This window comes from Oncorhynchus mykiss, chromosome 12 (genome assembly GCF_057628025.1).
Source record: "Oncorhynchus mykiss isolate SJ-2025 chromosome 12, ASM5762802v1, whole genome shotgun sequence".
Taxonomy (NCBI): Eukaryota; Metazoa; Chordata; class Actinopteri; order Salmoniformes; family Salmonidae; genus Oncorhynchus; species Oncorhynchus mykiss.
In genome coordinates, this window is record NC_143033.1 from 65803263 (window position 1) to 65874142 (window position 70880).

Sequence of the window (70880 nt, forward strand, 5' to 3'; positions counted from 1 at the left end):
CAAAAGTAGAAGTAGACTATTTCTCAATTAGCCTAATATTAGAATGAGTGTTCAAATTCTTCTTATTTTCTTCTAAGGATATAACACACACACATTTTTCAACAATAACTTCTGTAGTTAGACCTGCACTGTAGCATTGCTTTTGGCTGATACTGCTGCTTTAGTTGTTTCCAATAGAATGTTACTTTGAAATAAACAAAGTAAGAACGGACCGAGATGAAGAGGTCATAAGCCCATTTTTTTCAAATTACTTGAGGATTACGATCGAATAGAAGTTTCGTAATGTTTAAGCTTTTACAAATGTACTGATATAAGTGGATGCATGTGGCATTCCGGAAACTTTGAGAAAAATGCAGTTTATTTGTGCGTGGTGTTCACACGCGTACCTCCTCTGTCATTGGCTAGAATGGTCCCACCTGATCTTGCCTGTCTTCAATCGTTGAGCACATGTATTTCCATTGATAGAGTGGTCACTCGGCTCTCTTGTCAATATAATAAATACTCTTTGCTTTAGGTCATGTGTATGAGTGGGCTCGTCTTCAAATGACCCGCCTAGTTCCTGTTGAAATTCTAAAGGTGATTGGCTACGCTCTGTGAGGGTGGATTTCACTGACGCATTCCGTTTGGAACAATAAATAGAGCGAACAAGGCTCCTTCCAGTTCACAAGTCTGAGAAGACGCATGAAGAAGTTCTTGCTTCAACAGTGATTGAACGGAACTCCTCTGCCTTCGTCCCGCGTTATCGAACATTCCGGGTTGATAACATATCACTGACTTGAACTATAATAGCAAAATAGTCTAAGAAACTCTATTTTTGTACTTTTCATTTCGATATAAAATAAAATCTGACGAGATGGAGTCTCAGATCCGCCAGAACTATCACCACGATTGCGAAGCTGCCATCAACCGGATGATCAACTTGGAGATGTTTGCCTCCTACACCTACACCTCAATGGTAAGGGGTCTACCAAGATGACCGTTCTGTTGATCTACCTGTGTTATTATGCCTGGGCCTAAATGTCTTTTCACTTTACTTTTCTGTATGCCTAGACAATTAATAGCCAATCTCAACTCCGTGAAGTACATTTGAGTTGTACTTGGCTAGGCCATTAAGAGCCTTCGGGTAGATCTAGCATTCAAATGAAGTTGGAAATCTATCCTACCTTGGTCAGAGCGCGTAACAACTCATTGACAGGTTAAATGTCAGGTTATCAAGTAGACAACGGACTAGACTAGACTGATTCATCCCTATCATCAAGCTTAGTTGCCACAACAACAGAAAAAGAGAATGCTGTCATATTTTTTTAACTACAATGTTTTGTTTATCCACCCAGGCTTTCTATTTCTCCCGTGACGATGTGGCGCTGCGTGGCTTCGCGCATTTCTTCAAGGAGAACAGCGATGAGGAGCGGGAGCACGCCGACAAGCTACTCTCCTTCCAGAACAAGAGAGGTGGACGCATTTTACTCCAAGACATCAAGGTGAGCACATGAGCATCGAACACATTTAGATTGTAGACTGATAGAAAATGTCTTTACTCCATGGAGTGTCCAGCGTTAAGTTGATCTAGAGAACCTGGAGTATTGCTAAACATACTGCCTCTAACCACTGAACTGAAACAGTGTGAGGGATGTAACACTGTTCACTTTATCCAAACCTTAACGTTTGCTAGTAGTCCCTAACCCTCCTGTGTTCACTCTGGCCTGTGTAGAAGCCAGAACGTGATGAGTGGGGCAATGGGCTGGAGGCCATGCAGTGTGCTCTGCAGCTGGAGAAGAATGTGAACCAGGCCCTGCTGGACCTGCACAAGATTGCCTCTGACAAGGTTGACCCCCATGTAAGTTATGGTGGAACCACATGTATGTATCACATAGAATACAGGTACTGTCCTAGGAGATGATAACTAATGACACAGGATTGTGTGACCTGCTTCACGCACAATGCAGCTAATACGTAAGGGGCCGCTGCTTGTCTAGTGGTTAGATTGTTGGGCCAGTAACAAAGGTCAGCTAGGGGATTCAATGCAGCAACAAGGTAAAACTATTCTGCCCCTGAACAAGGCAGTTAACCCACTGTTCCACGTTAGGATGTCATTGTAAATAAGTGTTTGTTAACGGACTTGCCTAGTTAAAAATGTTTACTGCAGACACCTCATCTGTCCTTATGCCATTACCACCAGGCTCTTGTGTGTTACTGTATCTACAATAGTCTGTATTCATTCTCTTTTCTGACCTGTGTTTTCCCTCTAGCTGTGTGACTTCCTGGAGACCCATTACCTGAATGAGCAGGTGGAGGCCATTAAGAAGCTGGGAGACCACATCACCAACCTCACCAAGATGGATGCTGTCAAAAACAAGATGGCAGAGTACCTGTTTGACAAGCACACCCTGGGAGGCCAGAGCTAAACCACTTCCATCCCCAGGCTACGGCCTCCAGCCTCAGACCAGGACTCCTGGCTTCTCTGATAGATCCTACTGGCTTTGCATTTATAGGGAGGGGAGTATTAAACTGGTGCAGTGCAACACCGCTGTAACATTGAGGTGTTTATGTTGACAACCCTACTGTATTGGAGGCAAGGCATCTTGTAAAACAATAAAACATTTCACTTAGGTTTTTGTTGGGATTTTCTAAGTGTTGCCCTGTAATGATGTTTCAGTCTATTCCGGTTCTTTGCTCTTTTACTGAGCATCTTCATACCAGTGATAAATACTGACAATTGTAGACCTACTAGTGGCTGAGGGTCATAACAATAGGAGAAGTTTAATAAAGGACGTTACCTCTCACCACAGAGGGTGTCATTTACCGTATCTGGTAATAGTGCCATGTAAATTAAGAGCAGAAATTGTCAACTCTAGGGCCATAGGATTGAAATGGTTACCTACAATTGATTTATACATTTTACGCTGTGGATCACAAGTTTATTAGACAGCCTAGCGGTCAATCAAACCTGTTAACCAGCTGTTATGGTGCTTTTTTATGGAGTTTTGCTATTACTGACACGAAATTAATCTTTCTATTTATTTCAGTTGGTAATGCCCAATTGTTCCCCTACATCAAAGAACTGAATGCTCCAAATAGTAATGAGTCTTCAAGCCTCTCATTCACCATAAGGGGCTTATTGGAGCTGTCATATGGTCGCAGAGCTACTGGTAATTTACTGAATATGTTCATTTTGGTAATTGACAGGCAGGCTTAACTTTAACTGGAAGAGATTGATCGACATTGTAAATGTGTCCATATAGTACATGAGTTTAAAGTAGACCACTTGGTTAATGGGGAAAATAGCCTAATGAGAAGTGTCTAATCAGCAATTGCATTTTCAATAATTGCTACTTTTCACAACTGTCACCAACATTTACAACTAAGAAGTGGTAAAATTGAGTGGTAAAATTGAGTACATTTTTATGGTAATGGTATTCACTAAGTTGGTTAATATTTAGGGTAAAGTTTCACAACTGTCATTCTATTTGAAAACATATTTAACATGAAAAGGCAATACAGAGGGCCAGAGTTTTGGGATATTCTGACATACCCCAAAAGGCCTTGAGATGGCATCTGATTAAATTGCATAATCTTTAATTTACCAATTGTATTTATGGATCCCTATTAGCTGATGTCAAGGCAGCAGTTACTCTTCATGGGGTCTGGCAAATGAAAGGCAGTTCTATACAATAAAAGTAACCTTTCATTACAAAACAGATTTCACAACACATTAAGATTTGCCCTCAGGCCACTACTCTACTACCATATCTACAACACAAAATCCATGTGTGTCTATAGTGCAAATGTGTCCCTTCACTGTCCCCACTGTCCCATAAATTGTATTTTTATCTAATTTTAAATCTTATTTTACTGCTTGCATGAGTTACTTGATGTGGAATAGCAGCCATGTCATGGCTCTCTGTAGTACTGTGCACCTCCCATAGTCTGTCCTGGACTTGGGGACAGTGAAGAGACCTGGTGGCATGTCTTGTGGAGTATGCATTGGTGTCTGAGTTGTGTGCTCGTAGTTTAAACTGACAGCTGGGTGCATTCAACATGTCAATAATTCTCACAAATACAAGTAGTGATGAAGTAAATCTCTACTTTGAGCCATGAGAGATTGATATTTATAATATTAATGTAAGCTCTCTGTGTACATTTAAGGGTGAGTCGTGCTGCCCAGTTCTTGGCCAATTGTAATTTTCCTAAGTCGTTTTTGGCACCTGACCACATGACTGGAGAGTAGTCCAGGTGCGACAAAACAAGGGCCTGTAGAACCTTCTGTCGTGTCTTTGGATATGCCATATTAAGTGATATGACATGCTATTCTATAAAATAATTTCTCCGTAATTAATATTACCTGATTGAGCTAATCATGTAAATGTAATTAACTAGAGAGTCGGGGCACCACGAAATAATATTTTTTGAGCTGTTTCTTCCGAATAAACTCTTAAAGAACTAGTAATATTTTACATCAATATAGCAGTCAATATTAATCGTCACCTTAATTCAGTCTCATCTGAAAGTTGTAAATTCTTGGTTATCTTCACGAACCCTGGCTAACAAGTTGAATCAGCAATCCAAAATTGGGTTTAATTATTTATGTACCAAATACCTAACTAATCACACAGAATTACATATACAAAGAATGAATTATACCTCGATTACAAATTACGTCATAAAGGAAAACGTCCCTAGCGGGCGGAACAGATATGACAGCTTGTTCCACAAAACAAAAGGGTCTGGGTTTGAGTGAAAGAGCGGGAAGACTGAGTATCAAAGGAAGAAGCTGTGCTATCATAAATACAGTATCTTATGCATTCTAAATTACCGCCCATTTGGAAAAGGAAAATGCAATAAATATTTACTCTGAGCTGCGCTTCGGTAGGTTGGTGGTAGATGGAAGGCCGTGTTGCCCAACCTAGTCCTTTGTCCTTTGAAGAATGTCTCTGCTGGTAAATTGGATAAGTTGTAGTAACGTCATTGTGTGGTAGATGGGATACTCTGTCTGTTCCTTCCTAACCTGCGTTTGCAGCTGCTGTTGCTAACTCAACGGCTAGGAGGTATCACTTCTGTAGTGAATAAGAGTTCAAAGTTCATACCATTCACAACCAAAGCTCACGATGATGTTGGCTTCGTTCTGTAGTTATTATCTGAACCATTCTGACATCGGACCGTCGTCCTCACATCCTCGGAACAGGAGGTTATATTGTCGTCAAGGCTTTATATAGGTAGGGAGAGGAGGGCGTGTTTGAAAAGTTTTATAGCCCATGTCCCTTCACAGGGGCGGGCCACTGATTGAGCAGAGCCTTATGAAAACCCAAATCTCACATTTTAGAAGCTAAAATCACATTTCATCGCATCACAAATACTTTCATATTCAAACATTTAAATTGAACAACAATTCCATGTGAATCCGATAACTCTGATGTGTAGACTTTCCACTGTAGAGTTTGTCATCTTATCATTGATGAGAATGTATCAGATGACAACCGAACTGACATGACATTCCTTAAGTACCACCGCATATGTTCAATTGGTCGGATTACCAGAATATAGTTCATTTCCCGCCACCTTCTGATGTTACCAGAATCTCTATGTTAACCAAGGGGTTTGTAAATGTAACATCAGTAGGGTAGAGAGAGGAAAAAGGGGGGAAGAGGTATTTATGACTGTCATAAATCTACCCCCAGGCCAACGTCATGACACTACCTTGTTGATAGCGTTGATAAGAAGGCAGAGCTTTGCTTTATTATGGACAGACCTATCCCAATCTAAGCTACTGTTGTATCAGTAGCTAAGAATATGTTTTGACCATGACAGAAGTTTAGTCTCAACTTGTTACATTTGCACATTATTCATTACAAGATTTAGTTGAGGTTTAGGGTTTAGTGTTTTAATATTATGTCCCAAATACAATGCCTTTAGTTTTTGAAATTAATGAATTTAGGACTAACTTATTTCATGCCACCCATTCTGAAACTGACTGCAGCTCTTAAGTGTTGCAGTTATATCACCTGCTGTGGTAGCTGATGTGTATAGTGTTGAGTCATCAGCAAAGATACACCGAAAGGTGTATCAACAAATACCATTTCTACAAAAGCCAGCCTTTCTTTCTCTGTCCACTACTGTATTCCCATACCTCATATTGAAAAATGAGCTGACATAAAAAAAGTGTGATAAACCCTACAGTTTTTCTTTTGACTGCATTCTGGAAAATGTAAATAATTAAGCTACATATGCTATTGAAACATGTGCTCTTAGAGAATGAAACAGAAGTTTACAGAACTGCATCTGAAAGTTAAATTCCTTTAATAGTCCAAATCAAAAGTAGAAGTAGACTATTTCTCAATTAGCCTAATATTAGAATGAGTGTTCAAATTCTTCTTATTTTCTTCTAAGGATATAACACACACACATTTTTCAACAATAACTTCTGTAGTTAGACCTGCACTGTAGCATTGCTTTTGGCTGATACTGCTGCTTTAGTTGTTTCCAATAGAATGTTACTTTGAAATAAACAAAGTAAGAACGGACCGAGATGAAGAGGTCAAGGCGAGAGCATTTACTCCGCCCATAATATGTCTGCGTGAGATAAGCCCATTTTTTTCAAATTACTTGAGGATTACGATCGAATAGAAGTTTCGTAATGTTTAAGCTTTTACAAATGTACTGATATAAGTGGATGCATGTGGCATTCCGGAAACTTTGAGAAAAATGCAGTTTATTTGTGCGTGGTGTTCACACGCGTACCTCCTCTGTCATTGGCTATAATGGTCCCACCTGATCTTGCCTGTCTTCAATCGTTGAGCACATGTATTTCCATTGATAGAGTGGTCACTCGGCTCTCTTGTCAATATAATAAATACTCTTTGCTTTAGGTCATGTGTATGAGTGGGCTCGTCTTCAAATGACCCGCCTAGTTCCTGTTGAAATTCTAAAGGTGATTGGCTACGCTCTGTGAGGGTGGATTTCACTGACGCATTCCGTTTGGAACAATAAATAGAGCGAACAAGGCTCCTTCCAGTTCACAAGTCTGAGAAGACGCATGAAGAAGTTCTTGCTTCAACAGTGATTGAACGGAACTCCTCTGCCTTCGTCCCGCGTTATCGAACATTCCGGGTTGATAACATATCACTGACTTGAACTATAATAGCAAAATAGTCTAAGAAACTCTATTTTTGTACTTTTCATTTCGATATAAAATAAAATCTGACGAGATGGAGTCTCAGATCCGCCAGAACTATCACCACGATTGCGAAGCTGCCATCAACCGGATGATCAACTTGGAGATGTTTGCCTCCTACACCTACACCTCAATGGTAAGGGGTCTACCAAGATGACCGTTCTGTTGATCTACCTGTGTTATTATGCCTGGGCCTAAATGTCTTTTCACTTTACTTTTCTGTATGCCTAGACAATTAATAGCCAATCTCAACTCCGTGAAGTACATTTGAGTTGTACTTGGCTAGGCCATTAAGAGCCTTCGGGTAGATCTAGCATTCAAATGAAGTTGGAAATCTATCCTACCTTGGTCAGAGCGCGTAACAACTCATTGACAGGTTAAATGTCAGGTTATCAAGTAGACAACGGACTAGACTAGACTGATTCATCCCTATCATCAAGCTTAGTTGCCACAACAACAGAAAAAGAGAATGCTGTCATATTTTTTTAACTACAATGTTTTGTTTATCCACCCAGGCTTTCTATTTCTCCCGTGACGATGTGGCGCTGCGTGGCTTCGCGCATTTCTTCAAGGAGAACAGCGATGAGGAGCGGGAGCACGCCGACAAGCTACTCTCCTTCCAGAACAAGAGAGGTGGACGCATTTTACTCCAAGACATCAAGGTGAGCACATGAGCATCGAACACATTTAGATTGTAGACTGATAGAAAATGTCTTTACTCCATGGAGTGTCCAGCGTTAAGTTGATCTAGAGAACCTGGAGTATTGCTAAACATACTGCCTCTAACCACTGAACTGAAACAGTGTGAGGGATGTAACACTGTTCACTTTATCCAAACCTTAACGTTTGCTAGTAGTCCCTAACCCTCCTGTGTTCACTCTGGCCTGTGTAGAAGCCAGAACGTGATGAGTGGGGCAATGGGCTGGAGGCCATGCAGTGTGCTCTGCAGCTGGAGAAGAATGTGAACCAGGCCCTGCTGGACCTGCACAAGATTGCCTCTGACAAGGTTGACCCCCATGTAAGTTATGGTGGAACCACATGTATGTATCACATAGAATACAGGTACTGTCCTAGGAGATGATAACTAATGACACAGGATTGTGTGACCTGCTTCACGCACAATGCAGCTAATACGTAAGGGGCCGCTGCTTGTCTAGTGGTTAGATTGTTGGGCCAGTAACAAAGGTCAGCTAGGGGATTCAATGCAGCAACAAGGTAAAACTATTCTGCCCCTGAACAAGGCAGTTAACCCACTGTTCCACGTTAGGATGTCATTGTAAATAAGTGTTTGTTAACGGACTTGCCTAGTTAAAAATGTTTACTGCAGACACCTCATCTGTCCTTATGCCATTACCACCAGGCTCTTGTGTGTTACTGTATCTACAATAGTCTGTATTCATTCTCTTTTCTGACCTGTGTTTTCCCTCTAGCTGTGTGACTTCCTGGAGACCCATTACCTGAATGAGCAGGTGGAGGCCATTAAGAAGCTGGGAGACCACATCACCAACCTCACCAAGATGGATGCTGTCAAAAACAAGATGGCAGAGTACCTGTTTGACAAGCACACCCTGGGAGGCCAGAGCTAAACCACTTCCATCCCCAGGCTACGGCCTCCAGCCTCAGACCAGGACTCCTGGCTTCTCTGATAGATCCTACTGGCTTTGCATTTATAGGGAGGGGAGTATTAAACTGGTGCAGTGCAACACCGCTGTAACATTGAGGTGTTTATGTTGACAACCCTACTGTATTGGAGGCAAGGCATCTTGTAAAACAATAAAACATTTCACTTAGGTTTTTGTTGGGATTTTCTAAGTGTTGCCCTGTAATGATGTTTCAGTCTATTCCGGTTCTTTGCTCTTTTACTGAGCATCTTCATACCAGTGATAAATACTGACAATTGTAGACCTACTAGTGGCTGAGGGTCATAACAATAGGAGAAGTTTAATAAAGGACGTTACCTCTCACCACAGAGGGTGTCATTTACCGTATCTGGTAATAGTGCCATGTAAATTAAGAGCAGAAATTGTCAACTCTAGGGCCATAGGATTGAAATGGTTACCTACAATTGATTTATACATTTTACGCTGTGGATCACAAGTTTATTAGACAGCCTAGCGGTCAATCAAACCTGTTAACCAGCTGTTATGGTGCTTTTTTATGGAGTTTTGCTATTACTGACACGAAATTAATCTTTCTATTTATTTCAGTTGGTAATGCCCAATTGTTCCCCTACATCAAAGAACTGAATGCTCCAAATAGTAATGAGTCTTCAAGCCTCTCATTCACCATAAGGGGCTTATTGGAGCTGTCATATGGTCGCAGAGCTACTGGTAATTTACTGAATATGTTCATTTTGGTAATTGACAGGCAGGCTTAACTTTAACTGGAAGAGATTGATCGACATTGTAAATGTGTCCATATAGTACATGAGTTTAAAGTAGACCACTTGGTTAATGGGGAAAATAGCCTAATGAGAAGTGTCTAATCAGCAATTGCATTTTCAATAATTGCTACTTTTCACAACTGTCACCAACATTTACAACTAAGAAGTGGTAAAATTGAGTACATTTTTATGGTAATGGTATTCACTAAGTTGGTTAATATTTAGGGTAAAGTTTCACAACTGTCATTCTATTTGAAAACATATTTAACATGAAAAGGCAATACAGAGGGCCAGAGTTTTGGGATATTCTGACATACCCCAAAAGGCCTTGAGATGGCATCTGATTAAATTGCATAATCTTTAATTTACCAATTGTATTTATGGATCCCTATTAGCTGATGTCAAGGCAGCAGTTACTCTTCATGGGGTCTGGCAAATGAAAGGCAGTTCTATACAATAAAAGTAACCTTTCATTACAAAACAGATTTCACAACACATTAAGATTTGCCCTCAGGCCACTACTCTACTACCATATCTACAACACAAAATCCATGTGTGTCTATAGTGCAAATGTGTCCCTTCACTGTCCCCACTGTCCCATAAATTGTATTTTTATCTAATTTTAAATCTTATTTTACTGCTTGCATGAGTTACTTGATGTGGAATAGCAGCCATGTCATGGCTCTCTGTAGTACTGTGCACCTCCCATAGTCTGTCCTGGACTTGGACAGTGAAGAGACCTGGTGGCATGTCTTGTGGAGTATGCATTGGTGTCTGAGTTGTGTGCTCGTAGTTTAAACTGACAGCTGGGTGCATTCAACATGTCAATAATTCTCACAAATACAAGTAGTGATGAAGTAAATCTCTACTTTGAGCCATGAGAGATTGATATTTATAATATTAATGTAAGCTCTCTGTGTACATTTAAGGGTGAGTCGTGCTGCCCAGTTCTTGGCCAATTGTAATTTTCCTAAGTCGTTTTTGGCACCTGACCACATGACTGGAGAGTAGTCCAGGTGCGACAAAACAAGGGCCTGTAGAACCTTCTGTCGTGTCTTTGGATATGCCATATTAAGTGATATGACATGCTATTCTATAAAATAATTTCTCCGTAATTAATATTACCTGATTGAGCTAATCATGTAAATGTAATTAACTAGAGAGTCGGGGCACCACGAAATAATATTTTTTGAGCTGTTTCTTCCGAATAAACTCTTAAAGAACTAGTAATATTTTACATCAATATAGCAGTCAATATTAATCGTCACCTTAATTCAGTCTCATCTGAAAGTTGTAAATTCTTGGTTATCTTCACGAACCCTGGCTAACAAGTTGAATCAGCAATCCAAAATTGGGTTTAATTATTTATGTACCAAATACCTAACTAATCACACAGAATTACATATACAAAGAATGAATTATACCTCGATTACAAATTACGTCATAAAGGAAAACGTCCCTAGCGGGCGGAACAGATATGACAGCTTGTTCCACAAAACAAAAGGGTCTGGGTTTGAGTGAAAGAGCGGGAAGACTGAGTATCAAAGGAAGAAGCTGTGCTATCATAAATACAGTATCTTATGCATTCTAAATTACCGCCCATTTGGAAAAGGAAAATGCAATAAATATTTACTCTGAGCTGCGCTTCGGTAGGTTGGTGGTAGATGGAAGGCCGTGTTGCCCAACCTAGTCCTTTGTCCTTTGAAGAATGTCTCTGCTGGTAAATTGGATAAGTTGTAGTAACGTCATTGTGTGGTAGATGGGATACTCTGTCTGTTCCTTCCTAACCTGCGTTTGCAGCTGCTGTTGCTAACTCAACGGCTAGGAGGTATCACTTCTGTAGTGAATAAGAGTTCAAAGTTCATACCATTCACAACCAAAGCTCACGATGATGTTGGCTTCGTTCTGTAGTTATTATCTGAACCATTCTGACATCGGACCGTCGTCCTCACATCCTCGGAACAGGAGGTTATATTGTCGTCAAGGCTTTATATAGGTAGGGAGAGGAGGGCGTGTTTGAAAAGTTTTATAGCCCATGTCCCTTCACAGGGGCGGGCCACTGATTGAGCAGAGCCTTATGAAAACCCAAATCTCACATTTTAGAAGCTAAAATCACATTTCATCGCATCACAAATACTTTCATATTCAAACATTTAAATTGAACAACAATTCCATGTGAATCCGATAACTCTGATGTGTAGACTTTCCACTGTAGAGTTTGTCATCTTATCATTGATGAGAATGTATCAGATGACAACCGAACTGACATGACATTCCTTAAGTACCACCGCATATGTTCAATTGGTCGGATTACCAGAATATAGTTCATTTCCCGCCACCTTCTGATGTTACCAGAATCTCTATGTTAACCAAGGGGTTTGTAAATGTAACATCAGTAGGGTAGAGAGAGGAAAAAGGGGGGAAGAGGTATTTATGACTGTCATAAATCTACCCCCAGGCCAACGTCATGACACTACCTTGTTGATAGCGTTGATAAGAAGGCAGAGCTTTGCTTTATTATGGACAGACCTATCCCAATCTAAGCTACTGTTGTATCAGTAGCTAAGAATATGTTTTGACCATGACAGAAGTTTAGTCTCAACTTGTTACATTTGCACATTATTCATTACAAGATTTAGTTGAGGTTTAGGGTTTAGTGTTTTAATATTATGTCCCAAATACAATGCCTTTAGTTTTTGAAATTAATGAATTTAGGACTAACTTATTTCATGCCACCCATTCTGAAACTGACTGCAGCTCTTAAGTGTTGCAGTTATATCACCTGCTGTGGTAGCTGATGTGTATAGTGTTGAGTCATCAGCAAAGATACACCGAAAGGTGTATCAACAAATACCATTTCTACAAAAGCCAGCCTTTCTTTCTCTGTCCACTACTGTATTCCCATACCTCATATTGAAAAATGAGCTGACATAAAAAAAAGTGTGATAAACCCTACAGTTTTTCTTTTGACTGCATTCTGGAAAATGTAAATAATTAAGCTACATATGCTATTGAAACATGTGCTCTTAGAGAATGAAACAGAAGTTTACAGAACTGCATCTGAAAGTTAAATTCCTTTAATAGTCCAAATCAAAAGTAGAAGTAGACTATTTCTCAATTAGCCTAATATTAGAATGAGTGTTCAAATTCTTCTTATTTTCTTCTAAGGATATAACACACACACATTTTTCAACAATAACTTCTGTAGTTAGACCTGCACTGTAGCATTGCTTTTGGCTGATACTGCTGCTTTAGTTGTTTCCAATAGAATGTTACTTTGAAATAAACAAAGTAAGAACGGACCGAGATGAAGAGGTCAAGGCGAGAGCATTTACTCCGCCCATAATATGTCTGCGTGAGATAAGCCCATTTTTTTCAAATTACTTGAGGATTACGATCGAATAGAAGTTTCGTAATGTTTAAGCTTTTACAAATGTACTGATATAAGTGGATGCATGTGGCATTCCGGAAACTTTGAGAAAAATGCAGTTTATTTGTGCGTGGTGTTCACACGCGTACCTCCTCTGTCATTGGCTAGAATGGTCCCACCTGATCTTGCCTGTCTTCAATCGTTGAGCACATGTATTTCCATTGATAGAGTGGTCACTCGGCTCTCTTGTCAATATAATAAATACTCTTTGCTTTAGGTCATGTGTATGAGTGGGCTCGTCTTCAAATGACCCGCCTAGTTCCTGTTGAAATTCTAAAGGTGATTGGCTACGCTCTGTGAGGGTGGATTTCACTGACGCATTCCGTTTGGAACAATAAATAGAGCGAACAAGGCTCCTTCCAGTTCACAAGTCTGAGAAGACGCATGAAGAAGTTCTTGCTTCAACAGTGATTGAACGGAACTCCTCTGCCTTCGTCCCGCGTTATCGAACATTCCGGGTTGATAACATATCACTGACTTGAACTATAATAGCAAAATAGTCTAAGAAACTCTATTTTTGTACTTTTCATTTCGATATAAAATAAAATCTGACGAGATGGAGTCTCAGATCCGCCAGAACTATCACCACGATTGCGAAGCTGCCATCAACCGGATGATCAACTTGGAGATGTTTGCCTCCTACACCTACACCTCAATGGTAAGGGGTCTACCAAGATGACCGTTCTGTTGATCTACCTGTGTTATTATGCCTGGGCCTAAATGTCTTTTCACTTTACTTTTCTGTATGCCTAGACAATTAATAGCCAATCTCAACTCCGTGAAGTACATTTGAGTTGTACTTGGCTAGGCCATTAAGAGCCTTCGGGTAGATCTAGCATTCAAATGAAGTTGGAAATCTATCCTACCTTGGTCAGAGCGCGTAACAACTCATTGACAGGTTAAATGTCAGGTTATCAAGTAGACAACGGACTAGACTAGACTGATTCATCCCTATCATCAAGCTTAGTTGCCACAACAACAGAAAAAGAGAATGCTGTCATATTTTTTTAACTACAATGTTTTGTTTATCCACCCAGGCTTTCTATTTCTCCCGTGACGATGTGGCGCTGCGTGGCTTCGCGCATTTCTTCAAGGAGAACAGCGATGAGGAGCGGGAGCACGCCGACAAGCTACTCTCCTTCCAGAACAAGAGGTGGACGCATTTTACTCCAAGACATCAAGGTGAGCACATGAGCATCGAACACATTTAGATTGTAGACTGATAGAAAATGTCTTTACTCCATGGAGTGTCCAGCGTTAAGTTGATCTAGAGAACCTGGAGTATTGCTAAACATACTGCCTCTAACCACTGAACTGAAACAGTGTGAGGGATGTAACACTGTTCACTTTATCCAAACCTTAACGTTTGCTAGTAGTCCCTAACCCTCCTGTGTTCACTCTGGCCTGTGTAGAAGCCAGAACGTGATGAGTGGGGCAATGGGCTGGAGGCCATGCAGTGTGCTCTGCAGCTGGAGAAGAATGTGAACCAGGCCCTGCTGGACCTGCACAAGATTGCCTCTGACAAGGTTGACCCCCATGTAAGTTATGGTGGAACCACATGTATGTATCACATAGAATACAGGTACTGTCCTAGGAGATGATAACTAATGACACAGGATTGTGTGACCTGCTTCACGCACAATGCAGCTAATACGTAAGGGGCCGCTGCTTGTCTAGTGGTTAGATTGTTGGGCCAGTAACAAAGGTCAGCTAGGGGATTCAATGCAGCAACAAGGTAAAACTATTCTGCCCCTGAACAAGGCAGTTAACCCACTGTTCCACGTTAGGATGTCATTGTAAATAAGTGTTTGTTAACGGACTTGCCTAGTTAAAAATGTTTACTGCAGACACCTCATCTGTCCTTATGCCATTACCACCAGGCTCTTGTGTGTTACTGTATCTACAATAGTCTCTATTCATTCTCTTTTCTGACCTGTGTTTTCCCTCTAGCTGTGTGACTTCCTGGAGACCCATTACCTGAATGAGCAGGTGGAGGCCATTAAGAAGCTGGGAGACCACATCACCAACCTCACCAAGATGGATGCTGTCAAAAACAAGATGGCAGAGTACCTGTTTGACAAGCACACCCTGGGAGGCCAGAGCTAAACCACTTCCATCCCCAGGCTACGGCCTCCAGCCTCAGACCAGGACTCCTGGCTTCTCTGATAGATCCTACTGGCTTTGCATTTATAGGGAGGGGAGTATTAAACTGGTGCAGTGCAACACCGCTGTAACATTGAGGTGTTTATGTTGACAACCCTACTGTATTGGAGGCAAGGCATCTTGTAAAACAATAAAACATTTCACTTAGGTTTTTGTTGGGATTTTCTAAGTGTTGCCCTGTAATGATGTTTCAGTCTATTCCGGTTCTTTGCTCTTTTACTGAGCATCTTCATACCAGTGATAAATACTGACAATTGTAGACCTACTAGTGGCTGAGGGTCATAACAATAGGAGAAGTTTAATAAAGGACGTTACCTCTCACCACAGAGGGTGTCATTTACCGTATCTGGTAATAGTGCCATGTAAATTAAGAGCAGAAATTGTCAACTCTAGGGCCATAGGATTGAAATGGTTACCTACAATTGATTTATACATTTTACGCTGTGGATCACAAGTTTATTAGACAGCCTAGCGGTCAATCAAACCTGTTAACCAGCTGTTATGGTGCTTTTTTATGGAGTTTTGCTATTACTGACACGAAATTAATCTTTCTATTTATTTCAGTTGGTAATGCCCAATTGTTCCCCTACATCAAAGAACTGAATGCTCCAAATAGTAATGAGTCTTCAAGCCTCTCATTCACCATAAGGGGCTTATTGGAGCTGTCATATGGTCGCAGAGCTACTGGTAATTTACTGAATATGTTCATTTTGGTAATTGACAGGCAGGCTTAACTTTAACTGGAAGAGATTGATCGACATTGTAAATGTGTCCATATAGTACATGAGTTTAAAGTAGACCACTTGGTTAATGGGGAAAATAGCCTAATGAGAAGTGTCTAATCAGCAATTGCATTTTCAATAATTGCTACTTTTCACAACTGTCACCAACATTTACAACTAAGAAGTGGTAAAATTGAGTGGTAAAATTGAGTACATTTTTATGGTAATGGTATTCACTAAGTTGGTTAATATTTAGGGTAAAGTTTCACAACTGTCATTCTATTTGAAAACATATTTAACATGAAAAGGCAATACAGAGGGCCAGAGTTTTGGGATATTCTGACATACCCCAAAAGGCCTTGAGATGGCATCTGATTAAATTGCATAATCTTTAATTTACCAACAATTGTATTTATGGATCCCTATTAGCTGATGTCAAGGCAGCAGTTACTCTTCATGGGGTCTGGCAAATGAAAGGCAGTTCTATACAATAAAACTAACCTTTCATTACAAAACAGATTTCACAACACATTAAGATTTGCCCTCAGGCCACTACTCTACTACCATATCTACAACACAAAATCCATGTGTGTCTATAGTGCAAATGTGTCTCTTCACTGTCCCCACTGTCCCATAAATTGTATTTTTATCTAATTTTAAATCTTTTACTGCTTGCATGAGTTACTTGATGTGGAATAGCAGCCATGTCATGGCTCTCTGTAGTACTGTGCACCTCCCATAGTCTGTCCTGGACTTGGGGACAGTGAAGAGACCTGGTGGCATGTCTTGTGGAGTATGCATTGGTGTCTGAGTTGTGTGCTCGTAGTTTAAACTGACAGCTGGGTGCATTCAACATGTCAATAATTCTCACAAATACAAGTAGTGATGAAGTAAATCTCTACTTTGAGCCATGAGAGATTGATATTTATAATATTAATGTAAGCTCTCTGTGTACATTTAAGGGTGAGTCGTGCTGCCCAGTTCTTGGCCAATTGTAATTTTCCTAAGTCGTTTTTGGCACCTGACCACATGACTGGAGAGTAGTCCAGGTGCGACAAAACAAGGGCCTGTAGAACCTTCTGTCGTGTCTTTGGATATGCCATATTAAGTGATATGACATGCTATTCTATAAAATAATTTCTCCGTAATTAATATTACCTGATTGAGCTAATCATGTAAATGTAATTAACTAGAGAGTCGGGGCACCACGAAATAATATTTTTTGAGCTGTTTCTTCCGAATAAACTCTTAAAGAACTAGTAATATTTTACATCAATATAGCAGTCAATATTAATCGTCACCTTAATTCAGTCTCATCTGAAAGTTGTAAATTCTTGGTTATCTTCACGAACCCTGGCTAACAAGTTGAATCAGCAATCCAAAATTGGGTTTAATTATTTATGTACCAAATACCTAACTAATCACACAGAATTACATATACAAAGAATGAATTATACCTCGATTACAAATTACGTCATAAAGGAAAACGTCCCTAGCGGGCGGAACAGATATGACAGCTTGTTCCACAAAACAAAAGGGTCTGGGTTTGAGTGAAAGAGCGGGAAGACTGAGTATCAAAGGAAGAAGCTGTGCTATCATAAATACAGTATCTTATGCATTCTAAATTACCGCCCATTTGGAAAAGGAAAATGCAATAAATATTTACTCTGAGCTGCGCTTCGGTAGGTTGGTGGTAGATGGAAGGCCGTGTTGCCCAACCTAGTCCTTTGTCCTTTGAAGAATGTCTCTGCTGGTAAATTGGATAAGTTGTAGTAACGTCATTGTGTGGTAGATGGGATACTCTGTCTGTTCCTTCCTAACCTGCGTTTGCAGCTGCTGTTGCTAACTCAACGGCTAGGAGGTATCACTTCTGTAGTGAATAAGAGTTCAAAGTTCATACCATTCACAACCAAAGCTCACGATGATGTTGGCTTCGTTCTGTAGTTATTATCTGAACCATTCTGACATCGGACCGTCGTCCTCACATCCTCGGAACAGGAGGTTATATTGTCGTCAAGGCTTTATATAGGTAGGGAGAGGAGGGCGTGTTTGAAAAGTTTTATAGCCCATGTCCCTTCACAGGGGCGGGCCACTGATTGAGCAGAGCCTTATGAAAACCCAAATCTCACATTTTAGAAGCTAAAATCACATTTCATCGCATCACAAATACTTTCATATTCAAACATTTAAATTGAACAACAATTCCATGTGAATCCGATAACTCTGATGTGTAGACTTTCCACTGTAGAGTTTGTCATCTTATCATTGATGAGAATGTATCAGATGACAACCGAACTGACATGACATTCCTTAAGTACCACCGCATATGTTCAATTGGTCGGATTACCAGAATATAGTTCATTTCCCGCCACCTTCTGATGTTACCAGAATCTCTATGTTAACCAAGGGGTTTGTAAATGTAACATCAGTAGGGTAGAGAGAGGAAAAAGGGGGGAAGAGGTATTTATGACTGTCATAAATCTACCCCCAGGCCAACGTCATGACACTACCTTGTTGATAGCGTTGATAAGAAGGCAGAGCTTTGCTTTATTATGGACAGACCTATCCCAATCTAAGCTACTGTTGTATCAGTAGCTAAGAATATGTTTTGACCATGACAGAAGTTTAGTCTCAACTTGTTACATTTGCACATTATTCATTACAAGATTTAGTTGAGGTTTAGGGTTTAGTGTTTTAATATTATGTCCCAAATACAATGCCTTTAGTTTTTGAAATGAATGAATTTAGGACTAACTTATTTCATGCCACCCATTCTGAAACTGACTGCAGCTCTTAAGTGTTGCAGTTATATCACCTGCTGTGGTAGCTGATGTGTATAGTGTTGAGTCATCAGCATACATAGACACACAGGCATCACTCAGCCCCAGTGGCAAGTCATTAGTAAAGATTGAAAAAGTAAGGGTCCTAGACAGCTGCTCTGGGGAATGCCTGACTACCTAGATTATGTTGGAGAGGATTCCATTAAAGAACACTCTCTGTGTTCTGTTAGACAGGTAACTCTAGATCCACAATATATTTGGGGATGTAAAGCCATAACACTTACGCTTTTTCCAGCAGCAGATTATGATCAATAATGTCAAAAGCTGCATAGAGGTGCTTCATTTATTTAACTAGGCAAGACAGTTAAGAACAAATTCTTATTTACAATGACACCTACCCCAGACAACACAGCCAATTGTGCAGCACCCTATGGGACTCCCATTCACAGCTGGATGTAATACAGTCTGGATTTGATCCAGGGACTGTAGTGACACCTCTTGCACTGAGATGCAGTGCCTCAGACACCAGTGCCACTTTATTTGTCACATACACATGGTTAGCAGATGTTAATGCAAGTGTAGCGAAAGTGTAGGGAAATGCTTGTGCTTCTAGTTCCGACAATGCAGTAATACCCAACAAGTATTATACCCCAATCACAACTCAAGTAACAATATTTTTCAATATTACTGTATACTGTAGGTGTAACTATCAGTTTAGAAAATCACCACCACACCCCTTAGTTTTTCACACTCAATAGTTTCCTGTGTGTATCAAGAATGATCCAACTCACATAGTGTTATCTGGCCAATTTAACACAACTGTGGGAAGCATTGTAGTCAACATGAACCAGCATCCTTGTAGAACGCTGTCGACACCCTGTAGATCGAGTCCTTGCCCCAACGAATTGAGGCTGTTCTGAGGGAAAAAAGGGGAGTTTGCAACTCAATATTAGGAAGTTGTTCTTGATGTTTTATACACTCAGTGTATATATACAGTGCTGTACAAAAGTATTTCCCCCTTTCTGATTTTCTCTATTTTTGCATATTTTTGATACTGAATGTTATCAGATCTTCAACCAAAACCTAATATTAGATAAAGGGAACATGAGTTTACAAAAAAATATACTTATTTTATTTATTTAATTAACCAAGTTACGCAACACCTAATTCCCCGGTGTGAAAAAGTAATTTCCCCCTTACACTCAATAACTGGTATTGCCACCTTAAGCTGCAATGACTAAAAACAAATGCCAAATACCGTATCGGTCCATATTATCAGGCAGGTGTGTTATTTAGCAATAAGCATGATAACCTGTGTTATGGGGTTGCATGGGGTTGCCCATCTACATTTACCCCAGTGTGCTAATCATTAGCTAGATCAGTGGTTCTCAATCCTGGTCCTGGGGACCCAAAGGGGTACACATTTTAGTTTTTTTCCCAAGCACGACACAGCTGATTCAAATCAAAGCCTTTTGATGAGTTGATCATTTGAATCAGCTGTGTAGTGCTAGGCAAAAACAAAAATGTGCACCCGTTTGGGTCCCCAGGACTAGGTTTGAGAACCAGTGAGCTAGATCATAAACTCAAAACATTATCTTGTTGCTAGCAACATAGACTATTGCTTACTTGACTGTCCCAAACTTTCCACTGGTACTCAGCCAAGGATGTATATACACTGAATAATGTAGGCTTATCTGTTACAACGGACCTGTTACTGCCTACCATGCTATGTTGTTGTCTTAGGTCTCTCTTTATGTAGTGTCGTGAAAGGCCTTTTGCCTTTTGGTAGGCCGTCATTGTAAATAAGAATTTGTTCTTAACCGACTTAGTTAGCATAGTTAAATAAAGATTCAAAATACACAAAGGCACTTTTGACAAGATTGATCATAATCTGCTGCTGGAAAAACCGTAAGTGTTATGGCTTTACATCCCCTGCTATATTGTGGATCTAGAGTTACCTGTCTAACAGAACACATAGGGTGTTCTTTAATGGAATCCTCTCCAACATAATCTAGGAAGAGTCAGGCATTCCCCAGAGCAGCTGTCTAGGCCCCTTACTTTTTCAATCTTTACTAATGACTTGCCACTGGTGCCGAGTGAAGCCTGTGTGTCTATGTATGCTGATGACTCAACACTATGCACATCAGCTACCACAGTAGGTGAAATCACTGCAACACTTAAGAGCTGCAATCATTTTCAGAATGGGAGGCAAGAAATAAGTTAGTCCTAAATACATGAATTTCAAAAACTAAAGGCATTGTATTTGGGACAAAATTAAAACATTAAATTAAGGAATATGCAATTTAATCAGATGCCATCTAGCTGCCTTTTTCGGTACATCAGATTACAAATCTCTTGCCCTCTGTGTGGCTTTGTGTAAAATATATTTTCAAATAGAATGACAAAGCTGTGAAACTTTACCCTAAATATAAACCAAATGAATACCATACAAACGTACTTTATTTTACCATGTCAATACTTTGTTGCACAAAGAGAAAAGTTTAGGAGTAATTGAAAATGCCATCGCTGGTTACAGTTCCCATTAGCCTATTTTCCCCTTTAACCAAATGGTCCGCCCCCCAGAAACTAACTTACTATATCTATATATTGAAATCAATATTATTTTCCATTCAAGTGGTAAACTCTAACTTGCCTGTTATTTACCAAAATTAGTGTTCAGTAAAGTAACAGTAGCGTTGCAACCATGACAGCTCCAATGAGACCCTTATGGTGAACTAGAGGCTTGTAGAATCATTACTGTTTTGAGTATTCAGTTCATAGTTTGCTGTAGGGGAACTATTGGAGATTACCAACTGAAATAAACACATGTAGTGAAGATTTGTCGGTAAGAGCCGAACTTCCCATCACTAGAGAAATGTGCCATAACCGCTGGCTCACGGTTTTGATTGACCTCTAGGCTGTCAAAACCTGATGCGCAGAGTAATGGTCTACATCAACTGTAATTAACCATTTAACTCCTATGGAGCTAGAGTTGACATGGCACTATTACAAGATACAGTAAAGGACAACCTCTGGTCATAGCGTCCTTTATAAAACTCATGTTAAACTTCTATTGTTATGACCCAGAGCCACTAGTAGGAATACAATTGTCAGTATTTATCACTGGTTTGAAGATGCTCAGTAAAAGAGCAATGAACCTGAATAGACTGATACAACATCCATTACTACAGGTCAACACTTAGAAAACAAACTTCAGTGATATTTTTTTATTGTTTTACAAGAAGATTGCATCCAATATACAGTAGTGTTGTCAACAGAAACATCAATGTCACAGCAGTGTTGCAATGAACCAGTTTAACATTCCCCTCCCTTATAAATGCAAAGCCAGGAGGATCGATCAGAGAAGTCAGGAGTCCTGGTCTGAGGCTGGAGGCCGTAGCCTGGGGATGGAAGTGGTTTAGCTCTGGCCTCCCAGGGTGTGCTTGTCAAACAGGTACTCTGCCATCTTGTTGTTGACAGCATCCATCTTGGTGAGGTTGGTGATGTGGTCACCCAGCTTCTTAATGGCCTCCACCTGCTCATTCAGGTAATGAGTCTCCAGGAAGTCACACAGCTAAAGAGGGAAAACACAGGTCAGACAAGATAATGAATACAGACTATTGTAGGTACAGTAACACACAAGAGCCTGGTGGTAATGGCATAAGGGCAGATAATGTGTTTCCAGCTTTGATTTTTTTTTAACTAGGCAAGTCAGTTAAGAACAAGTTCTTATTTATAATGACATCCTTACATGGAACAGTGGGTTCCCGTGTTCAGGGGCAGAATAGTTCTCTTGTCAGCTAGGGGATTCAATCCAGCAACCTTTGTTAGAGGACCAAAGCTCTAACCACTAGACAACCTGCCGCCCCTTATGCATTGTGTGCATATGTGGACTATTGTGTGCGTGTGAAGAAGCAGGTCACACAATCCTGTGTCATTAGTTATCAGAGCTACAACATCCTGATCATCTCCTAGGACAGTACCTGTATTCTGTGATACATACATGTGGTTCAACCATAACTTACATGGGGGTCAACCTTGTCTGAGGCAATCTTGTGCAGGTCCAGCAGGGCCTGGTTCACATTCTTCTCCAGCTGCAGAGCACACTGCATGGCCTCCAGCCCATTGCCCCACTCATCACGTTCTGGCTTCTACGCAGGACAGAGTGAACACAGAAGTGTTAAGGACTACTAGCAGATGTTAAGGTTAGGATAAAGTGAACAGAATTACACCCCTTACACTTTCAGTTCAGTGGTTAGAGGCAGTATGTTCAGGACTCCAGGTTCTCTATATCAACTTACTCCATGGAGGAGTGTGTGTACAAGTGGTAAAGACATTTACCAGTCTACAATCTAAATGTGTTTTTCGACACTCAGGCCCTCACCTTGATGTCCTGGAGTAAAATGCGTCCACCTCGCTTGTTCTGAAAGGAGAGTAGCTTGTCGGCGTGCTCCCGCTCCTCGTCGCTGTTCTCCTTGAAGAAATGTGCGAAGCCAGGCAGAGCCACATCATCACGGGAGAAATAGAAAGCCTGGGTGGATAAACATAAAACATTGTAGTTAGAAGAAAAAAAGCATGCCAAACGTGACTAGATATTCTGTTCAGGTTGTGGCAACTAAGCTTGATTATAGGGATGAATCAGACAAGTCTGTAGTCTACTTGGTAACCTGCCAATTAACCTGCCAATGAGTTGTTACGGGCCCTGTCCAAGATAGATTCCCGGCTTCATTTGAAAAAAAACTCAAATATGCACTTCACGGAGTTGCTTGGCTATTAATTATCTAGGCCAACAGAATAAAAAGGTGAAAAAAAGGAATTTAGGCCCAGGCATAATAATACAGGTAAAAGAAAACAGTCATCTTGGTAAACTCCTTACCATTGAAGTGTAGGTGTAGGAAGCAAACATCTCCAAGTTGATCATCCGGTTGATGGCAGCTTCGCAATCGTGGTGATAGTTCTGGCGGATCTGAGACTCCATTTTGGCAGATTTTCTTTAAGGTCTAAATGAAAAGTACAAAAATAAAGTTTCTTCGACTATCTTGTTATTACAGTTCAAGTAAGTGCTATGTCAACAATCCGGAACGTTCTATGATGCGGGACGAAGGCAGAGGAGTTCCGTTCAATCACTGTTGAAGCAAGAACTTCTTCATGCGTCTTCTCAGACTTGTGAACTGGAAGGATCCTTGTTCGCTCTATTTATTGTTCCAAACGGAATGCGTCAGTGAAATCCACCCTCACAAAGCGTAGCCAATCACCTTTAGAATTTCAACAGGAACTAGGCGGGTCATTTAAAGACGAGCCCACTCATACACATGACCTAAAGCGAAGATTGTTTATAATATTGACAAGAGAGCCGAGTGACTCCTCTAGCGATGGAAATGCTTGTGCTCAACGAATGAAAACAGACAAGATCAGGTGGGACCATTCTAGCCAATGAGAGGGCAGGTACGCGTGTGAACAACAAGCACAACTAAACATATTTTTTCTCAAAGCTTCCGGAATGCCACATGCATCCACATCTAAAGCAGTAGTATCAGCCAAAAGCAATGCTACAGTGCAGGTCTAACAACAGCGGTTATTGTTGGAAAATATGTGTGTTTGTTATATCCTTAGAAGAAAATTGGAAGAATTGGAACATTCATTCTAATATTAGGCTAATTGAGAAATAGTCTTTGTCTATATTAGATGTATAATATATAAGGAATTTAACTTTGAAACACAGGTCTGTAAACTTCTGTTTCATTCTCTAAGAGCACATGTTTCAATAGAACATGAAGCTTAATTATTGACCTTTTCCAAAATGCAGTCAAAAGAAAAACGGTAGGATTTATCATACTTAAGAAAAAATATAAATGAAATTTTCAGTATGAGGTATGGGAATACAGTAGTGGACAGAGAACGAAAGGCTGGCTTTTGTAGAAATGGTATTTGATGATACACCTTTCGGTTTCAAATGACATATTGTTGTTGTCAAATGGTATATCAAAGTTGATTACATTTGCCTAGAAATAACTACACAAAATACATACATTACACAAAATACATACATACATCTAACCATACATAGGTTATTAAGCTAAAACTGTGAAGTGGAAAACTTTTTACAGCTAATGAAAATCAAAGACTACAGTAATAAAGTAACCTTCCTAACAACTTCAGTTCACATGACCTGATCTTCCACAACTGTTGACAGGGTGCTTTCAGGGTGCTGGGTTATTGCTCAATACAGCCATGTAGTTGAAATGTCCTTGGTATTCATAAGAACTAGAGCTGTGTTCGATACTAACCGCACTAACCATACTACTTGTGATGTAAGTGGAGTATGTAGTATGGTTATTGGTCATAGAATGGATATAGTTAGTTTGCCAGAAGTTCCCGGATGTCGTATTAGCCAAAATACAAAGTATACAAGCAGATGTACTGTTAGGATTCTTTACATACAATAGAAATAAGCTGAAACATTTTTCCGTAATTAATTTCATTATTCTTTTGGCTAAATTTCATATACACAAATGTAAATTTACAAACAGAAAACCACATTTTCGTACCCTACAAAAAGAAATTGAACTGTATTTTAAGACGGTTAAATGCTCTACTAACAAAAAAGCTGTTAGAATTGTAAGTATATGCATGTCCCTTAAGGTCCTTGTGTAATTGTAATGTGATATTGTATCCCCTTGTCACGCCCTGGTAAAAGTATTTTGTGTTTATCTTCATTTATTTGGTCAGTCCAGGGTGTGGCATGGGTTTTTGTATGTGGTGTGTCGATATTGGGATTGTAGCTTAGTGGGGTGTTCTAGCTAAGTCTATGGCTGTCTGAAGTGGTTCTCAATCAGAGGCAGGTGTTTATCGTTGTCTCTGATTGGGAATCATATTTAGGCAGCCATATTCTTTGAGTGTTTTGTGGGTGATTGTCCTTAGTGTCCTTGTAACTGTCTTGTGTTAGTTTGTACCAGTTTAGGCTGTTTCGGTTTTCACATTACGTTTATTGTTTTCGTACAGTTCATGTTTTATCATTGTTGAATAAACATGGATCGCAATCTACACGCTGCATTTTGGTTCGACTCTCCTTCTACCGAAGAAAGCCGTTACACCCCTAGCTCGATTGTCCATTGTTTGTAATCTATGTATGCTTGTGTTCCCTCATGTGCTTTATGTATTGATTTGTTAATACAAAATAAAATAATACAAATAAAAATACAAGCAGTGGACATTATTTCTGTGCTTTCAGGGCCCATAATGCAATTCTTCAGAAAACGGGCGTGGTCACAACGTTTTCAGGTTTTAAGAGAATGCCGGAAAATATTCAGCTGAAGTCAGATGAGAGCAGATACAACTTCATTGCTTTAACAAATTATGACAAATGTTAAAAAAATGTTCAGCGATGTAATGAATTTTCAAATAAGTTACGTTACAATTCTTTAGCTACGCTATCCTTACAAACTGCATAGCGTATCATTGCAGTAGTATGTACCGCTATGTTAGCTAGCTATCTAACATACATTTAGTTGGCTATTAAGACCAGGCTTTGATAAGTGGTATAGTCAATGTGCGTTCGCAATGGACATTGTTAATTCACTCTGGCTATCTACTCCGATTTCAGAGCACTCTCATCTGAGAGTGCTCTGACTTCCGGCGCCGACAGAGATGGCCGCCTCGCTTCGCATTCCTAGGAAACTATGCATTTAATTTTTTTTTTTTTTAACGTTATTTCTTACATTGGTATCCCAGGTCCTCTTAGGTTTCATTACATACAGTTGAGAAGAACTACTGAATATAAGAGCAGCGTCAACTCACCATCAGTACGACCAATAATATGACTTTCGCGAAGCGGATCCAGTGTTCTGCCTTTCACCCAGGACAACGGAATGGATCCCAGCCGGTGACCCAAAAAACGACTTCGTAAAAAAGGGAAACGAAGCGGTCTTCTGGTCAGACTCCGGAGACGGGCACATCGCGCACCACTCCCTAGCATATTTCTCGCCAATGTCCAGTCTCTTGACAACAAGGTTGATGAAATCCGAGCAAGGGTAGCATTCCAGAGGGACATCAGGGACTATAACATTCTTTGCTTCACGGAAACATGGCTCACTCGAGAGACGCTATCGGAGTCGGTGCAGCCAGCTGGTTTCTCCACGCATCGCGCCGACAGAAACAAACCTCTTTCTGGTAAGAAGAGGGGCGGGGGCGTATGCTTTATGGTTAACGAGACGTGGTGTGGTCACAACAACATACAGGAACTCAAGTCCTTCTGTTCACCTGATTTAGAATTCCTCACAATCAAATGTTGACCGCATTATCTATCAAGGGAATTCTCTTTGATTATAATCACAGCTGTATATATTCCCCCCCAAGCAGACACATCAAACTTTATTTGACTCTTTGCAAACTGGAATCCACATATCCTGAGGCTGCATTCATTGCAGCTGGGGATTTTAACAAGGCTAATCTGAAAACAAGACTCCCTAAATTGTATCAGCATATGGATTGCGCACCCAGGGCTGGTAAAATCTTGGATGATTGTTATTCTAACTTCCGCGATGCATATAAGGCCCTCCCCCGCCCTCCTTTCGGAAAAGCTGACCACGACTCCATTTTGTTGCTCCCTGCCTACAGACAGAAGCTAAAACAAGAAGCTCCCACGCTGAGGTCTGTTCAACGCTGGTCCGACCAATCTGATTCCACGCTCCAAGACTGCTTCCATCACGTGGACTGGGATATGTTTGGTATTGCGTCAAACAACAACATTGACGAATACGCTGATTCGGTGAGCGAGTTCATTAGAACGTGCGTTGAAGATGCCGTTCCCATAGCAACGATTAAAACATTCCCAAACCAGAAACTGTGGATTGATGGCAGCATTCGCGTGAAACTGAAAGCGCGAACCACTGCTTTTAATCAGGGCAAGGTGACCGGAAACATGACTGAATACAAACAGTGTAGCTATTCCCTCCGCAAGGCAATCAAACAAGCTAAGCGTCAGTATAGAGACAAAGTAGAATCACAATTCAACGGCTCAGACACAAGAGGTATGTGGCAGGGTCTACAGTCAATCACGGATTACAAAAAGAAAACCAGCCCAGTCACGGACCAGGATGTCTTGCTCCCAGGCAGACGAAATAACTTTTTTGCCCGCTTTGAGGACAATACAGTGCCACTGACACGGCCCGCAACCAAAACATGCGGACTCTCCTTCACTGCAGCCGAGGTGAGTAAAACATTTAAACGTGTTAACCCTAGCAAGGCTGCAGGCCCAGACGGCATCCCCAGCCGCGCCCTCAGAGCATGCGCAGACCAGCTGGCTGGTGTGTTTACGGACATATTCAATCCATCCCTATCCCAGTCTGCTGTTCCCACATGCTTCAAGAGGGCCACCATTGTTCCTGTTCCCAAGAAAGCTAAGGTAACTGAGCTAAACAACATGAAGTGCTTTGAGAGACTAGTCAAGGACCATATCACCTCCACCCTACCTGACACCCTAGACCCACTCCAATTTGCTTACCGCCCAAATAGGTCCACAGACGATGCAATCTCAACCACACTGCACACTGCCCTAACCCATCTGGACAAGAGGAATACCTATGTGAGAATGCTGTTCATCGACTACAGCTCAGCATTTAACACCATAGTACCCTCCAAACTCGTCATCAAGCTCGAGACCCTGGGTCTCGACCCCGCCCTGTGCTACTGGGGACTGGACTTCCTGACGGGCCGCCCCCAGGTGGTGAGGGTAGGTAACAACATCTCCACCCCGCTGATCCTCAACACTGGGGCCCCACAAGGGTGCGTTCTGAGCCCTCTCCTGTACTCCCTGTTCACCCACAACTGCGTGGCCACGCACGCCTCCAACTCAATCATCAAGTTTGCGGACAACACAACAGTGGTAGGCTTGATTACCAACAATGACGAGACGGCCTACAGGGAGGATGTGAGGGCCCTCGGAGTGTGGTGTCAGGAAAATAACCTCACACTCAACGTCAACAAAACTAAGGAGATGATTGTGGACTTCAGGAAACAGCAGAGGGAACACCCCCCTATCCACATCGATGGAACAGTAGTGGAGAGGGTAGTAAGTTTTAAGTTCCTCGGCGTACACATCACAGACAAACTGAATTGGTCCACCCACACAGACAGCATCATGAAGAAGGCGCAGCAGCGCCTCTTCAACCTCAGGAGGCTGAAGAAATTTGGCTTGTCACCAAAAGCACTCACAAACTTCTACAGATGCACAATCGAGAGCATGCTGGCGGGCTGTATCACCGCCTGGTACGGCAACTGCTCCGCCCACAACCGTAAGGCTGTCCAGAGGGTAGTGAGGTCTGCACAGCGCATCACCGGGGGCAAACTACTTGCCCTCCAGGACACCTGGAGAAATTCGGCTTGTCACCAAAAGCACTCACAAACTTCTACAGATGCACAATCAACTACCTGCCCTCCAGGACACCTACACCACCCGATGTCACAGGAAGGCCATAAAGATCATCAAGGACAACAACCACCCGAGCCACTGCCTGTTCACCCCGCTATCATCCAGAAGGTGAGGTCAGTACAGGTGCATCAAAGCTGGGACCGAGAGACTGAAAAACAGCTTCTATCTCAAGGCCATCAGACTGTTAAACAGCCACCACTAACATTGAGTGGCTGCTGCCAACACACTGACTCAACTCCAGCCACTTTAATAATGGGAATTGATGGGAATTTATGTAAAATATATCACTAGCCACTTTAAACAATGCTACTTAATATAATGTTAACATACCCTACATTATTTATCTCATATGTATACGTATATACTGTACTCTATATCATCTACTGCATCTTTATGTAATACATGTATCACTAGCCACTTTAAACTAAGCCACTTTGTTTACATACTCATCTCATATGTATACACTGTACTCGATACCATCTACTGCATCTTGCCTATGCCGCTCTGTACCATTCACATCACTCATTCATATATTTTTATGTACATATTCTTTATCCCTTTACACTTGTGTGTATAAGGTAGTAGTTTTGGAATTGTTAGCTAGATTACTCGTTGGTTATTACTGCATTGTCGGAACTAGAAGCACAAGCATTTCGCTACACTCGCATTAACATCTGCTAACCATGTGTATGTGACAAATAAAATTTGATTTGATTTGAGTGCACCAAATTGCAGATGAATTGATGAATTTACAAACGTAACACCCATTGAATATAACCGGTGTCAGTAAACATCTGCAAAAAACAATCGTAATTAAATTGTTGCCAGCAACACAGTTGCAGTCACCAATGCTCTGGATAACATGGCGGTTAGTTCCTCTGAATAGATGGGAGAACCTTCCAGAAGGACAACCATCTCTGCAGCACTCCATCAAACAAGCCTTTATGGTAGAGTGGCCAGACGGAAGCCACTTCTCAGTAAAAGGCACTTGACAGCCTTTGAGTTTTAGTTTTAGTTTTAGCCTTGGAGTTTGCCAAAAGGCACCTAAAGGACTCTCAGTTTAAGGGCACAGGGCGAGACCTAGATGCAGACACGGGAGGCAGATTTTTCGAGTCTCTGACATTTATTAGTATCCAAGGGGCATGCAATATAATGGTCATGGACAGGCAAAAAGATAATAACAAGGTCAGATTCCAGGAGGTTCAGAGTGGCAGGCAGGCTCGAGGTCAGGGGAGGTAGTATGGTCAGGGCAGGCGGGTTCACAGTCAGGGCAGGCAAGGGTCAAAACCGGGAGGACAAGCAAAACATAGCTAAGAAAAAGCACGGACACAGGGTAATTACAAGGGAATTATATGCTTAAAGGTAATGATTAAAATATTCCACCCAGAAACCATATAATTGTATGAAATTTATTAGAATCATAAAACTATAATCTGATGATGGGTGTAATTTTAGTCAGAATTAGAACAAGGACCTTTTGCTCTTTTTTAGTATGTAAGCAGGGTGCAAGTGGGAAACAAATGATAAGAGAAGCTATTGACAGACAAGTTGTACTACTGTGTTCCTTACAGGACATTCTGTCTCCACCCGTGGAGGGGAGAAACTGTTAGGCTTGCAGAAAATTATGAAACATGTTGCAGATTAAAGAAACAATGTGTCTGTATAGTGGAAAAACACTGACTGTCTGAGCAAGGCGTAGTTTAAGATTTGAACTTGTTTGTGTGTGTGTTATAAAGACTGTGTTTGCATTTTTGATTTCAGAACATTCTCTGAATAAACTGTACGGACTTTTGCATTAGCTGAGTCTTTGCCTAATTATTATTAAACCCAGGGTCTTACAAATCTCGGGGATTGGGCAAAGCCTATTGATTGTTAGGTATTATCATTTGGGATTGAAAATTCTCCTGACAGTTAAACACACTGGTTGACTTGACAAGGCGAACTGGCACAGAGAGACGGGAAACACAGGGATAAATACACCGGGGAAAATAATTGACACCTGGAGGGGGTGGAGACAATCACAAGGACAGGTGAAACAGATCAGGGCGTGACACTTAGAACATGACAAATAAGGTTCTCTGGTCTGATGAAACCAAGATTGAACTCTTTGGCCTGAATGCCAAGTGTCATGTCTGGAGGAAACCTGGCACAATCCCTACGGTGAATCATGATGATGGTGGCAGCATCATGCTGTGAGGATGTTTTTCAGCGGCAGAGACTGGGACAATAGTCAGGATCGAGGGAAAGCTTAACGGAGCAAAGTACAGAGAGATCCTTGATGAAAACCTGCTCCAGAGCACTCAGGACCTCAGACTAGGGCGAAGGTTCACCTTCCAACAGGACAACGACCCAAAGCACACAGCCAAGACAACGCATGAGTGGCTTCGGGACAAGTATCTGAATGTCCATGAGTGGCCAAGCCAGAGCCCAGACCTGAACCCGATCTAACATCTCTGGAGACCTGAAAATAGCTGTGCAGTGACGTTCCCCATCCAACTTGACAGAGCTTGAGAGGATCTGCAGAGAAGATTTCTAGAAACACCCCAAATACAGCTGTGCAAAGCTTGTAGCGTCACACCCAATAAGACTTGAGGCTGTAATCACTGCCAAAGGAACAACCTGTCATGTGTCACAAACTTTGTGAATATCTGGGTATTCCCTCTTCACACAGCAGAAAGACTGAATTTAATCAGCACATACTATTTGTTTTACAGTCCTTCCTTGGGGGTGCATAATTGGCATCTCCTCCTCTTGCCTGGCCCAGGTGCAGCCTCAGGTGGATCAGTACAAGATTCAGCCCCCTGAACAGCTTTTGAAAGCTCTGCAGAGGCTGCTGTGCGGGGGAGCCACTCCCTTCTTTGATTGTGTGGGTTACAAGTGCCTTTCCCAGCTGCTCCAGGAACACCCTCCTCTTGTTCCGCTTATCAGGCATCCAGGTAGGGTTGATCTTGTTCCGTATTACGAAGGCAATGTATGAGGACACATCAATGATGTTATGGAAAATGACCAGGGGGCAAAAAATGACCAGGGGGCAGCAGGCAGTCATCCTCTTGCAGCTGTAAGTTCCAATCACCTTGCCCAGGTTGTCCACACCTCTTTTGTTGTGATTGTAGTCCAGGATGATGGCTGGCTTCCTGTCCTCACGATCACTGATCTCAGCTGTTTTTTTGCAGTGTGCTCAGGAGGACCACATTCTTAGAGTGGTAGTGGGGGTGAAGCCAACCTTTGATGAGAAGGCCTCTCTCCCCCTTATTGCAAGGATAGATGGTGGAGCTCAGGCTTGTTCTTTCTAATTGTGCCAACAACGGTGATCTTCCTCTTCATGAGCTGCTTCCTGAGTTCATAAGAGGTGAGGAAATTGTCACACGTGACATTGTGCCACCTTAGTTCATCTGTCACATCAAGCACAACCCCCATCCCCTGGTTCTTCTCTGGGCCCCCACCGGTCGGCTTCCCTGTGTAGACTTGCATCTTCCAAGCGTAGCTGGATTGTGCTTCACAAGCAACCCATATCTTGATTTCAACCTGAAGATTACTGACTTCATGATTCAACCTTATTTTTTTTGTAGATTTTTCAGTTGTGTTGAAAGCACCATAAATCCAGAGAATGCCAGAATTTGATGACAAATTTTGATGACACATTTTGCCCACGAAGGACCGCCGCGCCACCTTCCCGTTCATGTGAGCACATCACAAACAGGTGAGTCCAGAAAGGCATAAATTATGTATGTAATATGTCTGTAATATGTAATATGCCAGGAAGATATGCATACTGTAGCTAAGAAGTTAATACCAAGTGTATGTTGTGTAGTAAGCTGTTAGTAGCCCATGTCCCTTCCGCTAATAATTGGGTCCTTTCCCCCCTCATTACTTAGCCTACTGTTCTGACTTAGCCTAATTCTGTCTGTCAAACAGGTAGAGCTACCTCTTGTTTCTTAAATAGGAAGAAATAGGCTCCAACACAAAGCACTCTTGTTGGTAGTAACGTCTAATTAAATGAAGACGGTTTAAATGAATTATTCCTACTCTTTTATGCCTATTTTCTGCACTATCAGCTGTCCATCTCCAATTGATTGTGCCGCGACTGCTGCTTCAAGTTTCAGCACCACAATGTAAGTAACTAAAATCTGGCTTGTTGTGATGTCAATGACTCAGATAAATGCATCATGGGCAAGAAACATATTGTTTTTCTTCAAACCAATTATAGTAGTAGCAAGCTATCAAAGTCGACCTCCGGTCCTCAAATGCTCTGCTTCTCAAACTGAACAGAACATAGGCTATAGGCTAGTCTACTCGCAATATATTGCATTTTTGTCACGTTCTGACCGTAGTTCCTTTGTTTTTGTCTTTGTTTTAGTATGGTCAGGGCGTTAGTTCGGGTGGGTAGTCTATGGTCCTTTTTCTATAATTTGGGATTTCTGTGTTTGGCCTGGTATGGTTCTCAATCAGAGGCAGCTGTCAATCGTTGTCCCTGATTGAGAACCATACTTAGGTAGCCTGGTTTCACTTTTGAGTTGTGGGTGATTATTTTCTGTTCTGTGTTTTATTTCACCGTTCAGGACTGTTCGTTTATCGTTTTATTGTTTTTGTTTCAGTGTTCACTATTCTTATTAAAAACGAAGATGAACACTTACCACGCTGCGCTTTGGTCCTCTTCTTGCACCACAGCCGACCGTTACAATTTTTTGGACAAGGCCTGATCAAAAATAATTTTCGGAGGAATTCTTTGACTCTCCTCCTAAACTGCCACTGTAGGCCTACACAGCACAACATTGGTTAGGCAGCAATATAAAAGGTTTTGATCAGCAAGGGCAGAGCAGGCCTCAGGGTTGGAAAATCCGTTGAAGTGTGTAATGCTGTCTAGTTGTATTTACGCTAACCCAGCAGCTATCTTAGAAATATTTGCTCTGTGCTTCTCTGAGGATGCTCTTCGTAGCCTGTAGCCTGTAGGCTATGAATAATTTGATTGAGACCACGCTAAATAACCTATAGGCACACTTCATATTTCACGCCCAGCAAAGAATCAGGTGGGATCGGGCATCGAGATATAGCCTAATAAGCAACTAATTCTAAAACACTGAGAAATATTGAAATTTCATACATTTCAAATGACATGACCCTCCCCTGGACTAGATTTAAAAATACTAAACCCTCCCCTTGACTGAAATTGAAAAAGCATGACCCTCCCCTACTTTCCTCCAGGTACCCACCCTGTGCATTTTTATCCATCTCTTAGCATTACAAAGTAATCGTACTAACTAAGAATGTTCTTACGTTAAAATTATAAACAGAAGTGATAGCAATACTGCAAATTATTAACAGTTACAGAACTCTTTCTCTCTTTCTCTCTTCTCTCTGAAGGGTGACACAGAGTTTTTAGTCTGTACTCTTTCCCCCTCCCCCTCTATTCCTATTTCTCTCCCTCCTTCCCACTCTTTCTCCTGTCATAACCTCCTGTTGGTTGTACTACAGTATGGACTGACTCAGGCTCTGCCCTGGCTGCATTTCTGTCTTGTCATTGTGACTCAGCATTCTGGAGACCCAAACAGAGACGGAAGAGGAAGCAAGATGTTCACTCCCTCAATGGTTCTGTTTCAATGGAAGTCAAGGACGATGTAGACCGCTTTCGCATTGGTGTCTATGGCGACCCCCCCCCCCCCTCCTCCCTTCAGCAGACAATGGAAAACGGCCTGATTGAACAACTTTCATTTACCCACCATCTTTGGCCTGAAGGCCATTCTTTTCCACTATCACCGTGACAATGGTGGAAGGAGACTAGGTCTCATGACTGTGGAAACAGACTTGAGCGGTGATGAGTGGGCGAAAACGTCCTGAGACCAGGAAAAAAAGGGAAGAAGTAGAGAACAGTAGTAACAAACTGTGTAACTTACTAAGGCATTTTAAACAAATAGCTGTAATATGGTTGTTTCTGATGAACGTTGGAGGAAAAATACACCAACAACTTTCCTGATCATTTGGCCAATATACCCCAATCACAACTCAAGTAACAATATTTTTCAATATTACTTTTAACTGTTGGTCTACCTAACAGTTTAGAATATCACCACCAAACCCCTTGGTTTTCCACACTCAATAATTTCCTGTGTGTATCAAGAATTATCCACCTCATATAGTGATATCTGGCCAATTTGAAACAACTGTGGGAAGCATTGGAGTCAACATGAACCAGCATCCTTGTAGAACGCTGTCGACACCCTGTAGAACGAGTCCTTGCCCCAACGAATTGAGGCTGTTCTGAGGGAAAAAGGGGAGTTTGCAACTCAGTATTAGGAAGTTGTTCTTGATGCTTTATACACTCAATATACAGTGCCGTACAAAAGTATTTCACCCTTTCTGATTTTATCTATTTTTGCATATTTTTGATACTGAATGTTATCAGATTTTCAACCAAAACCTAATATTAGATAAAGGGAACATGAGTTTACAAATAACACAAAAAAAATATACTTATTTTATTTATTTAATTAACCAAGTTACGCAACACCTGTGTGACAAAGTCATTTCCCCCTTACACTCAAGAACTGGTATTGCCACCTTAAGCTGCAATTACTAAAAACAAATGCCAAATACCATATCGGTCCATGTTATCAGGCAGGTGTGTTATTTAGCAATACGCATGATAACCTGTATTATGGGGTTGCATGGGGTTGCCCATCTACATTTACCCCAGTGTGCTAATCATTAGCTAGATCAGTGGTTCTCAATCCTGGTCCTGGGGACCCAAAGTGGTGCACATTTTAGTTTTTCCCCAAGCACTACACAGCTGATTCAAATCAAAGCCTTTTGATGAGTTGATAATTTTAATCAGCTTTGTAGTGCTAGGGCAAAAACAAAAATGTGCACCCGTTTGGGTCCCCAGGACTAGGTTTGAGAACCAGTGAGCAAGATCATAAACTCAAAACATTATCTTGTTGCTAGCAACATACTGACTTGACTGTCCCAAACTTTCCACTGGTACTCAGCCAAGGATGTATATACACTGAATAATGTAGGCCTATCTGTTACAACGGACCTGTTACTGCCTACCATGCTATGTTGTTGTCTTTGGTCTCTCTTTATGTAGTGTTGTGTTGTCTCTCTTGTCGTGAAAGGCCGTTTGCCTTTTGTTAGGCCGTCATTGTAAATAAGAATGTGTTCTTAACCGACTTAAGGTAGCATAGTTAAATAAAGATTAAAAATAAACAAAGCACTTCTCTGCAGCTTTTGACAATATTGATCATAATCTGCTGCTGGAAAAAGCGTAAGTGTTATGGCTTTACATCCCCTGCTATATTGTGGATCTAGAGTTACCTGTCTAACATAACACAGAGGGTGTTTTTTAATAGAATCCTCTCCAACATAATCTAGGAAGAGTCAGGCATTCCCCAGAGCAGCTGTCTAGGCCCCTTACTTTTTCAATCTTTACTAATGACTTGCCACTGGTGCTGATTGAAGCCTGCGTGTCTATGTATGCTGATGACTCAACGCTATACACATCAGCTACCACAGCAGGTGAAATCATTGCAACACTTAAGAGCTGCAGTCATTTTCAGAATGGGTGGCAAGAGATAAGTTAGTCCTAAATTTCAAAAACTAAAGGCATTGTATTTGGGACATAAAATTAAAACACTGAACCCTGAACCTCAACTAAATCTTGTAATGGATAATGTGGAAATGTAACAAGTTGAGAATAAACTTCTGTCATGGTAAAAACATATTGATACAACAGCAGCTAAGATGGGGATAGATCTGTCCATAATAAAGCACTGCTCTGCCTTCTTAACAACGCTGTCAACAAGGTAGGTTCTACAGGCCCTTGTTTTTGTCGCACCTGGACTACTCTCCAGTCATGTGGTCAGGTGCCACAAAACTTAGGAAAATTACAATTGGCCCAGAACTGGGCAGCACGGCTCACCCTTAAATGTACACAGAGAGCTAACATTAACATTATGAATGTCAATATCTCATGGCTCAAAGTAGAGGAGAGATTGACATTATCACTACTTGTATTTGGGAGAAGTATTGACATGTTAAATGCACCGAGCTGTCAGTTTAAACTACTAGCACACAACTCAGAAACCAATGCATACCCCACAAGACCAGCTACCAGGTCTCTTCACAGTCCCTATGCCCAGAACAGGTGCACAGTACTACAGAGAGCCATGACATGGCTACTATTCCACATCAAGTAACTCATGCAAGCAGTAAAATAAGATTTAAAATTAGATAAAAATACAACTTATGGGACAGTGGGGACTGTGAAGAGACACAGATTTTGTTTGGTAGAGTAGTGGCCTGAGGGCAAACCCTTAATGTGTTGTGAAATCTGTATTGTAATGTTAGTATTGTGTAGATCTGCCTTTAGTTCCAGTCCCCATGAAGAGTAACTCCTTATCACCAATCTATGGCCCTGTGTTGCCTTATCACATGTAAAATAATTCAAATTCAATGAAAGCTGTGAAACCTTACCTTAAATACCATTACCATAAATATGTACTCAATTATTTTACCGTACTTCTTGGTTGTAAATCTTGGTGGCAGTTGTGAAAAGTTGCATGTATTGAACATGCCATTGCTGTTTAGACACTTCCCATTGGGCTATTTTCCCCTTTAACCAAGTGGTCTACTTAAAACTCATGTACTATATGGACACATTAACAATGTCTATCAATATATTTTGTCAGTTAAAGTTAACCTTGCCTGCCAAGTACCAAAATGAAAGTGTTCAGTAAATTACCAGTAGCTTTGCGACCATATGACAGCTCCAATAAGCCCCTTAGGGTGAACGAGAGGCTTGTAGAATTACTATTTGGAATATAGTTCAGAATTTGCTGGAGGAGGAACTATAGAGCATTACCAGCTGAAATAAGAGTAAAGATGAATTGTGTCAGTAAATGCAAAATCCATCACTAAAAATAATGCAACAGGTTTGATTGACCTCTAGGATGTCTAATAAACTTGTGATGCCCATAGTAAAAGGTCTACATCAACTGTAGGTAACCATTTTCCTCCTATGGACCTAGTTGACATGGTTCTATTACAAGACAGTGAAGGACACCCTCTCTGGTCAGAGGTAACATCCTTTATAAACCTCATGTTAAACTTCTCCTATTGTTATGATTCTCAGCCACTAGTAGGTCTACAATTGTCACTGGTATGAAGATGCTCAGTAAGAGAGCAAAGAACCTGAATAGACTGATACAACATCCATTACTACAGGTCAACACTTAAAACAACCTTTAGTGATATTTTTTTAATTGTTTTACAAGAAGCCTTGCCTCCAAAATACAGTAGTGTTGTCAACAGAAACACCAATGCTACAGCTGTGTTGCACTGCAACAGTTTAACACTCCCCTCCCTATAAATGCAAAGCCAGTAGGATCTATCAGAGAAGCCAGGAGTCCTGGTCTGAAGGCCGTAGTCTTGGGATGGAAGTGGTTTAGCTCTGGCCTCCCAGGGTGTGCTTGTCAAACAGGTACTCTGCCATCTTGTTTTTGACAGCATCCATCTTGGTGAGGTTGGTGATGTGGTCACCCAGCTTCTTAATGGCCTCCACCTGCTCATTCAGGTAATGGGTCTCCAGGAAGTCACACAGCTAAAGAGGGAAAACACAGGTCAGACAAGATAATGACTACAGACCATTGTAGATACAGTCACACACACACAAGAGCCTGGTGGTAATGGCATAAGTGCAGATGAGGTGTCTGCAGTAAACATTTAACTAGGCAAGTCCGTTAACAAACACTTATTTACAACTGCATTTTATTGTTCAGGGGCAGAACATATTTTTCCCTTGTCAGCTCCGGGATTCAATCCAGCATCCTTTGTTACTAGCCCAAAGCTCTAACCACTAGACAACCTGACGGCCTTTTTGCAAACTTACGCATTAGCTGCATAGTGTGCATCTGTGGACTATTGCGCGAATGTGAAGCAGGTCACAATCCTGTGTCATTAGTTATCAGATCAAACCCCTGATCAATTCCTGAGACAGTACCTGTATTCTATGTGATACATACATGTGATGTGTGGTTTCACCATAACTTACATGGGGGTCAACCTTGTCTGAGGCAATCTTGTGCAGGTCCAGTAGGGCCTGGTTCACATTCTTCTCCAGCTGCAGAGCACACTGCATGGCCTCCAACCCATTGCCCCACTCATCACGTTCTGGCTTCTACACAGGACAAAGTGAACAGAAGTGTTAAGGACTACTAGCAGATGTTACGGTCAGGATAAAGTGAACAGAATTACACCCCTCGCACAGTTTCAGTTCAGTGGTTAGAGGCAGTATGTTTAGGACTACTCCAGGTTCTCTATATAAACTTAGCGCTGGAGACACTTTACTCCATGGAGTAAAGTGACTTATCAGTCTACAATCGGAATGTGTTTGATGTTCAGGGGCTCACCTTGATGTCCTGGAGTAAAATGCGTCCACCTCGCTTGTTCTGGAAGGAGAGTAGCTTGTCGGCGTGCTCCCGCTCCTCGTCGCTGTTCTCCTTGAAGAAATGCGCGAACCCAGGCAGAGCCACGTCGTCACGGGAGAAATAGAAAGCCTGGGTGGATAAACAAAACAGCGTGGTTAGAAGAAAATCATGCCAAACGTGACTCGGCATTATGTTCTTGTTGTGGAAACGAAACTTGATAAAAGGAATGAATCAGTCTAGTCTGTAGTCGACTTGGTAACCTGCCATGTACCCTGTCAATGAGTTGTTATGCGCCCTGTCCAAAGTAGGATAGATTCCCGGCTTCATTTGAGAAGAAAACAAACTCAAATATGCACAAGAGTTTCTTGGCTATTAATTATCTAGGCCAATATAATAAAAAGCCAGGTGAAAAAGGGTATTTAGGCCCAGGCATAATAATACAGGTAAATCAACAAAACGGTCATCTTGGTAGACTCCTTACCATTGAAGTGTAGGTGTAGGAGGCAAACATCTCCAAGTTGATCATCCGGTTGATGGCAGCTTCGCAATCGTGGTGATAGTTCTGGCGGATCTGAGACTCCATTTTGGCAGATTTTCTCTTATATCAAAATTAACGGTACAAAAATAGAGTTCCTTAGACTATTTCTCTATTATACTTAAAGAAAATGTTATGTTATCAATCCGGAATGTTCGATAATGCGGGATGAAGGCAGAGGAGTTCCGTTCAATCACTGTTGAAGCAAGAACTTCTTCATGCGTCTTCTCAGACTTGTGAACTAGAAGGAGTCTTGTTCGCTCTATTTATTGTTCAAACGGAATGGGTCGGTGAAATCCACCCTCACAGAGCGTAGCCAATCACCTTTAGAATTTCAACAGCAACTAGGCGGGTCATTTGAAGACGTCTTCCCACTCATACACATGACCAGAGGCAAATATTATTTATTCTACTGACAAGAGAGCCGAGTGACCACTCTAACAATGAAAATACATGTACTCAACGAATGAAGACAGTGAAGGTCAGGTGGGACCATTATAGCCAATGATAGGGCAGGTACTTGTGTAGCAACATGCACAACTCAACGTTGTTTTTCTCAAAGTTGCCGGAATGCCACGTGCATCCACATATATCAGTACATTTGTAAAAGCTTAAACATTACGAAACGTATATTCTATCAAAATCCTCAAGTAATTAGAAAAAACGGGCTTATCTCACGCGGACAGATATTGGGCGGAGTAAAGTCTCTCGCCTTGACCTCTTCATCTCGGTCTATATTTTTTTTTTTGCTGCTTAGTTTATATCAAACTAACATTTTATTGGAAACAACTAAAGCAGTAGTATCAGCCAAAGGCAACGCTGCAGTGCAGGTCTAACTACAGCGGTTATTGTTGAAAAAAGGTGTGTGTGTTATATCCTTAGAAGAAAATAGGAAGAATTGGAACACTCATTCTAATATTAGGCTAATTGAGAAATAATCTGTCTACATTTGATTTAGCATATAAAAGGAATTGAATTTTGAGACACAGTTCTGTAAACTTCTGTTTCATTCTCTAAGAGCACATGTTTCAATAGCACATGAAGCTTAATTATTTACCTTTTCCAGAAAGCAGTCAAAAGAAAAACTGTAGGGTTTATCACACTTTTTTTTATGTCAGCTCATTTTTCAATATGAGGTATAGGAATACAGTAGTGGACAGAGAAAGAAAGGCTGGCTTTTGTAGAAATGGTATTTGTTGATACACCTTTCGGTTTCAAATGACATATTCTAGTTGACAAATGGTATATCAAAGTTGATTACATTAGCCTAGGAATAACTACACAAAATCAGTAGCTACATACATCTAACCATACATAGGTTATTAAGTTAAAACTGTGAAGTGGAAACCTTTTTACAGCTAATGAAAATCAAAGACTACAGTAATAAAGTACCGTCCTAACAACTTCAGTTCACATGACCTGATCTTCCACAACTGTTGACAGGGTGCTTTCAGGGTGCCGGGTTATTGCTCAATACAGCCATGTAGTTGAAACGTCATTGGTATTCATAAGAACTAGAGCTGTGTTCGATACTAACCGCACTAACCATACTACTTGTGATGTAAGTGGAGTATGTAGTATGGTTATTGGTCATAGAATGGATATAGTTAGTTTGCCAGAAGTTCCCGGATGTCGTATTAGCCAAAATACGAAGTATACAAGCAGATGTACTGTTAGGATTCTTTACATACAATAGAAATAAGCTGAAACATTTTTATGTAATTCATTTCATTATTCTTTTGGCCAAATTTCATATACACAAATGTAAATTTACAAACAGAAAACCTCATTTTCGTACCCTACAAAAAGAAATTGAACTGTATTTTAAGACGGTTAAATGCTCTACTAACAAAAAAGCTGTTAGAATTGTAAGTATATGCATGTCCATTAAGGTCCTTGTGTAATTGTAATGTGATATTGTATCCCCTTGTCACGCCCTGGTAAAAGTATTTTGTGTTTATCTTCATTTATTTGGTCAGTCCAGGGTGTGGCATGGGTTTTTGTATGTGGTGTGTCGGTATTGGGATTGTAGCTTAGTGGGGTGTTCTAGCTAAGTCTATGGCTGTCTGAAGTGGTTCTCAATCAGAGGCAGGTGTTTATCGTTGTCTCTGATTGGGAACCATATTTAGGCAGCCATATTCTTTGAGTGTTTTGTGGGTGATTGTCCTTAGTGTCCTTGTAACTGGTTTGTGTTAGTTTGCGTCAGTTTAGGCTGTTTCGGTTTTCACATTACGTCTATTGTTTTCGTACAGTTCATGTTTTATCATTGTTGAATAAACATGGATCGCAATCTACACGCTGCATTTTGGTCCGACTCTTCTTCTACCGAAGAAAGCCGTTACACCCCTAGCTCGATTGTCCATTATTTGAAATCTATGTATGCTTGTGTTCCCTCATGTGCTTTATGTATTGATTTGTTGTTAATAAATAAAATAATACAAATAAAAATACAAGCAGTGGACATTATTTCCGTGCTTTCAGGGCCCATAATGCAGTTCTTCAGAAAATGGGCGTGGTCACAACTTTTTCAGGTTTTAAGAGAATGGCGGAAAATATGCAGCTGAAGTCCGATGAGAGCGGATACAACTTCATTGCTTTAACTAATTATGACAAATGTTAAGAAAATGTTCAGCGATGTAATGAATTTTCAAATAAGTTACGTTACAATTCTTTAACTACGCTATCCTTACAAACCGCATAGTGTATCATTGCAGTAGTATGTACCGTTATGTTAGCTAGCTATCTAACATACATTTAGTTGGCTATTAAGACATCAGGCTTTGATAAGTGGTATAGTCAATGTGCGTTCGCAATGGACATTATTAATTCACTCTGGCTATCTACTCCGACTTCCGGCTCTGAGAGTGCTCTGACTTCCGGCGCCGACAGAGATGGCCGCCTCGCTTCGCATTCCTAGGAAACTATGCATTTAAAAAAACTTTTTTTTAACGTTATTTCTGGTATCCCAGGTCATCTTAGGTTTCATTACATACAGTTGAGAAGAACTACTGAATATAAGAGCAGCGTCAACTCACCATCAGTACGACCAAGAATATGACTTTCGCGAAGCGGATCCAGTGTTCTGCCTTTCACCCAGGACAACGGAATGGATCCCAGCCGGTGACCCAAAAAACGACTTCGTAAAAGAGGGAAACGAAGCGGTCTTCTGGTCAGACTCCGGAGACGGGCACATCGCGCACCACTCCCTAGCATATTTCTCGCCAATGTCCAGTCTCTTGACAACAAGGTTGATGAAATCCGAGCAAGGGTAGCATTCCAGAGGGACATCAGGGACTGTAACATTCTTTGCTTCACGGAAACATGGCTCACTCGAGAGACGCTATCGGAGTCGGTGCAGCCAGCTGGTTTCTCGACGCATCGCGCCGACAGAAACAAACCTCTTTCTGGTAAGAAGAGGGGCGGGGGCGTATGCTTTATGGTTAACGAGACGTGGTGCGGTCACAACAACATACTCAAGTCCTTCTGTTCACCTGATTTAGAATTCCTCACAATCAAATGTCGACCGCATTATCTATCAAGGGAATTCTCTTTGATTATAATCACAGCTGTATATATTCCCCCCCGAGCAGACACATCGATGGCTCTGAACAAACTTTATTTGACTCTTTGCAAACTGGAATCCACATATCCTGAGGCTGCATTCATTGTAGCTGGGGATTTTAACAAGGCTAATCTGAAAACAAGACTCCCTAAATTGTATCAGCATATCGATTGCGCACCCAGGGCTGGTAAAACCTTGGATCATTGTTATTCTAACTTCCGCGATGCATATAAGGCCCTCCCCCGCCCTCCTTTCGGAAAAGCTGACCACGACTCCATTTTGTTGCTCCCTGCCTACAGACAGAAGCTAAAACAAGAAGCTCCCACGCTGAGGTCTGTTCAACGCTGGTCCGACCAATCTGATTCCACGCTCCAAGACTGCTTCCATCACGTGGACTGGGATATGTTTGGTATTGCGTCAAACAACAACATTGACGAATACACTGATTCGGTGAGCGAGTTCATTAGAACGTGCGTTGAAGATGTCGTTCCCATAGCAACGATTAAAACATTCCCAAACCAGAAACTGTGGATTGATGGCAGCATTCGCGTGAAACTGAAAGCGCGAACCACTGCTTTTAATCAGGGCAAGGTGTCTGGTAACATGACCGAATACAAACAGTGTAGCTATTCCCTCCGCAAGGCAATCAAACAAGCTAAGCGTCAGTATAGAGACAAAGTAGAATCGCAATTCAACGGCTCAGACACAAGAGGTATGTGGCAGGGTCTACAGTCAATCACGGATTACAAAAAGAAAACCAGCCCAGTCACGGACCAGGATGTCTTGCTCCCTGGCAGACTAAATAACTTTTTTGCCCGCTTTGAGGACAATACAGTGCCACTGACACGGCCCGCAACCAAAACATGCGGACTCTCCTTCACTGCAGCCGAGGTGAGTAAAACATTTAAACGTGTTAACCCTCGCAAGGCTGCAGGCCCAGACGGCATCCCCAGCCGCGCCCTCAGAGCATGCGCAGACCAGCTGGCTGGTGTGTTTACGGACATATTCAATCAATCCCTATCCCAGTCTGCTGTTCCCACATGCTTCAAGAGGGCCACCATTGTTCCTGTTCCCAAGAAAGCTAAGGTAACTGAGCTAAACGACTACCGCCCTGTAGCACTCACTTCCGTCATCATGAAGTGCTTTGAGAGACTAGTCAAGGACCATATCACCTCCACCCTACCTGACACCCTAGACCCACTCAGGTTTGCTTACCGCCCAAATAGGTCCACAGACGATGCAATCTCAACTACACTGCACACTGCCTTAACCCATCTGGACAAGAGGAATACCTATGTGAGAATGCTGTTCATCGACTACAGCTCAGCATTTAACACCATAGTACCCTCCAAACTCGTCATCAAGCTCGAGACCCTGGGTCTCGACCCCGCCCTGTGCTACTGGGGACTGGACTTCCTGACAAGCCGCCCCCAGGTGGTGAGGGTAGGTAACAACATCTCCACCCTGCTGATCCTCAACACTGGGGCCCCACAAGGGTGCGTTCTGAGCCCTCTCCTGTACTCCCTGTTCACCCACGACTGCGTGGCCACGCACGCCTCCAACTCAATCATCAAGTTTGCGGACGACACAACAGTGGTAGGCTTGATTACCAACAATGACGAGACGGTCTACAGGGAGGAGGTGAGGGCCCTCGGAGTGTGGTGTCAGGAAAATAACCTCACACTCAACGTCAACAAAACTAAGGAGATGATTGTGGACTTCAGGAAACAGTAGAGGACCCCCCTATCCACATCGATGGAACAGTAGTGGAGAGGGTAGCAAGTTTTAAGTTCCTCGGCATACACATCACAGACAAACTGAATTGGTCCACCCACACAGACAGCATTGTGAAGAAGGCGCAGCAGCGCCTCTTCAACCTCAGGAGGCTGAAGAAATTCGGCTTGTCACCAAAAGCACTCACAAACTTCTACAGATGCACAATCGAGAGCATCCTGTCGGGCTGTATCACCGCCTGGTACGGCAACTGCTCCGCCCACAACCGTAAGGCTGTCCAGAGGGTAGTGAGGTCTGCACAGCGCATCACCGGGGGCAAACTACCTGCCCTCCAGGACACCTACACCACCCGAGATCACAGGAAGGCCATAAAGATCATCAAGGACAACAACCACCCGAGCCACTGCCTGTTCATCCCGTTATCATCCAGAAGGTGAGGTCAGTACAGGTGCATCAAAGCTGGGACCGAGAGACTGAAAAACAGCTTCTCTTCTATCTCTATCTAAACAGCCACCACTAACATTGAGTGGCTGCTGCCAACACACTGACTCAACTCCAGCCACTTTAATAATGGGAATTGATGGGAATTTATGTAAAATATATCACTAGCCACTTTAAACAATGCTACTTAATATAATGTTAACATACCCTACATTATTTATCTCATATGTATACGTATATACTGTACTCTATATCATCTACTGCATCTTTATGAAATACATGTATCACTAGCCACTTTAAACTAAGCCACTTTGTTTACATACTCATCTCATATGTATATACTGTACTCGATACCATCTACTGCATCTTGCCTAAGCCGCTCTGTACCATTCATATCACTCATTCATATATTTGTATGTACATATTCTTTATCCCTTTACACTTGTGTGTATAAGGTAGTAGTTTTGGAATTGTTAGCTAGATTACTAGTTGGTTATTACTGCATTGTCGGAACTAGAAGCACAAGCATTTCGCTACACTCGCATTAACATTGCTAACCATGTGTATGTGACAAATAAAATTTTATTTTCTTCCCAGTAAAAGGCACTTGACATTCTTTGAGTGTTAGTTTTAGTTTTAGCCTTGGAGTTTGCCAAAAGGCACCTAAAGGACTCTCAGTTTAAGGGCACAGGGCGAGACCTAGATGCAGACACGGGAGGCAGATTTTTCGAGTCTCTGATATTTATTAGTATCCAAGGGGCATGCAAGATAATGCTCATGGACAGGCAAAAATATAATAACAAGGTCAGATTCCAGGAGGTACAGAGTGGCAGGCAGGCTCGAGGTCAGGGCAGGCAGTATGGTCAGGGCAGGCGGGTTCACAGTCAGGGCAGGCAAGGGTCAAAACCGGGAGGACAAGCAAAACAGAGCTAAGAAAAAGCAGGGACACAGGGTAATTACAAGGGAATTATATGCTTAAAGGTAATGCTTAAAATATTCCACCCTGAAACCATATAATTGTATGAAATGTATTAGAATCATAAAACTATAATCTGATGATGGGTGTAATTTTAGTCAGAATTAGAACAAGGACCTTTTGCTCTTTTTTAGTAAGCAGGGTGCAAGTGGGAAACAAATGATAAGAGAAGCTATTGACAGACAAGTTGTACTACTGTGTTCCTTACAGGACATTCTGTCTCCACCCGTGGAGGGGAGAAACTGTTAGGCTTGCAGAAAATTATGAAACATGTTGCAGATTAAAGAAACAATGTGTCTGTATAGTGGAAAAACACTGACTGTCTGAGCAAGGTGTAGCTTAAGATTTGAACTTGTTTGTGTGTGTGTTATAAAGACTGTGTTTGCATTTTTGATTTCAGAACATTCTCTGAATAAACTGTACGGACTTTTGCATTAGCTGAGTCTTTGCCTAATTATTATTAAACCCAGGGTCTTACAAATCTCGGGGATTGGGCAAAGCCTATTGATTGTTAGGTATTATCATTTGGGATTGAAAATTCTCCTGACAGTTAAACACACTGGTTGACTTGACAAGGCGGACTGGTACAGAGAGACGGGAAACACAGGGATAAATACACCGGGGAAAATAATTGACACCTGGAGGGGGTGGAGACAATCACAAGGACAGGTGAAACAGATCAGGGCGTGACACTTAGAACATGACAAATAAGATTCTCTGGTCTGATGAAACCAAGATTGAACTCTTTGGCCTGAATGCCAAGTGTCAAGTCTGGAGGAAACCTGGCACAATCCCTACGGTGAATCATGATGATGGTGGCAGCATCATGCTGTGAGGATGTTTTTTCAGCGGCAGAGACTGGGACAATAGTCAGGATCGAGGGAAAGCTTAACGGAGCAAAGTACAGAGAGATCCTTGATGAAAATCTGCTCCAGAGCACTCAGGACCTCAGACTAGGGCGAAGGTTCACCTTCCAACAGGACAATGACCCTAAGCACACAGCCAAGACAACTCATGAGTGGCTTCAGGACAAGTATCTGAATGTCCATGAGTGGCCAAGCCAGAGCCCAGACCCGAACCCGATCTAACATCTCTGGAGACCTGAAAATAGCTGTGCAGTGACGTTCCCCATCCAACCTGACAGAGCTTGAAAGGATCTGCACAGAAGATTTAGAGGGTTACAAGTGCCTTTCCCAGCTGCTCCAGGAACACCCTCCTCGTGTTCCGCTTATCAGGCATCCAGGTAGGGTTGATCTTGTTCCGTATTACGAAGGCAATGTATGAGGACACATCAATGATGTTATGGAAAATGACCAGGGGGCAAAAAATGACCAGGGGGCAGCAGGCAGTCATCCTCTTGCAGCTGTAAGTTCCAATCACCTTGCCCAGGTTGTCCACACCTCTTTTGTTGTGATTGTAGTCCAGGATGATGGCTGGCTTCCTGTCCTCACGATCACTGATCTCAGCTGTTTTTTTGCAGTGTGCTCAGGAGGACCACATTCTTAGAGTGGTAGTGGGGGTGAAGCCAACCTTTGATGAGAAGGCCTCTCTCCCCCTTATTGCAAGGATAGATGGTGGAGCTCAGGCTTGTTCTTTCTAATTGTGCCAACAACAGTGATCTTCCTCTTCATGAGCTGCTGCCTGAGTTCATAAAAGGTGAGGAAATTGTCACACGTGACATTGTGCCACCTTAGTTCATCTGTCACATCAAGCACAACCCCCATCCCCTGGTTCTTCTCTGGGCCCCCACCGGTCGGCTTCCCTGTGTAGACTTGCATCTTCCAAGCGTAGCTGGATTGTGCTTCACAGGCCACCCATATCTTGATACCAACCTGAAGATCACTGACTTCATGATTCAACCTTATTTTTTTTGTAGATTTTTCAGTTGTGTTGAAAGCACCATAAATCCAGAGAATGCCAGAATTTGATGACAAAGTTTGATGACACATTTTACCCACGAAGGACCGCCGCGCCACCTTCCCGTTCATGTGAGCACATCACAAACAGGTGAGTCCAGAAAGGCATAAATGATGTATGTAATATGTCTGTAATATGTAATATGTAATTTGCCAGGAAGATATGCATACTGTAGTTAAGAAGTTAATACCAAGTGTATGTTGTTAGTAGCCCATGTCCCTTCCGCTAATAATTGGGTCCTTTTCCCCCTCAGCACACTGTTCTGACTTGGTGGTGCACATGTAGCCTACAGCCTGTTTTGGAGACATGTCATCATCAAATATTGTCACAGCTTTCATTGTCAGCTTATATGCCCCCTTTATTTATCCTATGGTTCTGACTTGGTGCACAGGGAGAATACTGTAAGAATGGCCCTTGATCTGAATTCTGTCGCTGTACATTTCAAAAGTGCTGAACAAATAGTTATATTGACTACGTTCGTCATACCTCCCACATTAATGTCTTAATCGAAATTACGGATTGCCTCTTGTCTGCTCGTCGTACCCTTATGCCATAATTTGTACTTCTCAATTGTCAGTAGAAACAACTGATATGGCAAATCAGCCATATCAAATATGTGTTTTTTTAAAGGCAGTAATTGAGGCTGAATTAACTTTATTGCTGCCAGGTATAGCAGTAGTAAGGTGTTGGGACTGCCATTGGAACAGCTTTATGTAGGCCCTAACAGTTTGGGCACCGTTAAAGTGCAATAAATGTATTATTTAGTGTTGTGTGGTGTGGTGTAGTTGCTTTGCTGGCATGCATATACATTTTTTGCCCCTCCAAGATTTACATGCTAAAATCGCCACTGATCTTTTCATATTTATCCAATGCCAAATCAGTGTGTCTTGTTTGCAACGAAACTGTCCCTGTTAGGAATCTGAGCATGGCACTTTCAAAAGTTAGGCCTACCTTTCCACCCCAGACAGTAGGCCTACCGACGTAGAAAAATATAAGATTTAACAGATGGCTACTCTTCTTTAACAACAGAAGGTCACAAGGGTTTCCCTAAAAGCTGTCTGGGTTTAAACATATTTTGTACAGAAAGTAAATAGCTTAATCAATCTAAAGGGAAGTGACAGTTAGACGGGGATTCTCAGAAGCAAACTGCTTCCTGTCCTTTACGTAGACTTCACCATCACACTATTTTAGGCGTAAGTCCCCCCCCCAAAAATCCATAATGATATTTATACATTGAAAACAAAAAGTGTGCACCCTATTTTAAAAGGTATTTTTGTGTTTACAGCGGACAGCCAACAAACAGGGATACATGCAGCATTAGGGACTCTGAACGACTTCGGAAGAGCAGATGAAACAGATGCTATTCTACGGTTTTGTACTAACGGTCTTACCCTAACTCCAAACACCAGGCAGCAGTCCCAGGACAGATAAAACGAAAATCGGGGAATCCTTCCTTCCTTATGGAACTTTTTGAAGGGGAGTTGAATATTCAAGGTGATGTTTGTATATAGATATATATTATTTAAGAATGATAGGTATTAATTCTAGGCATTTACATGTATGTTTTCAAAAATGAAGGCTATTTATACAATGAAACATTGTTTTTATTCATACTGTTTGTAAACAATAGCTTCGGCCCTCTTAGGGTCTACTTGACCCGCTTATTGATTAGAAAGTATGATTAGAAACCAAGGCCAACTATATTCAATCTGTGAATAGAAACAATAATTAGAAGCTATGACAAAACTATGATAATAAACTATAAACAACTAAGAAGACAGGGCTGTGTGTGCGTGAATTATTACCTATTATTTAAGTGTGGAATATATTCTCTCTCTCTCTCTCTCTCAGGCTATGAAATTATTTTATTAGTATTTATGCTGCAGTAGTTTATGTGTCGGGGGGCTAGGGTCAGTTTGTTATATCTGGAGTACTTCTCCTGTCCTATTCGGTGTCCTGTGTGAATTTAAGTGTGCGTTCTCTAATTCTCTCTTTCTCTCTCTCGGAGGACCTGAGCCCTAGGACCATGCCCCAGGACTACCTGACATGATGACTCCTTGCTGTCAGCAGTCCACCTGGCCGTGCTGCTGCTCCAGTTTCTTTCAACTGTTCTGCCTTATTATTATTCGACCATGCTGGTCATTTATGAACATTTGAACATCTTGGCCATGTTCTGTTATAATCTCCACCCGGCACAGCCAGAAGAGGACTGGCCATCCCACATATGCTCTCTCTAATTCTCTCTTTCTTTCTCTCTCTCGGAGGACCTGAGCCCTAGGACCATGCCCCAGGAATACCTGACATGATGACTCCTTGCTGTCCCCAGTCCACCTGACTGTGCTGCTGCTCCAGTTTCAACTGTTCTGCCTTATTATTATTCGACCATGCTGGTCATTTATGAACATTTGAACATCTTGACCATGTTCTGTTATAATCTCCACCCGGCACAGCCAGAAGAGGACTGGCCACCCCACATAGCCTGGTTCCTCTCTAGGTTTCTTCCTAGGTTTTGACCTTTCTAGGGAGTTTTTCCTAGCCACCGTGCTTCTACACCTGCATTGCTTGCTGTTTGGGGTTTTAGGCTGGGTTTCTGTACAGCACTTTGAGATATCAGCTGATGTACAAAGGGCTATATAAATACATTTGATTTGATTTGATTTGAAAAAAACAAAAGGTAGGACATTGACTCACCATCTCGTGTTGAACTTATGCCCACTCTACAGCAACCCGGGTTGTTATATGATCCTGAGGGTCATCTACGAACGTTGGAACATCTACAACTATTGAAGATGCAAAAAGGGGTTTTCAGAAATACATTTGGTTTGCAGATATGTATTATTATAAAAATAATGTAACATTATTATCATAATCTTTAGTATTATTATGTTACATGCGAGACATACAGTGCCTTGCGAAAGTATACGGCCCCCTTGAACTTTGCGACCTTTTGCCACATTTCAGGCTTCAAACATAAAGATATAAAACTGTATTTTTTTGTGAAGAATCAACAACAAGTGGGACACAATCATGAAGTGGAAGGACATTTATTGGATATTTCAAACTTTTTTAACAAATCAAAAACTGAAAAATTGGCCGTGCAAAATTATTCAGCCCCCTTAAGTTAATACTTTGTAGCGCCACCTTTTGCTGCGATTACAGCTGTAAGTTGCTTGGGATATGTCTCTATCAGTTTTGCACATCGAGAGACTGACATTTTTTCCCATTCCTCCTTGCAAAACAGCTCGAGCTCAGTGAGGTTGGATGGAGAGCATTTGTGAACAGCAGTTTTCAGTTCTTTCCACAGATTCTCGATTGGATTCAGGTCTGGACTTTGACTTGGCCATTCTAACACCTGAATATGTTTATTTTTGAACCATTCCATTGTAGATTTTGCTTTATGTTTTGGATCATTGTCTTGTTGGAAGACAAATCTCCGTCCCAGTCTCAGGTCTGTTGCAGACTCCATCAGGTTTTCTTCCAGAATGGTCCTGTATTTGGCTCCATCCATCTTCCCATCAATTTTAACCATCTTCCCTGTCCCTGCTGAAGAAAAGCAGGCCCAAACCATGATGCTGCCACCACCATGTTTGACAGTGGGGATGGTGTGTTCAGCTGTGTTGCTTTTACGCCAAACATAACGTTTTGCATTGTTGCCAAAAAAGTTCAAATTTGGTTTCATCTGACCAGAGCACCTTCTTCCACATGTTTGGTGTGTCTCCCAGGTGGCTTGTGGCAAACTTTAAACAACACTTTTTATGGATATCTTTAAGAAATGGCTTTCTTCTTGCCACTCTTCCATAAAGGCCAGATTTGTGCAATATACGACTGATTGTTGTCCTATGGACAGAGTCTCCCACCTCAGCTGTAGGTCTCTGCAGTTCATCCAGAGTGATCATGGGCCTCTTGGCTGCATCTCTGATCAGTCTTCTCCTTGTATGAGCTGAAAGTTTAGAGGGACGGCCAGGTCTTGGTAGATTTGCAGTGGTCTGATACTGTCATGTATTGTCATGTTGTGTCTTGTTTCTGTCCTTTCCCTTCACCCTGTCTCCCTCTGCTGGTCGTTATTAGGTTACCTTTTCTCCCCCTCTTTCCCCCAGCTGTTCCTTGTCTCCTCCTAACTACCTCGTCACCCCTTTTCCCACCTGTTCCCTTTTTCCCTCTGATTAGTCCTCTATATCTCTCTCTGTTTTTGTTTCTGTCTTTGTCGGATTCTTGTTTGTGTTATTCATGCCTGAACCAGACTATCGTCATGTTTGCTGCAACCTTGTCCTGTCCTGTCGGAATCTGCCGGTCCATCTGAGCCTACGTTTGTTTTGTTATTAAAGAAGCTCTGTTTACGTTAATTCGCTTTTGGGTCCTCATTCACGCACCGTAACAGAAGAATCCGACCAAGAATGGACCCAGCGACTTCGGATCCTCTCCACTCAGCCGTCGAGATCCAGGGAGCGATGCTAGGCAGACACGAGCAGGAATTGTCTGCTGCTCGACATGCCGTTGAGACCCTGGCCACCCAAGTCTCCAACCTCACAGAACAGGTTCACCGTCTCCGCCTCGATCCACCGGCCACTTCCAGGGCTTTCGAATCTCCGGAGCCCAGAATCAATAACCCGCCGTGTTACTCTGGGGAGCCCACTGAATGCCGCTCGTTCCTCACCCAGTGTGATATTGTGTTTTCTCTCCAGCCCAACACTTACTCCAGGAGCACTGCTCGTGTCGCCTACGTCATATCTCTCCTTACTGGACGGGCTCGTGAGTGGGGCACGGCAATCTGGGAGGCAAGGGCTGAGTGTACTAACCAGTATCAGGACTTTAAGGAGGAGATGATACGGGTTTTTGATCGATCTGTTTTTGGGGAGGAGGCTTCCAGGGCCCTGTCTTCCCTATGTCAAGGTAATCGATCCATAACAGACTACTCTATTGAGTTTCGCACTCTTGCTGCCTCCAGTGGCTGGAACGAGCCGGCTTTGCTCGCTCGTTTTCTGGAGGGTCTCCGCGCAGAGGTAAAGGATGAGATTCTCTCCCGGGAGGTTCCTTCCAGCGTGGATTCCTTGATTGAACTCGCTATTCGCATTGAGCGACGGGTTGATCTTCGTCACCGAGCTCGTGGAAAGGAGCTCGCGTTCTCCGTTGCCCCCCTCTCCGCATCACTACCATCTTCCTCTGCCGGCTCGGGTGCTGAGCCTATGCAGCTGGGAGGTATCCGCATCTCGACTAAGGAGAGGGAACGGAGAATCACCAACCGCCTCTGTCTCTATTGCGGTTCTGCTGGTCATTTTGTCACTTCATGTCCAGTAAAAGCCAGAGCTCATCAGTAAGCGGAGGGCTACTGGTGAGCGCTACTACTCCTGTCTCTCCTTCAAGATCCTGCACTACCTTGTCGGTCCATCTACGCTGGACCGGTTCGTCAGCTTCCTGCAGAGCCTTAATAGACTCTGGGGCGGAGGGCTGTTTTATGGACGAGACCTGGGCTCGGGAACATGACATTCCTCTCAGACAGTTAAGGGAGTCCACGGCCTTGTTCGCCCTGGATGGTAGTCCTCTCCCCAGGATTCAGCGTGAGACGCTACCTTTAACCCTCACTGTTTCTGGTAATCATAGCGAAACCATTTCTTTTTTAATTTTTCGTTCACCTTTTACACCTGTTGTTTTGGGCCATCCCTGGCTAGTTTGTCATAATCCTTCCATTAATTGGTCTAGTAATTCTATCCTCTCCTGGAACGTCTCTTGTCATGTGAAATGTTTAATGTCTGCTATCCCTCCTGTTTCCTCTGTCTCTTCTTCACAGGAGGAGCCTGGTGATTTGACAGGGGTGCCGGAGGAATATCACGATCTGCGCACGGTGTTCAGTCGGTCCAGGGCCACCTCTCTTCCTCCACACCGGTCGTATGATTGTAGTATTGATCTCCTTCCGGGAACCACTCCCCCCCGGGGTAGACTATACTCTCTGTCGGCTCCCGAACGTAAGGCTCTCGAAGATTATTTGTCTGTAGCTCTTGCCGCCGGTACCATAGTCCCCTCCTCCTCTCCCGCCGGAGCGGGGTTTTTTTTTGTTAAGAAGAAGGACGGGTCCCTGCGCCCCTGCATAGATTATCGAGGGCTGAATGACATAACAGTGAAGAATCGTTATCCGCTTCCTCTTATGTCTTCAGCCTTCGAGATCCTGCAGGGAGCCAGGTTTTTCACTAAGTTGGACCTTCGTAACGCTTACCATCTCGTGCGCATCAGGGAGGGGGACGAGTGGAAGACGGCGTTTAACACTCCGTTAGGGCACTTTGAATACCGGGTTCTTCCTTTCGGCCTCGCTAACGCTCCAGCTGTCTTTCAGGCATTAGTCAATGATGTCCTGAGAGACATGCTGAACATCTTTGTTTTCGTTTACCTTGACGATATCCTGATTTTTTCACCGTCACTCCAGATTCATGTTCAGCACGTTCGACGTGTCCTCCAGCGCCTTTTAGAGAATTGTCTTTTTGTGAAGGCTGAGAAGTGCACTTTTCATGCCTCCTCCGTCACATTTCTCGGTTCTGTTATTTCCGCTGAAGGCATTAAGATGGATCCCGCTAAGGTCCAAGCTGTCATTGATTGGCCCGTCCCTAAGTCACGCGTCGAGCTGCAGCGCTTTCTCGGCTTCGCGAACTTCTATCGTCGTTTCATCCGTAATTTCGGTCAGGTGGCAGCTCCTCTCACAGCCCTTACTTCTGTCAAGACGTGCTTTAAGTGGTCCGTTTCCGCCCAGGGAGCTTTTGATCTCCTCAAGAATCGTTTTACATCCGCACCTATCCTTGTTACACCTGACGTCTCTAGACAGTTCGTTGTCGAGGTTGACGCGTCAGAGGTGGGCGTGGGAGCCATTCTTTCTCAGCGCTCCCTCTCTGACGACAAGGTCCACCCTTGCGCGTATTTTTCTCATCGCCTGTCGCCGTCGGAACGTAACTATGATGTGGGAAACCGCGAACTGCTCGCCATCCGCTTAGCCCTAGGCGAATGGCGACAGTGGTTGGAGGGGGCGACCGTTCCTTTTGTCGTTTGGACCGACCATAGGAACCTTGAGTACATCCGTTCTGCCAAACGACTTAATGCGCGTCAGGCGCGCTGGGCGCTGTTTTTCGCTCGTTTCGAGTTCGTGATTTCTTATCGTCCGGGCTCTAAGAACACCAAGCCTGATGCTTTATCTCGTCTCTTCAGTTCTTCAGTAGCCTCCACTGACCCCGAGGGGATTCTCCCTGAGGGGCGTGTTGTCGGGTTGACTGTCTGGGGAATTGAGAGGCAGGTAAAGCAAGCACTCACTCACACTCCGTCGCCGCGCGCTTGTCCTAGGAACCTTCTTTTCGTTCCCGTTCCTACTCGTCTGGCCGTTCTTCAGTGGGCTCACTCTGCCAAGTTAGCCGGCCACCCTGGCGTTCGGGGTACGCTTGCTTCCATTCGCCAGCGTTTTTGGTGGCCCACCCGGGAGCATGACACGCGTCGTTTCGTGGCTGCTTGTTCGGTCTGCGCGCAGACTAAGTCCGGTAACTCTCCTCCTGCCGGCCGTCTCAGGCCGCTTCCCATTCCCTCTCGACCGTGGTCTCACATCGCCTTAGATTTTGTCACCGGACTGCCTTCGTCAGCGGGGAAGACTGTTATTCTTACGGTTGTCGACAGGTTCTCTAAGGCGGCTCATTTTATTCCCCTTGCTAAGCTTCCTTCTGCTAAAGAGACGGCACAAATCATCATCGAGAATGTTTTCAGAATTCATGGCCTTCCGTCAGACGTCGTTTCGGACAGAGGTCCGCAATTCACGTCTCAATTTTGGAGGGAGTTTTGCCGTTTGATTGGGGCTTCCGTCAGTCTCTCTTCCGGCTTTCACCCCCAGTCTAACGGTCAAGCAGAACGGGCCAATCAGACTATTGGTCGCATCTTACGCAGTCTTTCTTTTCGCAACCCTGCGTCTTGGTCAGAACAGCTCCCCTGGGCAGAATACGCCCACAACTCGCTTCCTTCGTCTGCGACCGGGCTATCTCCTTTTCAGAGTAGCCTCGGGTACCAGCCTCCGCTGTTCTCATCTCAGTTCGCCGAGTCCAGCGTCCCCTCTGCTCAGGCTTTTGTCCAACGTTGCGAGCGCACCTGGAAGAGGGTCAGGTCTGCACTTTGCCGTTATAGGGCGCAGACTGTGAGGGCTGCTAATAAGCGTAGAACTAAGAGTCCTAGATATTGTCGCGGTCAGAGAGTTTGGCTCTCCACTCAGAACCTTCCCCTTAAGACCGCTTCTCGCAAGTTGACCCCGCAGTTCATTGGTCCGTTCCGTATTTCTCAGATCATTAATCCTGTCGCAGTTCGACTTCTTCTTCCGCGATATCTTCGTCGCATCCACCCGGTCTTCCATGTCTCCTGTGTCAAGCCCGTTCTTCGCGCCCCCGCTCGTCTTCCCCCCCCCCCCCCCCATCCTTGTCGAGGGCGCACCCATCTACAGGGTCCGTAGGATTTTGGACATGCGTCCTCGGGGCCGTGGTCATCAGTACCTAGTAGATTGGGAGGGGTACGGTCCTGAGGAGAGGAGTTGGGTTCCCTCTCGGGACGTGCTGGACCGTGCGCTGATCGATGATTTCCTCCGTTGCCGCCAGGTTTCCTCCTCGAGTGCGCCAGGAGGCGCTCGGTGAGTGGGGGGGTACTGTCATGTATTGTCATGTTGTGTCTTGTTTCTGTCCTTTCCCTTCACCCTGTCTCCCTCTGCTGGTCGTTATTAGGTTACCTTTTCTCCCCCTCTTTCCCCCAGCTGTTCCTTGTCTCCTCCTAACTACCTCGTCACCCCTTTTCCCACCTGTTCCCTTTTTCCCTCTGATTAGTCCTCTATATCTCTCTCTGTTTTTGTTTCTGTCTTTGTCGGATTCTTGTTTGTGTTATTCATGCCTGAACCAGACTATCGTCATGTTTGCTGCAACCTTGTCCTGTCCTGTCGGAATCTGCCGGTCCATCTGAGCCTACGTTTGTTTTGTTATTAAAGAAGCTCTGTTTACGTTAATTCGCTTTTGGGTCCTCATTCACGCACCTAACAGATACTCCTTCCATTTCAATATTATCGCTTGCACAGTGCTCCTTGGGATGTTTAAAGCTTGGGAAATCTTTTTGTATCCAAATCCGGCTTTAAACTTCTTCACAACAGTATCTCGGACCTGCCTGGTGTGTTCCTTGTTCTTCATGATGCTCTCTGCGCTTTTAACGGACCTCTGAGACTATCACAGTGCAGGTGCATTTATACGGAGACTTGATTACACACAGGTGGATTGTATTTATCATCATTAGTCATTTAGGTCAACATTGGATCATTCAGAGATCCTCACTGAACTTCTGGAGAGAGTTTGCTGCACTGAAAGTAAAGGGGCTGAATAATTTTGCACGCCCAATTTTTCAGTTTTTGATTTGTTAAAAAAGTTTGAAATATCCAATAAATGTTATTCCACTTCATGATTGTGTCCCACTTGTTGTTGATTCTTCACAAAAAAATACAGTTTTATATCTTTATGTTTGAAGCCTGAAATGTGGCAAAAGGTTGCAAAGTTCAAGGGGGCCGAATACTTTCGCAAGGCACTGTAACCAGAAATGTCAACCTAGACAACTTACAAGAATGTGTTTACCAGGCTGCGATGAAAACACTTTAAAGGAGCTCTAATTCAAACATGCAAGGATATATATTTGATACAATTACCCCCTTTAAAACTGTTGCTGCAATATCACTTCTCAATGTGTACATTTCAAGCTTACAACAATAAACCAACCATCTCAATAATGTTTCTCGGACTAACACACTGAGTTTCCTATTTACTAAAGAACAACCACTAAGACAAAACACAAAAAGTTGTAATATAATCTGTATACATGTCATTCTATACGGAAAACGGGTACATTCTGAAAGATTATGATGTTGATGTGATTTTTAATTCATCTCTCAATTTAGGATAATACTGTTTATTTTATATTTGACTTAAATTGTATTATTTATCATGTCTCATACCCGGCTAACACACTACCAAGCTATGCAAACAGCTATGGAATTAAGCCAGAACCGGTGTGTGTGTCTTTTTTGGATCAATAATTGATCAAGAATGCCCAATAGGCTGATCCTCAACCCTATTACGACAGCATATAATGCACAGTCATATGCAAAACCATAAAACTCTGACAAGAAAACAATGAAAACCTTAACATGACTACATGCATTGCCATTATTTTAGTTACCATCCACCAATGGTTGAATTTGGTACTTTTTCTTTGTACATGCACCAAGCCTCCAAGTGGCTGTCAACCGTATTCTTAATGAGAAATATAATCTAATAAACAAATGTCTGCATAATGAAAGACATGGAAACTGTATCCAACAATGTATTTCGATCTGTATAAAACGTTGATATTGTCAGTAAGGTCACTGAGACTAACAATAGACAATAGTTATTGTGGGAGGTTTAGGGTTAAAATATATGGGAAGGATCAGGAATGTTAGAGATTTGGTCACAGTGGCGATTTTGAAAGAGGGAGGTTAGAACCCCAAAGTAATAGGGGGTAAGAAAGATCCTAAAGGTAATTTCATATTTTGGTTTAGGGGGTTATTAACTTTATGGAAAACAATATTCACACTATGTGGATTATAAACATGTACATACATAGAGAGCCAACACATCAAGATCTAACAGGGATGAGTGGTGATTCATAGTACAACAGGAGTCTTCTGTAACCTGCAATACGTGTTGTGTTAAATATGTTTTACATACATCCATGACTGAATGGTTTCACAAACTCCCTTTAAAGGTTTTGTAAGAAAGTTGTAACAGGCCTCATTCAACAGTCTAGAGATTAACCTAGAGACACCAAAACACCAACGTTTAGAGCAGCTTGGAGATTATTACCCATGTAAGGGAGGGGGCAATAGCTGATTTACCCAACTCTGTACAAACCACAACACTGGGTATGATAACTCTGACGCGTACATCTAATGATTATTGTAGATGTTTACAACTGAGGGAGTTTACAGTAGGTCAATGAGATGTATAATGGCATAGAGAGCAACAAATTGACCTAAGTGACCTCAAAGACCGACAGCCTACTTTATAATATAAAATGCAGGGATGTGTACTGAACATGTACCCATTATAAAACAAAATGGTCTACGGCCAAATGCATTTATAGTTTTTAATGAAGTGGTCGCTGCATTCATTTAGATTATTTCAACATAGTCTAGAACCAGTAAGAACATAGATGGAATGATCTGCTTTGTGCTATTGAGCAAGAGGCCTGACCCATTTCTATGTAAGAAGCCACACTTTTTATATTCAGCTTCTTAATTAACTAACTCATAAATATGTTTTTTTAAGTCACCTTAACGTATATACTAGTACAACATACTAGGTACATACACTTCAATCATTAGAATAATTTTCATACGTATAGCTTAACGTATATACTAGTACAACATACTAGGTACATACACTTCAATCATTAGAATAATTTTCGTACACTCGAGAAAACAACATATACATAGTTTTTACAACTCTTTTATAATCTAAATGTATGTGTTGTGCAAAGTATTTTTTATTGTCAGTCCACAGAATGGAACACCTATCATTGAACCATGATAACGTGAGTTACCATTGATATACACTATTAGTTTCTGGGAAATACATCCTTGTTCCTATCGCTTCTAGCATATTTATTTTGACCCCATTTATGAAAGCTCACCCTTCCAGGAAAACATAAGTTTGTTCCCCCCCAACGTAGACCAGTTATAACAATCACATATGTGTGGATTATGTCTGGATTTAGGACTAGCAGAGCATACCTATAAAGCAAAAAGCACGGGGGTGACAGTTGAGAAAATGTTGCATATACATTTTTTAGTATCTCAATATTGTGTTATATGTGGGAATGTCTAATAAACAAATATATTGTATACATTAATAATATTATTTTGTCAGAAATTCTCTATCTCCGTGTCCACCTCCCATACCACCGGTGCCATGAGACATGAAGGTGGAATGATGGGGGTTGGCTCGATGGACCGCTCCTCGGTATCATATAGGCGGGACAGCGTATCGGCTTTAGTGTTCTGGGAGCCTGGCCGGTACGAGATGGTGAAGCGGAACCGGGCAAAGAACATGGCCCACTTAGCCTGACGCCGATTCAGTCTCCTCGCTTCCCGGATATACTCGAGATTACGATGGTCAGTCCAGATGAGAAAAGGGTGCTTAGCCCCCTCAAGCCAATGTCTCCACACCTTCAGAGCCTTGACTACAGCTAACAACTTCGTGTCCCCCACTTCATAGTTTTGCTCCGCCGGACCGAGCTTCTTCGAAAAAAAGGCACAAGGGCGGAGCTTTGGTGGCGCACCGGAGCGCTGGGACATTACGGCCCCGACCCCAGCCTCGGGCGCCAACACTGGCACATTGGTGAACAGCTCCTTCAGACGACTGAAAGCTCTGCCCGCCTCTGCTGACCAGCACAAGCGCGCCGATCCTCCCTTCAGCAGTGAGGTAATGGGAGCAGCCACCTGACCAAAACCCTGGATAAACCTCCAAGGTAGTAAATCACAAACCCTAAAAACCGCTGCACCTCTTTTACCGTGGGCGGAGTCGACCAATTACGCACGGCTGTAACAAGGTCACACTCCATTACCACCCCAGAGGTGGAAATGCGATAACCCAGGAAGGAAACGGCTAGTTTGGAGAACACACATTTCTCAGCCATGACATACAGGTCATGCTCCAGCAGTCGCCCAAGTACCTTACGCACCAGAGACATGTGAGCGGCACGTGTGGCAGAATAAATCAGTCATCGATGTACACTACCACTCCCTGCCCGTGCAGGTCTCGGAGATCTCGTCTACGAAAGATTGGAAGACGGTTGGAGCATTCTTCAACCCATATGGCATGACGAGGTACTCATAATGGCCAGATGTAGTACTAAATGCGGTTTTCCACTCATCTCCTCCCCGGATACGCACCAGGTTATATGCACTTCTCAGGTCCAGTTTTGTGAAGAAACGCGCCCCATGAAATTATTCCACCGCCGTAGCGAGAGGTAGTGGGTAACTAAACCCCACTGTGATGGAATTTAGACCTCTATAATCAATGCACGGACGCAGACCTCCCTCCTTCTTCTTCACATAAAAGAAGCTTGAGGAGTCGGGTGACTTGGAGGGCCAAATGTACCTAACTCCATGGAGATGGGAGCAGGAGGGCCTGGGGGTGGAATCAACAGGGCCCGTTCCCAGACGCCCGCGGGAAGCCAGCAGGTTGTCCAGACGAATGGACATGTCCATCAGGTCATCCAATGAGATAGTGGTGTCCCGACATGCTAGCTCCTTGTGGACGTCCTCCCTGAGGCTACAACGGAAGTGGTCCATCAAAGCCCTGTCGTTCCACCCTGCTCCTGCGACCAAGATCCGGAACTCCAGGGCAAAGTCCTGCGTGCTCCTCGTCTCCTGTAGCAGGTGGAACAGCCTTTCACCCGCTGCTCGGCCCTCCGGTGGGTGATCGAGCATAGCCTGGAAGCGGCAGGTGAACTCAGGGTAGTGATCCCTCGCCGAGTCTTGGCCATTCCAGATTGCGTTGGCCCACTCCAGGGCTCGCCCCGTCAGACAGGAGACGAGGACGCTCACGCGGTGACGACGACTGCCGAGCACCGCCCGAACAGGCGGGGGAGCCAACTTCGGCAGGAGTCGTGACACACACTTGCATACTGTCCTACATGTGCTAATTAGAGTTGATTGATTTATGTTCTTCACGTTGTTGTTTTGTATCCATTATCTTATTTCATTCATGTTTATTGTTGGTTAGAGCGTTGGACTAGTAACCGGAAGGTTGCAAATTCAAACACCCGAGCTGACAAGGTACAAATCTGTTGTTCTGCCCCTGAACAGGCAGTTAACCCACTGTTCCTAGGCCGTCATTGAAAATAAGAATTTGTTCTTAACTGACTTGCCTAGTTAAATAAAGGTATAAAAAAATACACCTTCTGGGTGGGGACAAATGTTAAAAATGGGAGAAGACTAGTGTTTTGTAGTTGAATTCATCATTGTACAGTATATAAGAATACACAGTGGGGAGAACAAGTATTTGATACACTGCCGATTTTGCAGGTTTTCCTACTTACAAAGCATGTAGAGGTCTGTAATTGTTATCATAGGTACACTTCAACTGTGAGAGACAGAATCTAAAACAAAAATCCAGAAAATCACATTGTATGATTTTTAAGTAATTAATTTTCATTTTATTGCATGACATAAGTATTTGATCACCTACCAACCAGTAACAATTCCGGCTCTCACAGACCTGTTAGTTTTTTTAAAGAAGCCCTCCTGTTCTCCACTCATTACCTGTATTAACTGCACCTGTTTGAACTCATTGCCTGTATAAAAGACACCTGTCCACACACTCAATCAAACAGACTCCAAACTCTCCACAATGGCCAAGACCAGAGAGCTGTGTATGGACATCAGGGATAAAATTGTAGACCTGTACAAGGCTGGGATGGGCTACAGGACAATAGGCAAGCAGCTTGGTGAGAAGGCAACAACTGTTGGCGCAATTATTAGAACATGGAAGAAGTTCAAGATGATGGTCAATCACCATCGGTCTGGGGCTCCATGCAAGATCTCACCTCGTGGGGCATCAATGATCATGAGGAAGGTGAGGGATCAGCCCAGAACTACATGGCAGGACCTGGTCAATGACCTGAAGAGAGCTGGGACCACAGTCTCAAAGAAAACCATTAGTAACACACTACGCCGTCATGGATTAAAATCCTGCAGCGCACGCAAGGTCCCCATGCTCAAGCCAGCGCATGTCCAGGCCCGTCTGAAGTTTGCCAATGACCATCTGGATGATCCAGAGGAGGAATGGGAGAAGGGCATGTGGTCTGATGAGACAAAAATAGAGTTTTATGGTCTAAACTCCACTCGCTGTGTTTGGAGGAAGAAGAAGGATGGGTACAACCCAAAGAACACCATCCCAACCGTGAAGCATGGAGGTGGAAACATCATTCCTTGGGGATGCTTTTCTATAAAGGGGACAGGACGACTGCACCGTATTGAGGGGAGGATGGATGGGGCCATGTATCGCGAGCTCTTGTCCAACAACCTCCTTCCCTCAGTAAGAGCATTGAAGATGGGTCATGGCTGGGTCTTCCCGAAACACACAGCCAGGGCAACTAAGGAGTGGCTGCATAAGAAACATCTCAAGGTCCTGGAGTGGCCTAGCTAGTCTCCAGACCTGAACCCAATAGAAAATCTTTGGAGGGAGCTGAAAGTCCGTATTGCCCAGCGACAGCCCTGAAACCTGAAGGATCTGGAGAAGGTATGTATGGAGGAGTGGGCCAAAATCCCTGCTGCAGTGTGTGCAAACCTGGTCAAGAACTACAGGACACGTATGATCTCTGTAATTGCAAACAAAGGTTTCTGTACCAAATATTAAGTTCTGCTTTTCTGATGTATCAAATACTTCCGTCATGCAATAAAATGCAAATTACTTAAAAATCATACAATGTGATTTTCTGGATTTTTGTTTTAGATTCTGTCTCTCACAGTTGAAGTGTACCTATGATAACAATTACAGACCTCTACATGCTTTGTAAGTGGGAAAACCTGCAAAATCGGCAGTGAATCAAATACTAATTCTCCCCACTGTATCACTATGTTGACGAAAAAGGTTCAAGACTACTTTCTGCACATTTCTGCTACTTTCTTAGGCTATACAAGTGCTATCTCTTGCAAATAAAATTATGTTTATACCTATGCAGTACCTTTAGCAGTAATAATAATAATAAACCTCTAATTTAGTAAATAAAACAATTATGACAGGTGTGTTGTAATAAAAACGAGTGGTGTCCACTGATTAAATTCAGTCTTTCTGCTGTGTGAAGAGGGAATACCCAGATATTCACAAAGTTTGTGACACATGACAGGTTGTTCCTTTGGCAGTGATTACAGCCTCAAGTCTTATTGGGTGTGACGCTACAAGCTTTGCACAGCTGTATTTGGGGTCTCTAAATCTTCTGTGCAGATCCTCTCAAGCTCTGTCAGGTTGGATGGGGAACGTCACTGCACAGCTATTTTCAGGTCTCTCCAGAGATATTCGATCAGGTTCATGGGAGGGGTCTCGAATGTTTGAGGGGCAGCTATTGGGGAAATGTGGGGGGGATCTTGGAGGGTTCGGGTTAACGTTTTTTGGCCTGGTGGTAGATCGGTCAGTAGATTGACCCTGGATGCTTCTGTGTGTCGCTCTGAATTGGAATCTGTTGGATGACTGGTATGATGTAGTTATTGAGCTGCTTCACTGCAAGTATATTGTATATTTCAAATATTCAATAAATAATAAAAAATACATGTAAAAAAAAGAGCAAACAGTTCAGTCTTAGTTTCATCAAACTAGAGAATCTTATTTCTCATGGTCTGAGAGTCTTTAGATGCCTTTTGGTAAAATCCAAGTGTGCTGTCATGTGCCTTTTACTGAGGAGTGTCTTCAATCTGGCCACTCTATCATAAAGGCCTGATTGGTGGAGTGCTGCAGAGATGGTTGTACTTCTGGAAGGTTCCCCCATCTATACAGAGGAACTCTAGAGCTCTGTCAGAGTGATCGTCGGGTTCTTGGTCACCTCCCAAACCAAGGCCCATCTCCGATTGATCAGTTAGGGTTAGGGTTCCATTTTTGAATGATGGAGGCCACTGTGTTCTTGGGGACCTTCAATGCTGCAGACATTTTTTGGTACACTTCCCTAGATCTGTGCCTCAACAGAATCCTGTCTCGGCGCTCCACAAACAATTCCTTCGAACTCATGGCTTGTTTTTTTGCTCTGACATGCACTGGCAACTGTGGGACCTTATATAGACAGGTGTGTGTGCCTTTCCAAATCACGTCCAATCTATTGAATGTACCACAGGTGGACTCCAATCAAGTTGTAGAAATATCTCAAGGATGATCAATGGAAACACCTGAGCTCAATTTCGAGTCTCATAGCAAAGGCTCTGTATACTTATGTAAATAAGGTATTTCTCGTTTTTGCAAAAATGTCTGAAAACCTGTTTTCACTTTGTCATTAGGTCGTATTGGGTGTAGATTTATGAGGGGAAAATGTGTTGTATCCATTTTAGAATAAGGTTGTAACATAAGAAAATGTGGAAAGAGTCAAGGGGTCTGATTTTTTTACGAATGCACTGTATCATACTAAATGGAAGGATACAAATTGACATCCCAAATCCTACAAATACTACCTGAGGCCCTTGTGCAGTCATTTCACAACAATTCTTAATGCATCCAGGGGAGAAACACACTTTGAAAGCAGCTTTGATGGCCACAGTTAAGAGGAAGATCCCAGCTTCCCATTAATCTTACATTCATTTCTGCTCTTAAAAATAAGTGAACTGCACCATTTTAAAACCTGAGTTTTTAGAAACAGCGTGGTTTAGGCATTACAGGGGGTATATGTATACAGCAATAGTGAGCTTCTATTGGTCAATCTCACCATGATATTGCCAAGTATTAGCATTAACTATGGTTTCATTCTGTAAGATGGAACAGTCGGCAGCATTGAATTCAACGGACACAGTACTGATCTGAACAACCAGTTCAAAAATGGTAATCACCCCCAGAGGGCTAAATCTATTTTATTTTATTTATATTTTTATTTAACCTTTATTTGACCAGTCAAGCCAGTTAAGAACCAATTCTTATTTACAATGATGGCCTACCAAAAGGCAAAAGGTCTCCGGCAGAGACGGGGGCTAAAGTGAATAGAAATATATGACAAAACACACATCACGATGAGAGACACAACACTACATAAAGAGACAACAACATAGCATGGTAGGCAGTAACAGAACTCTGTTGTAACAGATAGGCTTACATTATTCAGTGTTTATACAACCTTGGCTGAGTACCAGTGGAAAGTTAGGGACAGTCAAGTCAGCAATAGCCCGTGTTGCTAGCAACAAGATAATGTTTTGAGTTCATGATCTAGCTAATGATTAGCACACTGGGGTAAATGTAGATGGGCAACCCCATTCAACAGGTTCTCATGCTTATTGCTAAATAACACACCTGCCTGATAATATGGACTGATATGGTATTGGGCTCATTTCTTAGAAGTAAAATTATATTTTAGATGGTGTCAGCATAATTTTATTTTCATTCATTTTGTAGTAATAAAATTAGTCTGAAAAGTCCAAAGTAATTAGCCTCTCTGTTTCCAGGTTAGACCAACACAATACTTTTATTCATAACAGAATCTTCAGCCTATTAGGACTGGACATGAATTCCTATACAACGGATGGGTCCCATTATGTCTGGCAAAAACCAAACACTGCATTCCACAGTAAGAACATCATACCAACGGTCAAGCATGGTGGTGGTAGTGTGATTGTTTGGGGATGCTTTGATGCCTCAGAACCTGGAAATACTAAAATAGAGAAATTCAGAACGGTGGGAATACTGTTGTACGACACTGTATATGTACACTGAGTGTATAAAACATTTAGAACAACTTCCTAATATTGAGTTGCAAATGCCCCTTTTTCCTTCAGAACATCCTCAATTCGTTGGGGCAAGGATTCTACAAGGTGTCGAAACATTCTACAGGGATGCTGGCCCATGTTGAATCCAATGCTTCCCGCAGTTGTGTTAAATTGGCTGGATGTCCCTATATGAGGTGGATCATTCTTGATACACACAGGAAACTATTGAGTGTGAAAAACCAAGGGGTTTGGTGGTGATTTTCTAAACTGTTAGTTAGACCAACAGTTTAAAGTAATATGGAAAAATATTGTTACTTGAGTTGTGATTGGGGTATATTGGCCAAATGATCAGGAAAGTTGTTGGTGTATTTTCCCTCCAAAATTCATAAGAAACAACCATATTACAGCTATTTGTTTAAAATGCTTTTAGTAAGTTACATAGTATGTTACTGCTGTTCTCTACTTCTTCCCTTTTTTTCCTGGTCTCAGGACGTTTTCGCCCACTCATCACCGCTCAAGTCTGTTTCCACAGTCATGAGACCTAGTCTCCTTCCACCATTGTCACGGTGATAGTGGAAAAGAATGGCCTTCAGGCTAAAGATGGTGGATAAATGAAGGAAGTTCACTCAGGCCATTTACCACTGTCTGCTTAAGGGGGGGTTCCTCCATAGACACCAATGCGATAGCAGTCTGCTTAGTCCTTGACTTCCATTTAAACAGAACCATTGAGGGAGTAGAACATATTGCTTCCTCTTCTGTCTCTGCTTGAGACTCCAGAATGCTGAGTCACAATGACAATGCAGAAATACAGCCAGGGCAGAGCCAGTCCACACTGTAGTAAAGGGGCTGAATAATTTTGCACGCCCAATTTTTCAGTTTTTGATTTGTTAAAAAAGTTTGAAATATCCAATAAATGTTGTTCCACTTCATGATTGTGTCCCACTTGTTGTTGATTCTTCACAAAAAAAATACAGTTTTATATCTTTATGTTTGAAGCCTGAAATGTGGCAAAGGGTCGCAAAGTTCAAGGGGGGCGAATACTTTCGCAAGGCACTGTATATCGATGCCCGATTCCACCTGATTCTCTGCTGGGCGTGACTATAGGTTATTTAGTGTGGTCTCAATCAAATGAGTCATAGCCTATAGGCTATAGGCTACGAAGTGCATCCTCAGAGAAGCACAGAGCAAAGTTATATTTCTAAGATAGCTGCTGGGATAGCGTAAATAAAACTAGACTGCATTACACACTACAACAGATATTCCAACCCTGAGGCCTGCTCTGCCCTTGCTGATCAAAACCGTTTTTTTTGCTGACTAACCAATGCTGTGCTGTGTAAGCCTACAATGGCAGTTCAGGAGGAGAGTCAAAGAATTCCTCAGAATTTCTTTTTTGATTAAGGCAACATCTTGCGCGTAGACTAGCCTATAGCCTATGTTCTGTTCAGTTTGAGAAGGAGAGCATTTGAGGACTGGAGGTCAACTTTGATAGCTTACTACTACTATAATTGATTTGAAGAAAAACAATATGTTTCTTGCCCATGATGTCTTTATACAAGTTATTGACATCACAATTAGCCAGATTTTAGTTACTTACATTGTGGTGCTGAAACTTGAAGCAGCAGTCGCGGCACAATCAATTGGAGATGGACAGCTGATAGTGCTGAAAATAGGCATAAAAGAGTAGGAATAATTCATTTCAACCGTCTTCATTTAATTAGACTTTACTAACAACAAGAGGGCTTTGTGTTGGAGCCTATTTCTTCCTATTTAAGAAACAAGAGGTAGCTCTACCTGATTGACGACAGAATTAGGTTATAGGCTGCTATATCCATAGATTTGTCGTTAAATTCCTCCACCAACCATGCACTCTTTAAATATCATCCCTCCATGTCAGAGAAAGGGATGTTAAGTTAAAACCAGTACTGGAATTGAGGGGGTATGAGAGGGTATGCCATAGGCCTACCTTTTATTGAAGAAAATGTCAAAATGCAAATGCCAACCCATTGTTATCTTAAGATTTTGAATAAAATAAAACAGATCCGATTACATACAGTGATCTATGACAGCACTTTGGTCAATTATGCTTTATGCTTAAAACAAGCTGAAAATACCCTGGAAAGACATGACTTCGATGCATATGGGAATATCATCGTTCAGTTTCTTTGACATTCAGAGTCTTAGCTACAATCTTCTATAGTGGAGGAGGCAAACAATGTCATTTGCATGGGAAGTAATCTAATTCTGTACCTTTAGATTGATTAAGCTATTTACTTTCTGTACAAAATATGTTTAAACCCAGACAGCTATTAGGGAAACCCTTGTGACCTTCTGTTGTTAAAGAAGAGTAGCCATCTGTTGAATCTTACATTTTTCTACGTCGGTAGACCTACTGTCTGGGGTGGAAAGGTAGGCCTACTGTCTGGGGTGGAAAGGTAGGCCTACTGTCTGGGGTGGAAAGGTAGGCCTACTGTCTGGGGTGGAAAGGTAGGCCGACTGTCTGGGGTGGAAAGGTAGGCCTACTGACTGGGGTGGAAAGGTAGGCCTACTGTCTGGGGTGGAAAGGGAGGCCTACTGTCTGGAGTGGAAAGGTAGGCCTAACTTTTGAAAGTACCAAGCTCAGATTCCTAACAGGGACAGTTTTGCAAACAAGACACACTGACTTGGCATTGGAGAAATCTGATAAGATCAATGGCGATTTCAGCATGTAAATCTTGGTGGGGCAAAACATGTATATGCATGCCAGCAAAGCAACTACACCACACCACACAACACTAAACAATACATTTATTGCAATTTAACGGTGCCCAAACTGTTAGGGCCTACATAAAGCTGTTCCAATGTCAGTCCCAACACCTCACTACTGCTCCACCTGGCAGCAATACAGTTCTTTCAGCCTCAATTACTGCCTTTAAAAAAACACATATTTGATACGGCTGATTTGTCATATCAGTCGTTTCTACTGACAATTGAGAAGTACAAATTATGGCATAAGCGGACTACAAGCGTAATAAGAGGCAATCCGTAATTTCGATTAAGACATCAATGTGCGAGGTATGACGACGTAATCAATATAACTATTTATTCAACACTTGTGAAATGTACAGCATCATAATTCAGAACATGGGCCATTCTTACCGTATTCTCCCTGTGCACCAAGTCAGAACCATAGGATAAATAAAGGGGGCATATAAGCAGACAATGAAAGCTCTGACAATATTTAATGATGACATGTCTCTAAAACAGGCTGTAGGCTACATGTGCACCACCAAGTCAGAACAGTGTGCTGAGGGGGAAAAGGACCCAATTATTAGCTAGAAGGGACATGGGCTACTAACAGCTTACTACACAAAATACACTTGGTATTAACTTCTTAGCTACAGTAGGCATATCTCCCTGTCATATTACATATTACATAATACAGACATATTACATACTTCATTTATGCCTTTCTGTGCTCAGCTGTTTGTGCTGTGCTCACATGAACAGGAAGGTGACGCGGCGGTCCTTCATGGGCAAATTTTGTCATCAAACTTTGTCATCAAATTCTGGCATAATATGGATTTATGGTGCTTTCAAGACAACTGGGAAATCAAAAAAACTAAAACAAGGTTGAATCATGAAGTCAGTAATCTTCAGGTTAGCATCAAAATATGGGTGGTCTGTGACGCACAATCCAGCTATGCTTGGAAGATGCAAGTCTACACAGGGAAGCCGACCGGTGGGGGCCCATAGAAGAACCAGGGGATG

The 70880-nt window shown here is 42.4% G+C and overlaps 5 protein-coding genes and 2 long non-coding RNA genes across 8 annotated transcripts; 4 read left to right on the forward strand and 3 right to left on the reverse strand.

Moving 5' to 3' along the window:
• The first annotated feature begins 663 nt into the window (after window positions 1-663).
• On the forward strand, window positions 664-2609 carry LOC118937699 (ferritin, middle subunit-like). The gene is made up of 4 exons (XM_036938014.2): window positions 664-955; window positions 1335-1481; window positions 1712-1837; window positions 2250-2609. The coding sequence occupies exons 1-4, from the start codon at window positions 854-856 to the stop codon at window positions 2403-2405; spliced, it is 531 nt and encodes a 176-aa protein (XP_036793909.1). The 5' UTR covers window positions 664-853; the 3' UTR covers window positions 2406-2609.
• Window positions 2610-7012: 4403 nt separating this feature from the next.
• LOC149979251 (ferritin, middle subunit-like) lies at window positions 7013-8958 on the forward strand. Its single transcript, XM_090193005.1, has 4 exons — window positions 7013-7304; window positions 7684-7830; window positions 8061-8186; window positions 8599-8958. The coding sequence occupies exons 1-4, from the start codon at window positions 7203-7205 to the stop codon at window positions 8752-8754; spliced, it is 531 nt and encodes a 176-aa protein (XP_090049131.1). The 5' UTR covers window positions 7013-7202; the 3' UTR covers window positions 8755-8958.
• Window positions 8959-13101: 4143 nt separating this feature from the next.
• Window positions 13102-15291, forward strand: LOC118937700 (ferritin, middle subunit). Of its 2 annotated transcripts, XM_036938015.2 has the most exons (4): window positions 13102-13639; window positions 14019-14163; window positions 14394-14519; window positions 14932-15291. In XM_036938015.2, exons 2-4 carry the CDS (start codon window positions 14041-14043, stop codon window positions 15085-15087), a joined length of 405 nt encoding a protein of 134 aa, XP_036793910.2. In that variant the 5' UTR covers window positions 13102-13639; window positions 14019-14040; the 3' UTR covers window positions 15088-15291. The 2 variants fall into 2 exon arrangements, with proteins under 2 accessions (XP_036793910.2, XP_090049135.1); XM_090193009.1 differs by lacking the exons at window positions 13102-13639; window positions 14019-14163.
• A 6570-nt stretch (window positions 15292-21861) lies between these two features.
• Window positions 21862-24036, reverse strand: LOC110537944 (ferritin, middle subunit). The gene is made up of 4 exons (XM_021624421.3): window positions 23523-24036; window positions 23031-23177; window positions 22672-22797; window positions 21862-22220 (listed from the first exon to the last, which is right to left on the reverse strand). Exons 1-4 carry the CDS (start codon window positions 23622-23624, stop codon window positions 22065-22067), a joined length of 531 nt encoding a protein of 176 aa, XP_021480096.3. The 5' UTR covers window positions 23625-24036; the 3' UTR covers window positions 21862-22064.
• A 7364-nt stretch (window positions 24037-31400) lies between these two features.
• LOC149979252 (uncharacterized) lies at window positions 31401-33283 on the forward strand. The gene is made up of 3 exons (XR_016484767.1): window positions 31401-32011; window positions 32249-32775; window positions 33131-33283. It is a non-coding gene; the product is annotated as an uncharacterized LOC149979252 (long non-coding RNA).
• A 5030-nt stretch (window positions 33284-38313) lies between these two features.
• Window positions 38314-41545, reverse strand: LOC110537950 (ferritin, middle subunit). The gene is made up of 4 exons (XM_036938022.2): window positions 39978-41545; window positions 39479-39625; window positions 39121-39246; window positions 38314-38670 (listed from the first exon to the last, which is right to left on the reverse strand). Exons 1-4 carry the CDS (start codon window positions 40077-40079, stop codon window positions 38515-38517), a joined length of 531 nt encoding a protein of 176 aa, XP_036793917.2. The 5' UTR covers window positions 40080-41545; the 3' UTR covers window positions 38314-38514.
• A 25328-nt stretch (window positions 41546-66873) lies between these two features.
• Window positions 66874-69522, reverse strand: LOC149979253 (uncharacterized). The gene is made up of 2 exons (XR_016485184.1): window positions 68728-69522; window positions 66874-67914 (listed from the first exon to the last, which is right to left on the reverse strand). It is a non-coding gene; the product is annotated as an uncharacterized LOC149979253 (long non-coding RNA).
• Between the last annotated feature and the right edge of the window lie 1358 nt (window positions 69523-70880).

Bases quoted from the DNA above. Each gene is read 5' to 3' on its own strand.
- LOC110537950 (XM_036938022.2), bottom strand. From the start codon at position 40,079: ATGGAGTCTCAGATCCGCCAGAACTATCACCACGATTGCGAAGCTGCC. The intron at 39,626-39,977 runs GTAAGGAGTCTA...TTATCCACCCAG, and splicing joins CCTACACCTACACTTCAATG to GCTTTCTATTTCTCCCGTGA. The intron at 38,671-39,120 runs GTAAGTTATGGT...TTCCCTCTTTAG, and splicing joins CAGACAAGGTTGACCCCCAT to CTGTGTGACTTCCTGGAGAC.
- LOC149979251 (XM_090193005.1), top strand. From the start codon at position 7,203: ATGGAGTCTCAGATCCGCCAGAACTATCACCACGATTGCGAAGCTGCC. The intron at 7,305-7,683 runs GTAAGGGGTCTA...TTATCCACCCAG, and splicing joins CCTACACCTACACCTCAATG to GCTTTCTATTTCTCCCGTGA. The intron at 7,831-8,060 runs GTGAGCACATGA...TGGCCTGTGTAG, and splicing joins TTTTACTCCAAGACATCAAG to AAGCCAGAACGTGATGAGTG.
- LOC110537944 (XM_021624421.3), bottom strand. From the start codon at position 23,624: ATGGAGTCTCAGATCCGCCAGAACTATCACCACGATTGCGAAGCTGCC. The intron at 23,178-23,522 runs GTAAGGAGTTTA...TTATCCACCCAG, and splicing joins CCTACACCTACACTTCAATG to GCTTTCTATTTCTCCCGTGA. The intron at 22,798-23,030 runs GTGAGGGCCTGA...TGTCCTGCGTAG, and splicing joins TTTTACTCCAGGACATCAAG to AAGCCAGAACGTGATGAGTG.
- LOC118937699 (XM_036938014.2), top strand. From the start codon at position 854: ATGGAGTCTCAGATCCGCCAGAACTATCACCACGATTGCGAAGCTGCC. The intron at 956-1,334 runs GTAAGGGGTCTA...TTATCCACCCAG, and splicing joins CCTACACCTACACCTCAATG to GCTTTCTATTTCTCCCGTGA. The intron at 1,838-2,249 runs GTAAGTTATGGT...TTTTCCCTCTAG, and splicing joins CTGACAAGGTTGACCCCCAT to CTGTGTGACTTCCTGGAGAC.
- LOC118937700 (XM_036938015.2), top strand. From the start codon at position 14,041: ATGTGGCGCTGCGTGGCTTCGCGCATTTCTTCAAGGAGAACAGCGATG. The intron at 14,164-14,393 runs GTGAGCACATGA...TGGCCTGTGTAG, and splicing joins TTTTACTCCAAGACATCAAG to AAGCCAGAACGTGATGAGTG. The intron at 14,520-14,931 runs GTAAGTTATGGT...TTTTCCCTCTAG, and splicing joins CTGACAAGGTTGACCCCCAT to CTGTGTGACTTCCTGGAGAC.